At 38.9% G+C, this 72,089-nt stretch overlaps 1 long non-coding RNA gene and 1 other non-coding gene across 2 annotated transcripts; both read right to left on the reverse strand.

Annotated features, from left to right (window-relative positions):
• Window positions 1-14,478: 14,478 nt before the first annotated feature.
• On the reverse strand, window positions 14,479-45,944 carry LOC117098789. The gene is made up of 4 exons (XR_004443601.1): window positions 44,939-45,944; window positions 44,069-44,201; window positions 33,376-33,481; window positions 14,479-15,099 (listed from the first exon to the last, which is right to left on the reverse strand). It is a non-coding gene; the product is annotated as an uncharacterized LOC117098789 (long non-coding RNA).
• A 17,233-nt stretch (window positions 45,945-63,177) lies between these two features.
• LOC117062623 lies at window positions 63,178-63,378 on the reverse strand. Its single transcript, XR_004428466.1, has one exon. It is a non-coding gene; the product is annotated as a small nucleolar RNA SNORA73 family (small nucleolar RNA).
• Between the last annotated feature and the right edge of the window lie 8,711 nt (window positions 63,379-72,089).

A 72,089-nucleotide genomic window follows, 5' to 3' on the forward strand; every position in this document is an offset into this window, starting at 1 on the left:
GCACACGCACCACTTGAGGAAAGGCTATGTGAACATGCAGTGAGAAGGCGTCCATCTGCAAGCTAGGAAGAGAGCCCTCACCAGTAATCAAATCAGTTGGCTCCTTGATTTTGGACTTCCTAGCCTTCAGCACTGTGAGAAATAAATTTTTGTTTTTTAAGTCACTCAGTTTTTGGTATTTTGTTACAGCAGCTTGAATTACCAATATAAACCCATACCCATCAGCAACCACTCCCCATTCTCCCCATCCTTAGTTCATAAAAGCCACCACTGTACTTTCTATGGATTTGCCCATCTGGGCACTTCATATAAATGGAATCATCTAATATGTGGAATTTGTGACAGGCTTCTTTCACTTAGTATATTTCCAAGTTCCATTCATGATGTAGCAGTTATTGGTACTTCACTACTTTTTATTGCTAAATAATATTACATTGTAAGGATACAATACATTTTGTTTGTACATTCATCAATTCATGAACATTTGGGTTTTCACTCTGGGACTATTATGAATAATGCTGCTGTGAACATTGATGTGCAGGTTTTTGTATGAACATGTGTCATCGGTTCGATTGTTTATATACCTAGAACTGGAATTGCTAGGCCACATAACTCTGTGTTTTATTATTTCCAGGTACTGCAAGCTCACTTTCCAACATGGCTGCATCGTTTCACATTCCCACCAGGAGTATGAGGTTTCCAGTTTCTCTACATCCTCATCATTACTTGTTATTATCTGTCTTTTTGATTTTAGGCATTCTAGAAGCTATGGAGTGGTATCTCATTGTGGTATTGATTTGCATTTCCTTAATGACTAATGATTTTGAACATTTTTTTCATGTGTTTATTGGCCATTTGTATATCTTCCTTGGAGAAATGTTTATTCAAATCCTTTGCCCATTTTTAAAATTGGATTATCTTTTTATTGTTGCATGGTATAAGTTCCCTATATATTCTGGACACAAGTCTCTTATTAGTTATACAATTTGCAAATATTTTCTCCCATTCTGTGGGTTGTCTTTTAACCTTCTTAATGTGTCCATTGAAACACAAAAGTTTTTAATTTTCACAAAGTTCAATTTATCTACTTTTTTCTTTTGTCACTGATTTGTATCATATCTGAGAAACCATTATCTAATCCAAGGTCAGGAAGGATTACTCCTATGTTCTCTTTTAAAAGTTTTGTAGTTTTTACTCTTATATTTAAGTTGAATATCCATTTTGAGTTAATTTTTGTACATAGTATGGCATAGGATGGAGAGGATCTTGTTAATCACTTTTTCCTGATATACTTCAGCTTCAAATGTGAAGCTATTAATCTGTAGGTTTCCTGAAAGCACGCATTATATAAAGCAACTTCTGTGACAAATTTGACTCGATTAATTAATTAATTAGAGACACAGTCTTGCTCTGTTCCCCACACTGGAGTGTAGTGGCGCCATCTTGGATCACTGCAACCTTCGACTTTTGAGTTCAAGCAATTCTAGTATCTCAGCTTCCCAAGTAGCTGGGATTACAGGTGTGCGCCAGCATGCCTGGCTAATTTTTGTATTTTTAGTAGAGGCACGTTTTTGCCATGTTAACCAGACTAGTCTCTAACTCCTGGCCTCAAGTCATCTGCCTGCCTTGGCCAACCAAAGTGCTGGGATTAGAGGCTGGGATTAGAGGCATGACCATGCCTAGTCATGATGATTTATTGAGTGAAGTTCTGTTCAAGATGATGGAGGGCTAAAATTGGCCTAAGAGCAGCAAAGGCTAGCTCAGTGGCTCACGCCTGTAATCCTAGCACTTTGGGAGGCCTAGATGAGTGGATCACCTGAGGTCAGGAATTTGAGACCAGCTTAGCCAACACGGCAAAACCCTGTCTCTACTAAAAATACAAAAATTAGCCAGGCATGGTGGCATGCACGTGTAATCCCAGCTACTCAGGAGGCTGAGGCAGGAGAATTGCTTGAACCTTGGGGGCAGAGGTTGCAGTGAGCTGAGATTGTGCCACTTCTCTCCAGCCTGGGTGACAGAGCAAAATTCCATCGAAAGAAAAAAGAGAGAAAGAGAGAAAGGGAGAAAGGGAAGAAAGGAAGAAAGGAAGAAAGAAAAGAAAGAAAAGAAAGAAAGAAGAAAGAAAGAAGAAAGAAAGAAAGAAAAGAAAAGAAAAGAAAAGAAAAGAAAAGAAAAGAAAAGAAAAAAGGAAAGAAAGAAAAGAAAAGAAAAGAAAAGAAAAGAAAAGAAAAGAAAAGAAAAGAAAGAAAGAAAAGGAAAGAAAGAATTTTTGGCAAGATTGTGAGCCAATTTTAAGAGTTTTTATTAAATTTCAAATCTGATTTTAAATTCTCAAAGTTGGACAGATAGCCTGAAAAGAATGGTCACAGACCTTTTCCCTAATATTTTAAGTTGCTTCAAATCAGTTATTAAATCTTATATATGTGTTTTTTAAAGATTTATTCCACATGGGTTTGATTAATTTACACAGACTTCTTCCAAAACTGTATCTAAACCACATTGTTGATGTCTAAGAAACTCTATGAGCTTCTCCAAAAGCCCTCTTAAAAATACAACAAAATCATGTTAGCAACTCCAGATTCCAAGTTGAAATTCTCCCACTTTAGTATAAGTACCATCAGTTTTGAATGAGTCTGGATACAAAAACCTATTTTCCCATTTTGAGGAGAAAATCCCTTTTCAGAGACTCTTTCTTGAATGTATATTTGTTATAACATATTTGGGCTTAGGGCTAAAACCTTTGGTTTGTAAGCTGAGATTTTCATTTGCACTCACCATCAACGGCATATAAGTTGAAAAGAATCTCAGGTCTGGTTGCGATCCTGAGCTACTGCAAAGGAGAAACCACTGAGAGTAAGAGCATTTAAATTATTGTACATCACATTTGCTATTTGCTGCCATTATTTTTCTATTAATTTAATGGAGGACAATCAGTTGAGATGATATTGTAGATCTCAGTGCCTAGTGCATTGTAGGTCCTCAATATATGTTGATTCTTCTTTTCTTTACATATTTTTGAGGTACTGAAAGAAGTTCTTTAAATGGTTTTTATCTGTAATCATTTTGGAAAATTAGCCATGAAGATGGAAATTTGTGAACAAAGGAGAACTTGCAAATGCCATTTTACTGAACATGTTACTGAATGGTTATATAAGGAGTAAATATTATCTCAGCATTAATAAGTAAATATGAACCAATAAGAACACAGGTGAGGACTCTTTTCCTAACCAGAATAGATGGCTAAAGTTTATAGGGCAATAAATTAGACTATTTATATCCAAAGCAATATTGTTGTCACCACAAATTGTAATAAGCATTTTTATAATTTATGCCTTTAATGTATTTATTATGAAAAAGCTTCTAAGTATATTGCACAAGTGGTAGTCTGCTCCAGAACTGGAAATTTGGGAGACTTGGTTTTTGGACTCAGCCTTTTCACTATTATTTGGTTGATAGGTTTTCTTTATTATTATTATTTTTAAAAGGCTTGAGAGAGTAGAGACTTTCTCATAAAATATACACACTGCAGTGATGAAAATTATGCCATGTCTTTTGTCTTAGTATCTATGAGAACATTGAAAATTGGCCTGATAATGAGTTATGGGATAATTTGTAAAAATGCATAGTGGTTTCACTATAAATATAGTTTACCTCCAAACCGCAGAGATTGCTCACAATCATTGCTCTATGTAACTAGGCAAAGCAATTTAGCAGCAAATAGATGACAAGAGTCATGAAAAATATTTTTTGGATTTGTTAAGTGAGAGCAAAAAACAAACGGGGGGATCTAAGTGAGTTAAGAAATGGTTTTCTGGTCCTATCATTAATTTATTCCTGATGTGAAAGTGAAAAACCATCCAAAACCTTTGCATGTAAATCTTAATCTGGTGAAATTTCTTCTTTCAATTACAGTTCAAAGGAAGTTATTAACACTCATTGTGTGAGGGACACAGGAAAAAGAGTACACAATCTTTAATGGGAATAAGCCTCCATTTTACTTTAGAGGCAAAAATATGCAGAAACAGTTTAAGTACAAGTCTCTAAGGATAAAAATAAACACATTATTTGCTAACATGAAGTTGTCAGGAAACAACTGATTCCAAGTATTACCTACCCGTCCCAGGTGTCATGTGAGTTCACACTTCCTTTGATGCCCAAGTCATACTAGACTGAACTTCCACTATACCTCACCAAAGGATGCACAGGACCCCACCTCCACATGTTTCTAAGGATCCCCAGGGAGTGTTTTCGGGATTCTGTTTTTTGCTAGATTTTGCTGTTTTTAAATTAATTCATTTGTTTATTTTGGTCGGGTGCATTTCCCTTTAGCACAATCCACTGGAACAGAATAATATATGACATCAATACATAACCCTAAATCTAAGTTATTCTGGATTTCAAAGCACTGCAGAAGGACTTTAGCAGAACAGCAAGGGTTGCTTCCAGGCATCTCAGCAAGGACAGTGCCTCCACTGTAATATAAATTGGTAAATATATGCTTTCATCTCACAACTACAGCCTTCTAGTAACTATCAGATGGGGAGTGTTTAGAAAAGAATATACATCTCCCAAGAAAAAACTAATATTTAGAAAACACCTTTCCAGAAAGAATTATGATCCATAGAGATGCAATTCTACCCACCAAACAAAACAAAACAAAAACAAAAAACCTATCTTTTACACAATATGTGTGAAGAGTAAGACCTTTCAATTTTACTTTTGATGGACAAAAATGCCTATCAAATGATTTCCCCGCAAACCAAAGAGCAGTTACCCTAAAGGTTAATTCAGATCTCTCCCTCTGGAGAAACTGAAACGAGCCTTAAACTGTGAATCTTCCTTTTTGATCTTGCAGTAATCAAGGTTTAAAAAATATTAGGTTCAGACTCATCCAGAATATGCCATTCCCCAAGAAAACAAAGGGGTAGATGCTCTAGAGGAAGATGGAAAGGACTATATCAGACGAGCAGGGTTAATCCCTTCCCAAGCCATTAACAATCTCGATGGGTCTGTGAATATTACTCCACTGACCCCCAATTTCCCCAACTGTACTTTAATAATAATAAATCTTATTTTACAGGGTTTTATAAAAATTAAATGAGAAGAATGCATGTGAAAATGCCTAACATGGTGTTTGGCACTGTATCAGTTCATTTTCACGCTGCTTATAAAGACATACCCAAGACTAAGCAATTTACAAAAGAAAGAAGTTTAACAGGGACTCACAATTCCACGTGGCTGGGGAGGCCTCACAATCATGGCAGAAGGCGATGGAGGAGCAATTCACATCTTAAGTGGATGGCAGCAGGCAAAGAGAGAGCTCATGCAGAGAAACTCCTGTTTTCAAAAACCATCAGATCTTGTGAGATCCATTTACTATCAGAAGAACAGCACGGGAAAGACCAGCCCCCGTGATTCAATCATCTCCCACCGGGTCCCTCCCACAACACCTGGGAATTATGGGAGGTACAAGATGAGATTTGGGTGGGGACACAGAGCCAAACTATATCAGGCACCTAGCTGATATACTCCTTTTTTAAGAGGATAGAATATGGTATATGTTGCATCACTCAGTACTAAAAGGCTCAAAATGGCATTGTTTAACCCATGGTATTTGCCACCTCTAATCCAAGGAGCCAAATTCCACAGCTATAAGAGAAAAACATTTCAAATTGATGCCTGCATTTCTAGGTAGAATCACATGATGACTTCCTTCCCGTTATTATAGTCCTGGCTCCCTGTTTGTCAAGGAAGATGAACCTAGAGGAAGTAGAGGGAAGAAGAGTCACATGCAGGAAGCTTCCCTAGAAACATTCTCATTAGCCTTCCTGAGGTCTGTGCCTCAATACACCAGCCCATCATCATCATGATCATCAACACCATTATCACCATCATTGTAGTCTCTAGCAGCCACAGACCTGGCAATTCTCAATGGCCATTTACAAAGTGCCCACATGGGCTGGGCTCTGTGAGAGACTATACAGACACCGGACAATCAAGGGAAGAGTCATTCTGCTTGCAAATGGGCAGTGAAGAGAGTGCTTCCCATCCCTTCATATTTGCCCTTGATGGCTAAAAATGAGGCATGTTGTTGCCTGTGGAGTTAGTAAAACAACTGCATGACCCACTTTCCCATATCTCTTAGCTATTGCAGATCGTACAATCTCAGGGCTGGAAAAGATCCTAGAAATGATCAGACTCAATTTGCAAAAGGCCATGAAAGTCCAGAGAAGCTGTGACTCACCTGAAGTCAGGGAACTCATCAATGAGAACAGGAACTGGAGCCTGGGTTGCCTACTTTTAAGCCCAGCAGACTTTTCAGCATACCACCATGCCTCTCTTCTTGAATAATTTCCCAAAGTTCTAAGAAACATGAGTAGAATATACCTGGTACTAAAACAATATGAGTATTTCTGGTAGAAGTCGTAAATTGCCTGTTTCTATGTTAGAACAATGATTTTATAAAGGTTATTATTACTAAGATGACAAAGAGAATTATTTCTGAAATGTTGATAATTGGTATACTTTTCTGGAATTCCAATTTGCTTTCATGGTTAAATATTGGAGTCTCAAATTTTATTATTAAATTATCATATCTTTAATTATTAAATAATATCTAATTTCATGATTGAAGACAGTAAAAGTGCTAGGTATAAAAAGACAGCATGATCTTTCTAATAGTGTCATGGAAGGGACCCTCTGAAGCCAAAGTCTTCAAATGTAATTCAGCCAGAATATACTACGGTATTATGTGTGCCTTTTCTTGATTTTTTTTCCCATTAGAGAATGTTGAATTTGAAATATTTTGTTTTAGACATTCCTAATTTTGGTGTAGGGGCATAGGACTTGAATAGACTGGCTCTAATTCTTTATAAGAAAAAGTAATGTATAACCTAGTAGAGAGCATAGGCTTTGGAGTTCAAAGATTTGAGTTCAAATTCCAAATTATTCAGCCTCTCTAAACTTTAGTGTGCTGTAGGATAAATGGTGATGAGAATTCTTTCTGTGGATACTATCTGGAATTAGTATATGTAAAGTGTCTGGGACACATGGGCTGTCATTAAACGGTAGCTAATTTTAAAGCTGCTAAAGGAACACTTTATGTAGACCAAATGCTTCTGATATATTGTCTCACTTCACCTCACAGTTCCACTGCAAGGAAACTCGGACTGAGAGAATTTGGCCCCCACGGGGCCAGGTTATAAAATGGCAGGGACTAAACTAAGATGGGCCTGACTCTCAAATCTTGGGTATTTGTACTACTTTTGGAAACACTGAAATGGCTAAGACGATGGGAAGAGGAAGGATGGTAGTGAATGTCTGTAGGCCTTTAGCTTTGCAAAGACACAATCCCCTTCTTCCCCCATTCTTTTGTAATTCCAAGATAGAATACTTTGGAAATCTTTGTTCATCCAATGTGCATCCGCTTTTCCATATGACTCTGTATTTCTGAGCAGACTGTAAGTAACTCATTCCAAGCTCAAACCACACACCCTGAGAACAGCACTAAGAAGAATTCAATTGATTGTTGGGGACAGGGATAGTCTTCCCGCTAACAACCCCTCTCCCCTACCTTCCTGCCTGCTTGCTGGCTGTTAGCATGTTTGTCTTTTGCACAAGTCATCCAAGTTGACAGGTTGGTGAGGTAATCAATAGGAGAGAGAGCAGATGAGTATCACGGGCACAGAAGGCAAAGGTTATCACTACATGTTTTAACTTCTGTTAAAATCTTATGGGACCTGTAGGAGGAATGGTGAGTACAAAATAATTTGCTGGAAAATCCAGAACTAATTAATTTATTACCATATTCCATTATAATACATTTAAACAAGGCACCTACTTCCGTTTGTAAAAGTCATGCATCCAATTCTAACAAGCTGTTTTCCGCTTTGCAATGTGAAAAAATTTTCTTTCTACTATGCTGAAAATTAAATTGGCCATGTGTACAAAAAAACAGACAATAAAGGCCTGTGGCACTAAAATCTCATTAAGATTTTTTTTGGTGACAGTGCACAAAATATTATAAAATAATGTGAAATCCAAGTATTCTTAAATAATCTAAAACTGAATGAGATGGAATAGACTCTTTCAGTACCAGAATTGTATTTCCTTCAGAAATCCTCTGTTATGGTTAAATTTAGGACCAGGTTTGCTACATATGTTGATCTAGGTTATATAGTATAATTTGTGGAGCGTTTATTCAGTCATATGAAATACGAAGCTATGTTAGCTTTCAGATAACACTAGTAACATTCAGAATATTGTCTTAAACAGTTAAATATCACTACGGAGTCTTCCAAAAGGACTTTTTTTTCCCTTGATTTATCCGACCCAAATGTTAAGAGCCCTAATGAGCCTTAGCCACATTTATTTGGCTAGTTAAAATATTCAGCTCGGTGAATGATTTGGGAGTAGTAACAAGATAAGAAACCAGAATTTTGTTTCACATTAACATTCAAAGATTTGCCTTAAAGTCATCAATCTGATTTATTAAATTTCTCCATGAGAAAATCCAAGGTAATTCCACCTGCCATGCAGAATTGGCCTTACCCTTAGGCAGAATCAATTTTTACTATGAAATAATTTTTAAGTTAAGATGTTAGTTTTGCTAATATGGCAAGTGCTCCTCAGGCCTGTGAGCTTATGGGTTTATAGCTAAGATATCATCTTGATGAGCATCAGTTGTTTTGGGGGCACATTGAGACTTAAGTTTGGAATGCAGAAAAGAAGAAAGGTTTCTTTGAATACTAAAGTAGAGATCTATTCTGCTCATCCAGAATCAATACTTGGCCCTCTGGTAACAACCCCACTGTCTCCCTTTTGGGGACTTTCCCTCCCCATTGCAAATACTCCTGGTGAAACTGTAAACTGAGATGTTCTGCCCTCATCATGTCAGGAATGGGCAAATAACATTAGCCAGCATATAAGCCTCTTTCTGGAATTTGAACATTAAGCCACGTGACAATACTTTTTAAAAATTATTGCTCTTGATTCATCCCAGTGGTGGCATGTTGAAAAGACTGTCCCTTAGTTCCTGCCACTTAGATCTCAAAGCTACTCCTCATTCCAAGGTCTATTTTCTCCATATATATTTTTTTATTTTAGGAACTACCCCATACCTTATCCATCAATTAAATTTCTTTCATTTAGAAGTAGTCACAGTTATTTTCTGTTGCTAACAACAGAGAATTGTAACCTTAAAAGATATTCCTAAGAAGATGTACACAATATGGGTCATTGAGAGCCTGGGAAGAAGCTCTACCCAGACAAGGGCAAGAGGTGCACAGTGAGGTGGCTGAAGACAGCAATATACAGCCTTCAGCCTTGCACAGGCTGGTCTACCTTTGATGAAGGTAAAGCCACTCCAATAACATAGACTTCTGCTTTCACAATGTTCAGTGCCTTCTATAAACATTTTTTCTCATTTTTTTTTTTAGAAAAGCCATAGACCATTTTCAAAGTCTACAGTGGAAATAATTCCTTTCTCAGAGACCTTGAAAGCCCAAATAAAATGAGTTTGAGTGTTCTGAATCTTCCCAACTATGAGGGTCTTGAGGCAGGAGAAAGAGAAAAGACTTCATCTGCCCCATAACCTTCATCTTCCCAATTCCCAGGTGAACTTGTGTCTGCAGTAAATCTCAGGAGCTCTCTTAGATGTCCTGTCACCAGGAAAGTGATCCAGCTAAAACCTTGGAATAGTGTGTGTATTAGTCCTTTTCACGCTGCTATGAAAAAATACCCAAGACTGGATAATTTATAAAGGAAAGAGGTTTAATTGATTCACAGTTCCACAGGGCTGGGCAGGCCTCAGGAAACTTACAATCATGGCAGAAGGGGAAGCAAACACATCCTTCCTCATGGGGCAGCAGGAGAGAAAAGTGCTGAGCAAAAGGAGGAAAAGTCCCTCATAAAACCATCTGATCTCATCAGAACTCACTATCATGAGAACAGTCCCATGAGTTAACTGTCCCCATGATTCAATTACCTCCCACTAGGTCCCTCCCATGACACATGGGGATTATGGGAACTAAAATTCAAAGTGAGATTTGGTTGGGGACACAGCCCAATTATATTCCACCCTGGCCCCTCCCAAATCTCATGTCCTCATATTTGAAAACACAGTGATACCTTCCTAACAGTCCTCAAAGTCTTAACTCATTCCAGTATTAACCCAAAAGTCCAAGTCCAAAGTCTCATCTGAGACAAGGCAAATTCCTTCTGCCTCTAAGCCTGTAAAATTGAAAGCAGGTTAGTTACTTCCTAGATACAATGGGGATATAGGCATTAGGTAAATACACCCATTCCAAATGAGAGACATTGGCCAAAACAAAGGGGCTACAGGACCCATCCAAGTCTAAAATCCAGTGGAGCAGTCATTAAACTTTAAAGTTACAGAATGTAACTTTGACTCCACGTCTCACATCCAGGGCACCCTGATGCAAGAGGTGAGCTCCCATGGCCTTGGGAAGCTCTGGCCCTTTGCCTTTGCAGATTACAGCCCCTCTCCCAGCTTCTTTCATGGGCTGGTGTTGAGTGCCTGCAACTTTTCTAGGCTCATGGTACAAGCTGTCAGTGGATCTACTGTTCTGGAGCCTGGAGGATGTTGGCTCTATTCTCACAGCTCCACTCAGCAGTACCCCAGTGGGAACTCTGTGTAGGGCCTCCAACCCCACATTTCTCTTCTGCACTGCCCTTGCAGAGGTTCTTCATGAGGGCTCTGTGCCTGTGGCAAACTTCTGCCTGGACATCCAGGCATTTCCATACATCCTCTGAAATCTAGGCAGAAGTTCGCAAACCTCAATTCCTGCAGGACCAACACCACATGGAAGTTGCCAAGACTTGGGGTTTGCACTCTCTGAAGCAATGGCCTGAGCTGTATGTTGGCCCCTTTTAGCCATAGCTGAATCTGAAGCAGCAGGGACACGGGTCTCCACGTCCTGAGGCTCTCCACGTCCTGAGGCTGCACAGAGCAGAGGGGCCCTAGGTCCAGTACACAAAAGCATTTTTCCTCCTAGGTCTCCAGGCCTGTGATGGAAGGGGCTGCTATGAAGGTATTTGACATACCCTGGAGACATTTTCCCCATTATCTTGGTGATTAACATTTAGCTCCTCATTACTGACACAAACTTCTGCAGCTGGCTTGAATTTCTCTCCAGAAAATGGGCTTTTCTTTTCTATCACACATCAGGTTGCAAATTTTCTGAACTTTTATTCTCTGCTTCCTCTTTAACACTTTGCCACTTAGAAATTTCTTCTGCCAGATGCCCTAAATCATCTCCCTCAAGTTAAAAGTTCCACAGATCTCTAGGGCAGGGGCAAAATGCTGCCAGTCCCTTTGCACAGCAAGAGTGACCTTTACTCCAGTTCCCAACAAGTGTCTCATCTTTATCTGAGACCACCTCTGTCTTGATTTTGTTGTCCATATTATCATCAGCATTTTGGTCCAAGCCATTCAACAAGTCTCTAGGAAGTTCTAAACTTTCCTGCACCTTCCTGTCTTCTGAGCCCTCCAAGTCTCTAGGAATTCCAAACTTTCCCACATTTTTCCGTCTTCTTTTGAGCCCTCTAAACTGTTGCAGCCTCTGCCTGTTACCCAGTTCCAAAGTCTCTTCCACATTTTTGTAGAATGTATCTTATATATCTTAACAGCAGGGCCCCATTCTCTGTGGTACCAATTTACTGTATTAACCTGTTCTCACACTGCTAATAAAGACATATCTGAGACTGGGCAATTTACAAACGAAAGAGATTATTTTAATAGACTCACAGTTCCACAGGGCTGGGAAGGCATCAGGAAACTTACAATCACGGCAGAAGGGGAAGGAATCATGTCCTTTTTCACATGGTGGTGGGAGAGAAGAGTGCTGAGCAAAAGTGGGGAAGGCCCCTTATAAAACCATCAGATCTTTTGAGAATGAATTCACTATCAGGAGAAAAGCAGCATGGGATGCCTCCATGCTTCAATTACCTCCCTCCAGGTTCCTCCCACGACACATAAGGATTATGGGAACTACAATTCAAGATGAGATTTGGGTGGGGACACAACCAAACCATATCAGTGTGGCTCAGTGTTTCCCAGACATTAGACTTCACATGCCAGTAAAGCTTAAAAAAAATCAGACTAACTTGCAATTGCTATTTTTTTTGTTATACCATTTAAGAATATTAAACTAGAAGAAATCACCAAATACCATCACCACTGATACTTAAAGATAAATTTAAAAATAAAAAGCAAGCAGAACATACATTTACACACACACACACACACACACACGCATACACCACACAAAACCAATGAGCTCTAGGAAAATCCGAAGTTATATTGTCCTTATTTCTCTAAGTCCACTGTATAAAAACAAGCCCTGGCTCAAGAAATAGCCAATAGTTGCATGCCGCTAAGCAGCACACTGGAGGGAGAGGTCCCTCACCTTGAGATTAACCAGATGACACACAAAGGTTTAGCTTTCTTCTTTTTGGACTCACCTTTTCCAGAGACTGACCACAACTTCCATCATTGATCCAAGGACTGAGAAAGATTTGTTTATGTAAACATGTAAACATGCTGGACTGATTAGGGCCTGAACTGGCTCCGTGTTCTTAACAGAAACTTCCACACCCAAGGGCAAAACCATGATTACACAATGCCCTGGGGTCAAGGCTGGAGAGTCCCTGGGAAACTCTCTTGGCACCCTTTTCCAGCTCCTTCTGGCCTCTGGTCTCTAGTTACTCTTTCATACCTGAACTTCACCCCTCTGCTCAGTGTGTTTAAATAGGTGTTTTGTTTTATCCCTAGATAGAGTCCCAAGCCATGATTCTATCTGCTATAGATCTTTAGCCAACTCAGCAATACCCTTAACCCTATCCTAAGTTCCAGGAACCTCTGCCCATTTCTGTTATACCCAGGCCTACATTTTCAGAAGGGATTTTGGACAATCAACTTGATCCCTTCTGGCCATGACAGATTGTGAGCTCAATTTGATTGTCTTAGTCCATTTGGTTGCTGTAACAAAATATCATAGACCAAGTAATTTATAAACAACAAAAATTTATTGCTAACAGTTCTGGAGCCTGGGAAGTCCAAGGCACTGGCAGATTCAGTATATGGTAAGAGCTTTGTAGATGGTGGCTTGTTGTTGCCTCACATGGGGGAAGGGCAAGGCAGCTTCTGGAATCTCTTTTATAAGGGATTAGTACTTTCCCCTCATAACCTAGTCACTTCCCAAAGCCTTACCTCTTGATAACTTCACCTTGGCGATTAAGATTTCAACATATGAGTTTAGGGGGAACACACATATTCAGACATAGCAATGACCATACTATCACCATGCTTTATTCATGTATTATATGTAAGTCAGCAAATCCTTCATATTAGGTCTCTGAATCCTTTCCTTATGGGAGTCAGGAGGGAAAAAGACTGCTAAGCAAGTACTGGAAGCATGCACAGGTGGTCAAACAGGTAGGAGAAAAGCTATATACCAGTAGCTTTAAATGCAAGAGTAATGGCAGATGAACGCTTGTTGCAAACTTCTGTAGGCCAATTCAAGGAAGCATGTGCAAGTGGAAGAGTCATGAGTAGCAGAAACTAGCAGAACCTAAAGACCAATCCTCTTATCATTACTTGTTCAGAATACTGGATTGCCAGTGCCTATGTTAAAGTAGTCAGAATTTATTTTATTTATTTATTTATTTTTTTTGCCTCCAAACTTTTTTTTTTTTTTTTTTTTTTTTTTTATTATACTTTAAGTTCTAGGGTACATGTGCATAACGTTTATATCATGTATAACTCCCCAATGCAATCCCTCCCTCCTCCCCCCTCCCCATGATAGGCCCCAGTGTGTGATGTTCCCCTTCCCGAGTCCAAGTGATCTCATTGTTCAGTTCCCACCTATGAGTGAGAACATGCGGTGTTTGGTTTTCTCTTCTTGTGATAGTTTGCTAAGAATGATGGTTTCCAGCTGCATCCATGTCCCTACAAAGGACGCAAACTCATCCTTTTTGATGGCTGCATAGTATTCCATGGTGTATATGTGCCACATTTTCTTAATCCAGTCTGTCACAGATGGACATTTGGGTTGATTCCAAGTCTTAAGTAGTCAGAATTTAAAAGTCCATATTATCTTAAACATGAGCTATGATTTATATTAGCCATCTTAAATTATTCTCAGTAATAAATTATCCCCTAATCTTTGTGGCTAACAACGATAACAGTTTAATTCTTCTCCTGTTATATCATCATTATAGGTTGGCTATAGCTCTGCTTTACATGTCTTCATTCCAGGACCCAGATTGATACAGCAGCCCCTATCTGGTATATTATTGGTCTCATGGCAGAAAGAACATGGCAGAATCACATAGTGGCTTTTAAAGCTCATGCTGGGAATTGGCATGTGACACTTCCACTCACATTTCATTGACCAGCCACATCACATGGCCAAGCCTAATGTCAATGAGGTAGGGTCAAAGCATGTTTTGAATAATACAATAGACCCCATAAGTACTCTGTTTTATCTTTCTCATTAAATATCTCCTAAGAAGTACAAGTGCCAACAGTCTGTACAAATCTTATAACTCTGAAATTATAAGTAGCATGATATCCAGACCACAGTCTTTATAACTCTTTAAGTCTCCGGATCTCTTCCAAGTATACTGCCAATCCTTCAGTGCTCCTCTGTTCATCAGGGGAGCCTGCTTACAAAATGGCAGACATGCTCACATGTCTGTCAGTGTTTAGAGTTGATAATGCAAGCACAGCATTTCACCACAGCCCTGGTGGCTGAGTTGCAAAATTATTTATGGCTTTCCCATTTATGGCATGCTGCTCAGTTTCCCATGAGTTGCTAGGAAAAATTCCTGATAGCTACTATGAGCCATTGAAACCTATGAGACTTCATTTATTATGGCATAATACACACATTACCTCACTTGTGTTAGACCATATGGAGAGCTCTCTGTTGAATTTGGCATAGTTACTGGGGTGAAACGGGAACGGATTCTGTTCCTAGTCCTCTTCAATTATGCTGTATGTTGGATCAGGCAGCCAACTTCAACAGATCATCTGGGCATAGCAATCAGTCCTCAGGACAACATCACTGCCTTCACCTACGCCAATGAAGAATAAAAAACGTGACACTGAAGAGTGTCTGAGTGGCAGAGAATAGCAAGATCCCAAGAGTGGATCAATAGGGTGCCCTGCTGAAAGTAAGTTTGTGTGTCGGAGTTGAAGGACAAGCAGAGCACCCCTTTGTCACTCATTCTGGTACAGGATTTGGAAGGAGAGGCAAGAAGCTCAAGAGAACCTGAAAAGCATACCTAGTTCTAAGCCCAAATGAGCAACTAGCTACAACTCCTTTAATGGAGAAAGGTCCACCCATGGGTAAAACCGCAGTACACAATCTGCCATGCCAATTTTCCTCTTGCTTAAATAAAGGAACAAATGAACACTTGGTGTCTGTAGGCACTGAGGGAGGGAACATTAATCCCCATAATGTAGATTTAAGGAGGAAAGTGGCCAATATGTGGATATTTTCATGTATTTTTGGTAAATCTGGGGTTGATTTATATGATTCAAGGTAGACTTTGTTTTGTTGTACACATGATTGGAATTCCTTTGGGAGGCCTTTTCATTTTAGTAATTGATTAGATATTTTACTAATTATTACAATGATTTATCTAATGTTAAAGCAACCACAAAAAACTGGTCTGGAAATTAATATGATAACCTGAGAAAGCAATCCTAATAGTTTTCTCCTTTTACAATTAAAATTTTAAAAATTGTTCTGCAGTTTTCCTGTTTGTATTGCCACTCCATCTGTCTATGTCTGAATCTCTCTGTCTTTCGCTCTCTCTTTCTCTTTCTCCCTCAAACATACACCTTAACGTAAAAGGCAAAGAAAAACTCTTCAATAAGTAAGAAGAGTTAGCAAGTACTTTAAGAGACTTAGTGTGTAACCACAATCCTTCCCCATGTTTCCTTTTCCACATGGCATCTCCTATGTTTCTCATCTTCATTGAAATGGAACATTAATACTTGAAGAGTTCCCATTGCAAGATATTATGACTAATAATGAGCTGTGGGTGAAACAGACCCCTTGCTTCCAAAGGACAGTTCTAACTTTGCTGATGGTTGAGTATTTGAAATAAAACCAAAAGATTGGTGCCCATCCCCCCAAAAAAGTCTAATTAGTGTTCGTCTATTGGAGAGGAAGCTGAGCATGCTGCTCCACCACTGCCAAATGAAATTAAGGCCCAATTATTGATAAATGAAGAGTGGTTTGTGCTGGAGCCTGGCCTGGAGTCGCGGAAATACATCTGTCATTTGGCCTGCGCAGGAGTCATTCATGTGTGACATAGCATCCTGTGCATTTATCATGCATCTGTAGATTTTTGTTTTAATTCAGTTAGCTGTCTAACTAGATTCGGTGCTGGATGCCTCGAATGGAGTCAGGATTTGGACTGACAGATGCAATTCTAGTCTGAAATGGTGTGTGACAGGACTAGCTATCCTGCATATTAATTATTATTGAAACCATTATAGGCAGCGCTTTTACACAAATGGTCGATTCGGTTATCTGTTTTGTGGCTTCTATAGTTAACAATTGCCCAGTTGCTCCAGGGCAGGTAGGAGACATGCTGGATCAATGAACCATTGTTGTTAAGTGCACTTACTATTACCATGAAAATTAGAATGGAGGTGCTTGAAAGGCAGGAATGAAAATGCCCCTGTCTTACCATTATGCAAATTACAAATTCTATAAATGAGGTAAGTGGGAGAGAAACACTTTTCATAAATCTTAACTAGGTAAAAGAGTTTATTAAGTCCATTGTCAAAAACAAATTGAAAACAAACATTTGTTAAATTGATAAAAAAAGAAAAAAAGGAAAGCAAGAAAAGAAATGTCTGCCGGGCTGTTCCCTCCTAGCCCCTCACACAGTGCTCAGTTTTGTAGCATGCAAAGATGTAATTTAAAATACTTGTCATTTTATCATTCAGATGCATAAAATGTTGAAAATAACCATTACCTTCAAAAAGAAGCCAGTAATGCAATTCTTATCCAAAGTTCTGAGAAAATATTGTCTGAGGAGGACTTTAATGAGACCAGGTCCAAGGAAGGACAACAATCCTGTCTCAACCTCCCTGGTTTTCCTTTGTTTTTTACATATTTTGCATATATCCTAGTTATTCCCCCAACTCCTTATTATTTCAATCATCCAGTGAACTTTAGTAAGCCCTGCAAAAAACATTCCCATCACAGAGGATTGATTGAGGTAAATGTTGCCGAAACATACAGTGTTCCTTGCCATTTGCTTATTAACCTCATGTATATTAATTATGTGATCACAAACTGTGAGTTCTGTTTCTGGCACAGCACAAATCACACACTTTCACTCCTTAAAGAATTTATAAAGTTGCTGAGGACTTTAATAGAGCAAAATACAAAATGGTAACTCAATGCAATGTACTATTTTGCATTAAAGAGAAAATTCATGGCGGAGTTAAACTAAGAATGATGAATTTGCATCTTTTAAAAAAATTCATATTTGTTAAGGGACATTTCATTTTGGTATTTCAGGTCCAAAGAAGCTTCTACTTTCTTAAATAATTAAAAATTTGCATCTTAGAATAAATGCTTTTTCATCTCCTGATGTTTAAAAATGAGGTGCTTAGAAAGAACCTGGCTTCAATTTAAAAGTTCAATGGCTTGATTATGATATTGGGTTACAAGATTTTCGTTGTTAAAGATCATCTTGAATGAAAGAGCAAATTAGAAAGCAATGCTATATCTTGGTATAAATAGATCTTAAAATATTAATAGTCATAATATTCAGGAAATATAAGTAAATTTTGACTTTACAGTTTGGAAGCTATTATCATTTTTGTGTGATTAGCTACTGCAACTTATAATGTTTGCTTCACTGCTTTATTTCTTTCAATAGCTTTTTTGTTTAATGAGACTCCAAAAACTTAATTATGGCTTATGCAAATATCATTTGAGGGAAAAGAGGGTAATATTAAATCTTTAAAAGCATTGTTAGGTTAAATGCTAGGAAATTCGTTGTAGCTATTAAATGGTAGTCAGAGGAAAAATGGAATGGAGGTGAGGGGGGCTTCTGGAGAGCTTCCTCGTCCTTCCATAAAACCACCTGTGTGGATCAGTTCTTCCCAACTTTTTAATCAAAGATGAATATTTTCCAAACCTGGAGGAAAAAAAGAGTTAAGGGAGGGCTTTTGCCTGTGACTTATGTGCAACTCAGGAGTCAAATTAAGCCCATTCTTTGCTAAAACTGCTGAAAATGAATACATGAAGTATGTGGCTACTCTCTTAACAGGTATAATGCAAAACTTCTTTCTATTCTTTTGTTGAATCATCTACTTTTTTCTATATTGACTGGATCTCCAATAGTGTGTAAAACCCACAGAAATATACACAGGTGAATTAGAGTAACCATCAGGTTTAACTAAAATGTTTTTCTGGGAAGATATGAAGTTAAAAATCCACTGCATATTTTTAAAGTACCCATAGCCTACTGAGCACTGCACTTGAAGAATGCTTAATATCATGAAGTTGCCAAATGATACGAATAAAAATAATGTTTGAGAAGGATGGGAATAAAATGGCAGGAAGAAGGGGAGGACAGGGTCAGGAAGGAAGCAGACAGAAAAAGACAGATTGGATTCTAAGCCCCTAGAGCAGTGATTCCCCAGCTGTCTGACTGTGGACCACTACTAGTCTATGAGCATTCACTGGTCTGCTGCTAAAAGAAATAAAAGTTTAGAGAAGGAAAAACTTTTTCTCTACTTTCTTAAGTTCAGTACCTGGAGGCCTATGAATTAAACTTACAAAAGACAAATTAATAGGAGAAAAAGAACACAATTTGTATTAATATTTACATGCATGAGAGTTCACATACAAAAAAATAAAATGCAAAGAAGTGATTTGACTTGGGGACTTATATACTATTTTAACAAAGGAAAGGAGTGTGAGCCTCAAGTGACATTAAGTTGTGGAGAAGTGACTAGGAAACATGGGGAGGAACTAATGGAAAATAAGACTTTAGTAAGATCTGTTTATGTGAACTCACCTTAATGTTGACTCTGGTCTTTGATGTTAAGAGCTGCTATCCTCTCTGTTGGGTAAGAGAGAACCTTCTTCAAAGGGAAATTTATGTATAGGTTTTTAGGCAGAAAAGGAGAGGACAGTAAACTCTTCCTGCATTTCTTGATTCTTAATTGGCTTCAACTCACAATAATCCTTACACCAAAGTGGCATATTTGAGGGTGAGATATTCTGATTTCCTTCAAAAGATAATACTTTGTTTTAAAAAATGATGATAAATACTTTCAGTTAAGTGAGCTGTCTTTTAGTCCCAAGTTTGTTTTCTATATTTTCAGCTTTATAACCCCTTTCTTTCATGGAAACATGTTTGTAATCAGTGTTATTCTTTTTCTCTAATGTCTTTACTAGGCATGGTGAAACCCTGGTGACTTTAATACATTCCTTTGATTTATTTTATTTTATTTTATTTTTTATTTCAATAGTCCATAATTTCTCAAACAGTTGGTGCAATGGTTTAAATGTTTGTCCTCTCCCTAACACATGTTAAAATTTAATTGCCATTGCCACAGTATTAAGAGGAGGGACCTTTAAGAAGTGATTAGGCCATGGGAGTTCTTCCTTCATGAATAAATCAATGCTATTATTGTGGAAGTGGGTTTGTTATTGCAGGAGTAGGTTCCTTACAAAAGGATGAGTTCAGCCCCCTTTTGCCTCTTTCTCTCTCTCATTCTCTCTTTGCCCTTCTTTCATGGGATGATGCAGCAAGAAGGCCCTTGCCAGATGCCAGCACCTTGATATTGAACTTCTCATCCTTCAGAATGGCCAATAAATTCTTGTTCATTATGAATTACTCAGTCTGTGGTATTCTGTTATAACAGCACAAAATGGATGAAGACACTTGGCAACAGTGTTCTAAGGCAGTGTCTCTGGAGGAAATATTTGTAATAGCCATCTTTATTGAGTCCCTGCTATGCTTCAGACAATATGCAGAGAGTTCTACATATTCTCTTTAACATTAATACTAATTAATACTAATCCTAACAGACAGACAATGTTGTCCTGATTTAATAAACAAAGAAAGCAAGGCTGACAGAAGTTAAGTTGCTTGCCCAAGGTGACTTAACCATAGGATATCCTTATTATCTACCATTTAAACCGTACACCTTTTAAAGTTAAAGAGGGCAATACTAACAGTTACACCAGGATAACAGATATAGCAAGGTCTTTCCAGGACAACATAGCACATAGAGTCACCCTACAGAGCTACCGTATAGACCAGAATTTAAATCAGATTGCATCTAAAGCCCATGATGCTCTTCCCACTGTATTAATCTGCCTCTGGAAGTTTCTGTATTTAAATACAAAAATAAAGAGACCTATTTTGAAGAAACTGAATTCCTAGAACTTTATGATACCAAGATACACAAAATAATAATTCAGTCAACATCCAAGATGATTTGTACCACAGAACATCTACCACCAATGGTGGTTTTATGGGTGGTGTAAGAATGAAAAGGAGATAATGTGTGTGGGACATGGACTTGTATTAGAACTATGTGTTAATGTCTGCTCTTAAGAGAGGAATTCATTTTCCATATGCCGAAGTTAAATGAATGTAATGGTTTTGTGAGATTCTGACTTCATCTAATGGTGCAGCCAGGACAAAGATAGGGATAGATTCCCTGGTGGTGAGTTACAGCAGCCAGCAACGCAACCCCAGAAATGGGTCTGGGACTAAACGAGTCTAGCCCTATCAAAAAGAAATACAAAGTTTGCCAATTATTTGCCTTGAATAGGAGTCCTAATATATACTGTAGTTAATACTGTGCTCTTAACTTTCCCTCTGTTATCTGGGAAAAATGCAGGCAAAAACTGTGTGTCCCAAATAGATCAAGATGATTGTTGGGAACAGAGCTTAATTCCACTAAATCAAAATGATGCCTCATCATTTCCATCTCCCCAATGTTGTAATGAATGAGTGCCATTAAACTTTGAGGTCTACTCCCAGTTCTCCCATCTGCACTGTGACCTATAACTTTTTAATTTTGAGAGAAAGGCTCTTCCCTTGCCAGAAAGTTCTTTCTGTTTGTGAAAGAGTATGTAAAATAGCACCAGGTGAAGAACGACTTTTTCACCCAGTCTTGAAACCATCACAAAGAGACAAATTTTGTTGCTTTTGCTTCGTGTGTGAATTTTTTTTCCACACAGCTCTATTCATTGCCTAAAACAATGGGGCCAGTGTTGGCCAGAAAAGAATAGTGCTATTCATGTGCCCTGTACCCTGCACAGTGCCTACACTTGTTAGTCTTGGCTGCCCTGTGCGGCTGGCTGCTGGCAAGAAAGTCGGGTCTATGTTGTTGGATGGCGCAGCAGATCAGAGAACGAACACTGGCAGCCAGATTCCCAGATAATCTCAGCTCCTCTAGAAAACTCTTGTTGACATAAGCCTGTGCTTTGAGGGGTGTCTTGGAATTCCAAGAACTTGGGCCAGGTGTGAGGCCAGGTGGTTGTGGTCCCATTCCAGCCATTCCCATCCTCCTGCTACAACCAAAGCAATGTCGTTAGGGGTCAAATGCCTGGTTTAGGAATCAGACACCTGACTTGAATTCTGGCTCAGGGCTGACTGGCAATAGGACCATAACCAAGTCTCTTAACTTCTCTGAATCTCTATTCCATCATTTATAGAGAGGGCATATCAATGCCACCTACCTCATGGGGTACCGTGAAATTCAATGACATAGTATTATGCTATGATTAACAGGGAATAAATGTTAGCTATTATTGTCATTGATAAGAGACTGATGTAGTGATTACTGTCACTAATGAAAGATTAGTTTAGGGCATCCTCTCTCTTGGTAGAAAATTAACCACTGTGAAATCATGGGCAACATCACTGAAGTGATGAGTGAATGGAGGGAGGGGAGAAAGAATACAAGCTTCAGAACCAGGCTGTGATTGTAGTGCCAAAGTAAAATGTTTTACACAGGGAAGGAAGTGTACACTGGCAGAGGCCACTCCGTTTGTCTCAAGGACTGAACAGAGGACTAATTTGCTTTCATGTGGCTTATTACAGAAGGACAGTTCCATAAATGTATGCTGGAGATGGTCTCATCAGCCTCTTCTCTATCTCTCCAACCTAGAGTGAGTGCAGCAGAAAACCTGGACCCTATACTTAATGTGTGCGTGTGTGTGTGTGTGTGTTGTGTGTGTGTGTGTGTGTGTGTGTGTGTGTGTGTTTAAGTGAGAATGTCTCATAGCTCCTGTTTGATTTCTGGGGGAAGTAAACTGCCAAATTCAGGCAACCTGTGGGAAACTTGCAGAGGGTCTGGTAGATTCTGGGATCCTCAAGGGCAGGCTGCCTGCCCATCCTTCTCTAGAATCACCCCAATGCAGAGCCTGCCAGACTGCTGGAATTGAAATGTGTTATCAAGAGTAGTGCTGCAAAGGGACTGCAATTCCAAATCAAATTAAGTCTAAGAGGGATGTAGGGCTGGAAAGAGACCATCTTTCAAGTTCTTCCAACCTAAGATGTTGTGATTTTTGAAGCTTTCCTTGCAATAGATGTTGTTAAACCACTTTGTGTCTCCTGTGAAGTTGCCACCATGAAAGCTGGACCTGTTTGGCACCCATTTCCCTTGGCACAATTATATACTTGTACACTTGTTATAGTATCAGCGCTCTAGCTTCTGTTAATGCATGATAGGAAGCATAAAGAGTATTAATCACAAGGGCAATTTTCCAGGTTGCATGTACTATAGAGAAAAGATCATATATACTTGGTAATTATCTTTTCTTCATAGCACATATAACCTGGAAAATATATACTTTGTAATTTTAGAAATTTTAACCGTGACTTCCATGAACAGCAGACTTCACTTGGTATAATCACATAATTAGAAGACATTATTGCAGTTCATCAATGGAATTAATTATAATTTTAATTAAATGTTCAAAAGACAATCTAATAAAAGTGGGATTGATTAGAAAATTATCAATGAATTTACAGATTCATTTAAGACATTTATCTCTGTCACTTTTAAATTTCATTGAAATCTGTTAAAAGTGATGGTAGGTACGCCCACAGTAACATTTCAATAGCCACCATATTGTTTCAAGAGGTAAACAATACCTAAGATGTGTCTTGGTGTCTTTCACTGAGTAGTGGATTTTATCAGTCAACTCCTTTGAACATTGTCTTGAAATAAATTGACAGAAAAATATGACGTGTCCAGTGTTCATTTTGAAATCGAAGTCTTGTCTATTTGGCCAATTACATTTTTCTTGAAAATAGATTTGGATATCAGATCAAATGTATGGGTGAGGTAAATTTACTGATGGCCTGCTTGAGGGTCAGTCACGAAACTGATATAGAGCAGTTCTAAATCCTAGCAGAAGCTGAAAAATGTGTGCAACATTTGTGTCTAAAACAAAAGCTTTGGGGTAGGAAGAAGTAGTACACATGCTGGATCTGTTGCTTACAAAATGTGGTTAATATTATTTACATTAGAACCACTTTAGTGGTAGCAGCAAAACCTACATAGTTTTCATAGTGTTTGATAATTGTCGTTTCACAAATGGAAATGACATCATCAAGAAGGAGGGCCTGTAAATAATGCATTCATTCATTTACTCATTCATATATTCCACAAATACAAAGCGAGACCCTCTATGCATGATTTGGTTATAAAAGTCATGAAATAGAGTGATACCGTCAGCAGATTCATTCAGCTCTATCTTCAAAGTAAATCCAGGATCCAACCCCCTTCTTCTCACCACCTCTGCACTTGCTATTCCAGTCTACAATCTTTTATCTACCTAACAATTGCATTAGCTTGTTAGTTTGCCACTCTGCTTCCACTCCTGTTACAACAGAGCAACCAGAGATAGACTTTTTTTCCTTTTCTTTTGAGACAGAGTCTTGCTCTGTCACCCAGGCTGGAGTGCAGTCGCAGAGGTAGTCTTTTGAAATGTAAGCAAGATCATTCAAAACCTTTCAGTGGCATCAAATCTCACTCGTGATAATATCCCAGAGTCTTTCCAGAGGCTGGAAAGTCCTTGTCTTATATTGCCTGGCCCCATCTCTGAGCCCACTGCCCACTCTGATCTCATTCCCTCCTTCCCAAACCCAGTGCATGCTTCACTGAAGGTGTCTGTGTCCTTCTCCTAAGATACAACCAAGGCTTGCTCACTTATCCCACTCAGGTTTCCAATCAAGTCACCAAAACTGAGAGGCCTTCCTGGCCTGCCTTATCTCATTTAGGCCCTCTCCCTTACATAGTTCTCCATCCTCTCACCACTTTATTTTTTTCCATAGCATTTATCATCACTTATGTGTATTATTCACACTGTGTATTTTTTCATTTTCTGTCTTCCCTGCCTAGAATGTAAGCTTTGGAAGAGCAGTGACTTTGTCTATTTTATGTATTGCTGTATCCATTGGGCTCAATAAATATTTATTAATAAATGAAGGAATCATCCTGCTCTCATCCTTTTACATTTACCTGGAAAGAAAGATAGGCAACAAATAATTCCGATGAAGCATGGTAAGAGTTATCATAGGAGAAGCAAAGAGTCATGGGAATAGTAAGAAGAACTAATTGGTTTTCTGGAGGAGGTACAGTTTCAGTTGAGGCCTGAAGAGTGAAGTAAGCCCAGGAAAAGAGTTCCAGGAAGGAGCAACACCACCTTCGTCTCCCTCCCTTTCCCACCTCTTTCCCTCCCTTTCTCCCTCCATTCTTTCTCCATTCTTCTTTTTCTCCCTTCGTTCCTTTTTCTTTTTCCTCTTTCTTTCTCTGTATTTATTTTATTTAGTTGTAGTCATATCTTCTTGTTCTTGTCATTTTAATTCTTGAGGATGTGATGTGTGCTTCTGGGAATAATTTGGATTGGGTAATTTGAACAAGTTGACCTAGGCAAGGTAGGAAAAGTATTTATAAACATGTTAAATACACAGCTGTGTCCTTAAGGAAATAAGGAGAGTAAGAGAATTCTCAACCCAAATTAAAAGTACTAACCAAGTGAACTTGACATTGCTGTTATCCTAGAGTGGGGAGGAGCTGAAAATGAGTGCCCAACCCAGGATTATAGAACACAGGAAGACATAATCCATGATGAGTGACAGTTATCAGATACAAAAAATAAATAAAAGGATTAGAACCCAAAGAGCTTCAAGTAATAGATTATTAGAGGGATATTATAAATAATTTGTTAAAAATGATTAAAGAAAAAAATTAACAAATTGGAAAAGCATAAGAAATACGAGTAAGAAATAGGAAGCTTTCAAAATAACAATTAAATTTCTAAAATTAAAAAATATCAACTTGGAAGTGAAAAGCACAATGGATAGTTTAGCCAGATATTCAACATTCAAAGAATTGAATAAAGGTTTTCCTAAAGTATAGCAGAGAGCAATTAAATATTTAAAAATGGTTAATACACATTGAGGGGAGAAAGAGTGTTTTAATGAGAGTGCCTGAAGGAAAGAATAGACGAGGAGGAAATATGTGAAGAGATAAGACCTAGAATTCTCCAGATTTTTTTGTTTGGTGGGGTGGGGGTGGAGGGATGGGGGTGGGCACTGTCTCACTCTGTTGCTCAGGCTGGAGGGCAGCGGTGCAATCTTGGCTCGCTGTAACCTCTGCCTCTCAGGCTCAAGCGATTCTCCTGCCTCAGCCTCTGGAGTAGCTGGGATTAGCAGCACCCACCATCATGCCTGGCTAATTTTTGTATTTTTAGTAGAAACAGGGTTTCTCCATGTTGGCCAAGCTGGTCTCAAATTCCTGACCTCAAGAGATCCACACACCTTAGCCTCCTGAAGTGCTGGGATTATAGGTGTGAGCCACTGTGCCTGGCCAAATCCTTGAGATTTGATGAAAGACATGAAACCTCGGGTTTTGGAGTTCCAAATGAGATAAGGCAACACATAGATACATCTTATGGAAATACCAGCGACCAACACAAAATCTTAAGAGTAACAAGAGGGAAGGAAAAGACAACCTATAACAGAACAACCACACTAACTGTAACCTTCTCAGTAATGAGAGGAAAAATCAGAAGACAACAGAATAATATCTTCAAAGGGGTAGGAGAAATAACTGTCAATCCATATTTTTATACCCAACCACATGATCATTTATAAATAAGAGTGAAATAAAGAGATATAACAGATAAAGGCTGAGTGCTTACCACTATCAGAGCCATGTTGGGAGCACAAAATAAGGTATATCCATGTGCAATTATAGTATGTCTTATGCTTTTCTGACATGTTAATGTTTTTCTTTAGTCATTTTTAACATATTATTTTATAGTATCCCTCTAATAACCAATAACTTGAAGCTCTTTGGGTTCTAATCCTTTTGTTTATTTTTTGCATCTGATACCTGTCACTCATCATGGATGATATCTTCCTATGTTTTATAATCCTGGGTTGAGCACTCATTTTAAGCTTATCCCACTCCAGGATAACAGCAATGTCAAGAAGCAGGAATTTAAACTCCACATGAAAGAATGGGAAGCAAGACTTAGGAATTTAAACTTCAAAGGAAAGAATGGGATGCAAGCTCATGAGCAAAGAAACCAGTAAATATGTGGGCTTATATAAACAATCAGTAATTATATAAAACAACAATAATAATAATTCAAATGAATAATTTGGTAAGATATAAAACTAAGAGGACACTAAAATGTTGGACCAAATAGCATGTAAGTGGGAGGTGATGGTCAGAGTTAAAGTGCTGTAAGGTACTTGCCATATTACAGCAGAATAAAAAGATCAGTTAAACTTAGACCTTGTTAGGTCAGGAGACATGTTAAAAATGTAGAAATAAAAACTAAAATAATAGAAATAGAATGTATCTCTTCAAAACCAATAGAGGAAAATGTGGTAATAAAGAAAACTCAGTTGATTCAAAATAAGTTAGAAAAGTAAAAAGGAATAGTATAATATGATAAGAAAGCAAAAACTAAAGTCGAAAAAGATGAAATACACGTGCAATTATTGTAAATCTAAACTGAGCAGTGGCAGCAAAAATCTACTTCATCTGGAAAATTAGGGGATAGCTAGATTAGATAGTTAATTAACACTGTAGATTGGAAGGTCCCTGACAAGGGTAAAATTTATAATTATATTTTTTATGTGTCTGTATTATTTATATTAATATCTAATATTTGTCTATATATTTTATGCAAATGAAGCAGGCATTTCTCAGTGTGGGAAATCAATGTGTCCTAAGGATATGGGTCTGTCTGCAGAAAGATTAGCCAAGCCATAAGTTGAGTCAGCCACCGGAAGAGGGTGCTTCAATGTAGAAATCAATGTAAAAAGAGTTTGAGATGTTGACTAGGAGTACAACTTACTAGAACTGCACATTTTAAGAACCAGAAGCATAGGGAGATGAGTCGAGGTCAAAGCAGTAAAACAAATAAACAAACAGACAAATAAATTTTGAAGTGCCTATAGAAGAGCTCTGGGTAGAAAAAAGCATCGACAGTGCCCTATATCTCTTTTTCCAATCCGGAGACATTTTGGAAACACTTTGAAATCTGTTTCCCCAGGTTTGTTTTTCCTCTCTGTCATACCTCAAGAGGAACACAACGAGTGATGGCCTGTCACTCTGATGCCTCTCTCTACTCAAATGGCAGAAGCCAACCAGGTGAGTTGTCATAACTTAGATGAGGCTGGGATAAAAATACACCTTGGAGAGCTAGCTTCCTGATGACAGACTGAGAGTGGCTCTTTTTTATTTAAGTGAATTGGAGATTAAATTCAGTGCCAGCCCATATGAGTGTGTCAAGATGCTGGGTTAGAAAAGAGATTATATCAGGATTATGAGGTTTTTGCCTGTCTTCCCTCAGAATTGTCTTTGATTGATAGATGAGTGACCCTGTCCAACATCGTGATTCAAAACTGTAAGTGAAAAAAAAGAATAATAAAAACAAAAAAACCAATTGAATCTTTCATTCAGTATTCACTTTGGATTTACTTTTAAATGCAGCTCAACCATTGAAGAGTTAAATATCCTAATTAATTACATCGTCTGAGAATGCAGCTATTTCATGCATCAATTTAATCTTTTTGTTTTTCATTAAAAGCCAAAAACCCTTCCTTGGTTTCAAAACATGAAAATTTTAAAATCCTTAATCCTAAACCCCAAATCTTGGTCTTCAATTGGAGTACCTTATGCAAACTACGTTGCAGGGTAAGTCTCTCAGTCTAGCCTCTCCCAACCTGCTCAAAGAGGGCCTCCAGCAGGCAATTAGGGTATGCTATAGAGCCAACCAACAGAAATCAAAGCTGTCTCCACTGTGGCTATAAATGGTATCACACTGAAGCGTGCATCTGCTTTGCTGAGGATACCTGTGACTGTTAATAAAGTAAGTGGTAGGAGTGGGGCAGTTTTTCTCTACCTTTTATGGTATCTTTCAGTAATAATGACATTGAGCTCCTCACAGGTCATGTCTGTTTATGGCTGACATTTGTTGTTCTGTTCTGATTGGATGATACCCTTGTCTCGGTTTATAAAAGTTTTGAAAATCATCCTAGTCTGAGAAATATTGATGCAATACTATTGTTTTGTTTGTTTTTGATTTTTAGCAAAGCAGTTATTCCAGTTTTATTTACAGCTTTATTTATTTAGAGCTTCCCTCACACCAAGACTAAGGACTCAGTCCATGGGATTGATTATAAAGTAGATTTGAGTGATTTAAAATCATTTCCTCCTGAAGTCATGAAACCTTCTACTTTCTTTTAATGGTGTTCCATGCATTGTTCTGATCTCATTCTTACCCTAGAATGAACAATTTCCCTGGATCCTTTATATTTCCCATAAGGGTGACTTTACTCAACATTTTGCCACATATACATAGTCATGTCTGTGTCTCAGCTTTGGTTCAAGCAAAGACTTTGAAACACCAATGAAAAATATTAATAAGTGCCTATTGTATGCTGAGCACTTGCTATTTCATGTAATTCTTACATGACATCTTTTACAGGAGAATATCACACAGTGCTCAGATTCAAACACAAGCCGAAGGCATCCAAAAGCCCAAACACTGTCTTCAGACTTTGTAGACAGATTCTCTCCTTCTTGGATGAGGCTGTCAAAGGACTCGGGAGTCAGACCACATCTTTCATGTTCACTGGAATATCTTCACGTTTTGGAATGTTAAGTTGGATAGCATCACTTCCAGCTGTGGAACTCTTCCAGAAGCTTGAGAACCTGTGAGATTCTTGAGTGACTTGGGACACTCAGAAGGGCCAGGATGAGGTTCAGGGTTGAGCCATTGAGAGCTGACTGCTCTGGGCTTGATTTTAAGGGAAAGAAGGGGTTGAATCTAAGCTTGCCAAGACCTGGTTTCTTCTATATTCTATGAGCTTTCATCTTGTCCATCCTTATTTATATAGTGACTAGAGTTATCCTTTTTAGAAACAAACATAATCATGCCATTTTTACACTTAATGACTTCTTTTTGAACTCCTTACTCTGATCTTCAATGTTCAGCTGAACTGGCTCCTTTAGCTTTAGCCCAGGCATTCTTCTTCCCCTCCAACCTCCAACATGGCTTCAGAACTCTGAACATATCTAGAACTTTCATTCCTCAGGGTCACTGCACGTGACATGTCTTCTGCACACCATTTTCCCCCACTATTCTGTCTCACCATATTATCCTGGACATTTTTTACACCACGTTTCTACAATGTATAATTGCTTGCTTATTTATTTTCCATTTCCTCCATCAACTGCAGGCTACATAGGACAGAGACCATTACTCCTTAGTTGTTATACTTACCCAGAGGCTGCATTGTGCTTAGCACATTGTGAGCACTCAACAAAAACGTGTTGATTGTGTAAGTTAATGAGCTATGCTTAAGAACACTGGTGTTCACAGTTGGACCAAGGTGCAAGGGTCAGATAGAATCGAGCTTTCCAAGTTTTCACAAACATGCCAATATTAATAAGTAAACTGATTTCCATTCTGAATTTTATCTACTTTTTCATAAACCACTGCTGCCTGTTAATACCTATCTATTCTGGAATTTATTGCCAGATGATATGTTATTTAATATGAAGTTGATATTTGTTTATCCTAGGTATAATAAATGAATCAATATTAAACACAATATCTCATAGTGTTCCATGAAGACATGGTGACTTCTTTCTGTCCCTCCACTTGAAGAATTTTCAGAACTGCTGGCCTGTGTCACTCATCTATTACTTCATCACTTCACACTTTATGACAGCTTATGTGTTTAGTCTTATTTTGTTTAAATTTTGTCTAATGGCCTCCTTGAGCACAACTTGATTGTGAGCATCTTGAAGTGAAAAGTCACAGCTAGCTTTTCTTTTGTCCTCTGAATCCCCTACAGTACCATCCCAGTATCTTGTCATAAAAGATGCTTCATGAACGGGCATTGGTCGATTACTTATCCTTTTCACAACCAGAACATTGTGGCTTGGCTGGGAAGCACAGTGGAACACCGCCCTCTGTGTTTTTTTGTTTTTTTGTTTTGTTTTGTTTTGTTTTTTTAAGGCAAAATTTACATGACATAAAATTAACACTTTTAAAGAGAGCAATGCAGTGACTTTCAGCACATTCACCATGTTGTATGATCATCACCTCCTTTCCCTTCCAAAACATTTCCATTATCCCAAAAGGAAACGCCTTATTAATTACACAGTCAGTCCCCTCAGTTCTTGTCAACCACTAGTCTGCTTTCTATCTCTATGGATTTCCCTATTCTAGATGCTTCAGGTAAAAGGAGTCATACAGTATGTGACCTTTTGGGTCTGACTTCCTTTACTTAGCATAATGTCTTCAAGGTTTGCCCACATTGTAGCAGGTGCCAATACTTCATTCATTGCTATGGTTGAATGATATTTCATTGTATGAATATACCGCATATTATTTATCCACTCATCTTGATGAACATTGGAGTTGCATCCACCTTTTGTCTATTTTGCACTTTCTGCCTTCATCCACTCTACTCTTTTCCATTTGTACTGGAGTTACCTCAAGGGGCAAAACACTGCAGAAGTCTGGGAGCTATGAATGCTGTCTGCGAACAGACTTCAAATGCTTCCTGAAATTTTAGTGCTTTTTAATTATCAAAAATGTAGTGCTTACCAATTTTAGTGCTTATTCAGGCTGATACCTTTCTGGAAAAGCCAACCTAAGAAATGAGTTCATTAATGACTTCCACGTATACTTCACTTTCATCTGTTTCTATGGTACCGCAAAAATAGTCCTAAAAGGTGAAGTGGGTGTTACTATTGCATAGGTAACAACTCCCTAGACTGAGGCCAGGCCTGAGGACAGTTAGTTAAAACTGGCCTCATGTGGACAGGCTGCACTGTCACATATATATATACTTACATTCTGGAAATGTTCAAACATGCATAAAAATAGAAAGGCTAGTTCAATAGACTCTCACACATCTGTCACCTAGTTTCAATAATCCGTATCTGCTGTTCTTATTTTATCGATGCCCTACCATCACATTTAAATAATTTTTTGTTTGTTGTTTATCTGTGCTTATTTATTTATTTGTTGCTGGGGTATTTTAAAGCTAATGCTAGACATAGTATCATTTCACTCATATGTATTTCAGTCTAAATATCATATGTATTTCAGTCTAAATATCTAGTTTTATTTTTTGAACATAATCACAAAATCATTATCAAAGCCCTCAAACCTCAACAATTCCCCAATATCATCAATTTGTGTTCAATTTTTCATGATTGTCCCAAACATATCCTTTTTTAATTGTTGGTTTGTGCGGTTCAGAATCCAAACAAGATTCTAGGAATATTGCCTATGGTTAACACGCTTTTATATTTCTTTTAATGTGCAACTGTTTGCTCTCTTTGGTGCATTTATTAAAGAAATTGAGAAATGGGCCTATTGTATTGTAGAATGATTGAATTTGCCTGATTATATCTTTTCAGTGTCATTTAATACATTTCTCTATCCCTACAAAAATCAGTAGTTAGAACTAGAGGCCTGATTAAAGTTGATTTGGGGGTGTGGGGTAGAGGGATTTCATAGGTGGTATTGCCTCTTATTCTAGTCATCTCATATAAAGGCATATCAGGGATCACGCATTTGTCCCATTTTCCTTAATAGTAAGATTGCTCCATGATTTAGTGTTGTGGTAGGTTGAAAAATGGTCCCCAAACCAAAAGATATCCACATCTTAATCCCTAAAACATATAAATATTAACTTATAGGGAGAAAAGGAGGCTGAATCTTTGTAGTTGTGACTAAATTAAGGGTTTTGAGATGCAGAGATTATCCCGCATTATCTGGATACCAGATCTGGGACTCAGACACCATTACCTGTGTCCTTTGTGAAAGGAAAATATCTTGGGCCCCTTCAAACTGGGAACTGCTCAGGGCAAATCTACCTCCCATTCTACTCAAAGTCATCCCTCTGCTCACAGAGATAGATGCATATTCTGATTCCCTCTTTTGGAAAGACTTATAAGAAACTTAAAAGAATGCAACAGTCTGTCTCTCAACTACCTGTGACCTGAAAGTCCCCAGTGGGGGTGGGGCTTGCTTTGAGTTGTCTCCACCTTTCTGGACGGAACTACTGTACTTCTTACATATATTGATTGATGTCTCATGTCTCCCTAAAAGCTATAAAAGCAAGCTGTGCCCCGACCACCTTGGGCTCATGTCGTCAGGACTTCCTGAGGCTGCGTCATGAGTGTGTCCTCAACCTCGGCAAAATAAAGTTTCTAAATTAACTGAGACCTGTCTCAGATTTTCTGGTTTCATGACTTATAAGTGGGAGGCAGAGGGAGATTACAAAGATGCATACAGAAGAGAAGAGAGTGTGACCATTGAGGCAGAGATTATAGTGACGCAGCCACAAACGGAGCCAGCAGCAAATGAAAGAGTGGAGGGAACCCCCAGAGGGAGTGCAGCCCCGTCAGCACCTTGATGAAGCTGAGTGAAACTGATCCTGGATGTCTGGTCTCCAGAACTGTGAGAAAATAAACTCCTGTTGTTCAAAGCCACCATGTCTGTGGTAATTTGTTATAGACGCTATAGGAAACTACAGTTGACCCTTGAACAATGCAGGAATTAGGGGTGCTAACACCCCCTCACTTGAAAATCCCAGTCTATAACTTTTAACTCTCTAAATACTTAATTACTAAGAACCCACTGTTGAAATTATTAAGAACCCATATTAAGAACTCAAATATGTAAATAGCTCATTAACACACATTTTGTATGTTATATGTATTATATACTCTATTCTTACAGTAAAGAAAACATTATTATGAAAATGATAAGAAAGCAAAAACGTATTTACTGTTCATTAAGTGGAAGTGGATCATCATGAAGGTCTTCATCCTTGCTGTCTTCATGTGGAGTAGGTGAGAAGGAGCAGATGGTAGAGGAGGGATTGGTCTTGCAGTCTGCAGAGGCAGAAGCAAATCCTAGTATAAGTCAACCTGCACAGTTCACATCTGTGATATTCAAGAGTCACAAGTATGAGCTAACTGCCTGATTCATCCATTAAAATGTCCCCATCAAGTTTTTCAATACAATAGTACTCCCCAACCCCACCCTGCAACTTATTCTCTGGGGATATGTTCCAAGACCCACAGTGGGTGCCTGAAGCCACGGATAGTACCAAACCCTATATAAAGTTTAATTAATAAATTAGACATAGTAAGAAATTAACAACAATAGGACAATTATAATAATACACTTGTAATTAAAGTTATGTGAATGTGAGTGGGGAAAGTTGGCTCACGCCTGTAATTTCAGCACTTTGGGATGCCAAGACTGTCAGATTGCTTGAGCCCAGGAGTTTGAGACCAGCCTGGGCAACATGGTGAAATTCTGTCTCTACAAAAAAATACAAAAATTAGCCAGGTGTGGTGGCATGCACCTGCAGTCCCAGCTACTTGGGAGATTAAGGTAGGAGGATCAACTGAGGCTGGGAAGTCAAGGCTGCAGTGAACTATGATTAGGCCACTGCACTCCAGCCGGGGCAACAGAGTAAGACTCTGTTTCAAAAAAAAAAATTATGTGAATGTGGTCTCTCTCTCAAAATATCTTATTGTACTGTGTGTACGAGTAACTGAAATTCAGAAAACGAAACTACAGGTAAGCAGGGACTACTGAAATAATTTTAGCTGCCATCGATTACTGTTGTCTAGGTTCATTATTTCATTAGTGTGTGGAAAATAGTGATTTTATAATTCTATAATTTTTTTCTGCATGTATTACGCATGATTCTTCTATATAAAGAACAACTGTATTCCTCATCAACTAGCTGATTAGCCTGAGTTCTACTCCAAGTAGGGAAAGACAAGAGGAATGCTTGAGATTTTTCCCTTAATTGTTACACTTTCAGAATAATGAGTTGGTTCCCTAGCAACCTCCGAGGTGATCAATGAGTTTTTTTGTTTGTTTATTTTTGAAGTATCATTATGAACTCATCAGTTTTCATATATTTGATAAGTTTCAATTCATGATAGTCCTCATCATTTTTGATGCTTAAACTGTCCCATCTGTAATCTCAGGGGAGACCCTCCAGGCTTGATCTGCTTTAGAAAAGTCGAATAACCCTGGCAACTAAGTAAAGATGGGGCACTGTGGATTTGAAGGGTAACAATCAATGATGGAATGCTGATCTCCTTCCTGGTCTCCTTTGTGTGTGTCTCATACACACTCTAAAAAAATGAACTATGAAGATACTTAGTTAAGCCTAACATCTTCCCATTTTTTAATATAGTAACTCTCAACTGTAACTTCACAATAGAATCCTCTGGGGAACTTCTAAAAAATACTTCTGTCAGGACCCCACCCCGTGAGGCTGAGATTCACTCCTTTAGGACATTGAGATGCTTCAAAAACTGCCCAGGTGCTTCTAGTGTGTAGCCAGGACTGAGAACCGCTGTCTAATGCATCTATTATACCTCTGAGATGTTTGCTTTTTTAAAAAAACAAGCCCTGGTCTTTTGCCTTCGGCAGGTAGGAGCCTAACATTGATTGCGCATGAAGCAAGATTAAAAGGGTGCCTCATCATATATTTTCTTGCCTCCAGATTCAACAAGGATTCTGCCATTAACCACATTCCCAGAACTGAATTAAAAAGCAAAACTGGCCAAGTGCGGTGGCTCACGCCTGTAACCCCAGCACTTTGGGAGGCTGAGGTGGGTGGATCACTTGAGGTCAGAAGTCCGAGAGCAGCCTGACCAATGTGATGAAACTCTATCTATGCTAAAAGTACAAAAATGAGCTGGGCATGGGGGCATGGTAGTGCACGTCTGTAATCCCAGCTACTTGGGAAGCTGTGGCAGGAGAACAGGAGAATCGCTTGAACCCGGGAGGCAGAGGTTGCAGTGAGCCAAGATCACTAGAGACACTGTCTCAACAACAACAAAAAAGCAAAGCTACCATCCTACCTTAACCCTAATGCCTTTGTTTGCTATCTGTAGTCCACATCCAGACTTTCATTCCTGGTCTTGCTTCCGTCTCCAGATTTTTGTTTACCACTTTAAAACATTTGTCTACGGGAAAATCTCCCTCAATAGATGGTATGGGGGTAAGACCCCTGTAGTCTTACATTCTTATAATAAAATGGAATAGAGATTTAAATACAGTTAACATTTAGTAAAGTTTTCTTTGATGTAAGAAATTACTGGGATAATTCTGTTTTATTTTCTACCCTTCCCCCCATCCCTTCAGCCTGTGGAAGCCTACTGGATAAGTAAATAATTTATACATTTCCGTGCTTTTTATCTGCATATGATTCATATAAATATTCATTTTGCTTCAGTTTGTTCAGTAAAGGCCTCTGGGTAAAGAATTCCAAATTGTATAAAGACATATAAGATTTAATATGCATGTCAACTTTTTAAAGTTTCTCTTTTTGAATATATCTAGTGATGATAAAGGTAAACAGGTGTTTGAAAACATACTGTTGTGAAGTACCAACCTGGCAGAAAACCTGTAGCATTTATAACGAGAACATAATCCAATTGAATTTGTAATTAGCACTTTTGAAATGTGCTCATTATTATTGTTATTATTAGCTACAAAACGATGCAGCTTTGGCTCACACCCATTGGAATTTTAGAGTGTGATTCTAGCCAAAAGCAGTCAGTATAGAACTCAATAAAAACTATGTTGCAGATTTTATAGAAGTCTTTTCATGTTAAATATCCAATGGGGCTATCAATTAGATGTAAATTATTTACTGTGTCAAAGAAAATTTTCACTTTTGGAGATGCAGATTTTAATGATTTGAGAAAAGTTAATACACCCATGCGTGGAATCTACTTGGGAAGTAATCCCGGAAAAAAGGAATAGTCATGGTTGAAAAGACATATCACAATGGAGTGGAGACAATTTTAGAATTCAGAGACTTGTTTTTATTGAGCTTCTAAAGGAAGCTACTCTCAGCACTTCCCAGGCCCTAGAAGGGTCTGACTGACTTTATCCCTGGTAACTCCTATAGGAAAAGATTGGATTCCCAACCAGCTTGTAGTTCCCTTCATTAACAAATATTTATTGAATCACAGTGCGCTGCATTCAGGGCTGCTGAAGAAATAGGAATGATTTAGTAAACTGGATATATAAAAATAGGAGGGGATCTTGGGGACAATTACAAAGCAACATGGTAAGAGAAAAAGCAATAATCGTGAGCTCAGTGCTAATTATTAAGGGAAGGACCCAGAAAAGGTAATAAGGTATGGGCCAGCTAGTGAGGAAGAGATTTATGGAGAAGGTTCTTTTTGATTCAGATTCAAAATAACACCTTTACCTTATTGGTAGGATGGTTAGGAGATGCTCTTTCAATAAGAGAACTGACACAAGTAAGGCATGGACTTGTTATCATTTGAGCCTTGGGATGTCGAACTTGTTGATTTGATTAGAAAAAAAGAACTTGCTAGGCACTGTGCTTGGCAAATGGTCAATAAGTGTTTGTAGGTGCCCAATAATAGTAGATACTCAAAAAGTATTTGAAGATGCTCAATAAATATTAGAGAGTCAATGACTTTGACTTTCCTGTCACTTATATGCCAGGAGGGTGTATAAATAGCACACTAAGAAAATCTGACTTAATGCTTCACAATGATTTAGTCTAGCTCCAGACAAGATGTACCCATTTAGTTGCAGTCCTCCATGCACCTTACTCCAGTCCAACTCCACTTACTTATATTACCCCATTGACTCTGTATATCTTTGATTGTATGATTCTAGGTCTGGGTAGAGTGGACAGACTGTACGATCTAAGCTTACACATATGATCATAAGCCTAGATCTTGGGAACACAATGACATTTTTAAAAGAAAATAAAATAAGCACTTATGGAGGCTGCCTTGCCTTTCAGATAACCTCTTGAAACCAACCCAATAGTCCCATAGGCAGCTTTTTTCTTTTCCTATAGTAACATAGAAATGGACCCTTCTGGTCTTAAAGCTTGAAACTTACATTTGTTTTATCTGAGTTTCTTCATAAGGAAAGGCCCCTCAGGCCTTTCAAAAAGTGCCAAAGAACAGAAACTCATCATATAACCATATCCAGCCAATGGGATGCCAGACCCCTCATTCATCAAGATTGCCTCAAGACCTCTCCCTTGTTCCTGTTTACCCATGCATAGTTACATTTCTTCCCTGCTGTAGAAACCTTTACTTTTAGTTGTTCAGGGAGATGGGTTTGAAACTGATCTCCCATTTCCTTGGCTGCAGCACTCAATGAAAGCCTTCTTTGGCAATACTCATTGTGTCAGTCATTGGCTTTCTGTGCCAGGGAACAGCAGGACCTAGATCGAATCCCTGGCATTTCAGGTACACTCTTGCCTCAGTCTCAGAAGTGGTCCCCTGCATGCCATATCTCTGCAGAGTGATTTTTTTCTCTCATCTGACCCACCATAGTTCTTCTCTTTCTTCAACAAACAGTTATTGAATGATTATTTACCAAGTTCATTCCTAGAAAATAAACAATACAATGGAAACTTCAGGGGTTTCAGAGTTTTAAAAGGTGAGCCAGTGGAGGGATCATGTCTGTGAAGAGCTTCCTTGTACCGATCTCTCCCCAGAGATTCTGATTTAATTGACCTGATGTGGAGTAGGCTGCTTACACTTGTTCCCCATCGCAGGTAATTATAATCTGCAGCCATAGTAGAGAATCATTGTGGTTCTCAAGAGTGGTCTTCAGATCAGCAGCAACAGCGTCTCCTGATAACTTGTTAGAAATGGAGATTCTCAGGCCCCACCCGAGACCTGCTGAATCAGAAGCTCTGTGCAGCAGGGGGAAATAAAAAACAGTGCTATACGTTGCCAGAGACCTTGCAGGTGATTCTGATGAACACTCAAGTTTGAAGATTATTGAGCTACGGAAATTGGTTCTGTATTGAGATATTAAAGAAGACTCCCAGGTACCCTCTCTGATACCATTTTCTCCATCAAATCCTAATCTTATTCCTTACTATTTTAATGATCTCTTTAGAACATAATTTATTTCCTATTTTTCTCCCTCTTATTTATTTCCATACCATACATATATTAAGGGCTTGCAGGATGCCAGTTTAATTCAATCCCAACTCACCCAATCTTGTCATAGGCATGTTATGGGATTGTGATTACTGAAGGCTGAGAAGGGTAGGGGAGAGGGAAAGATAGAATGAGACTGGTTAAAAGACACACAATTACAGCTAGATAGGGCGAAAAAGTTTTAGTGTTCTATAGCACTGTAGGGTGACTATGGTTAACAATAATTTATTGTATATTTTCAGATAGCTAGAAGAGAGGATTTTAAATGTTCCCAGTGCAAAACAATGATAAATATTTCAGGTGATAGAAAGGCTAATTATCCTGATTTGATTGTTACCCATTGTGTGTATCAAAATGCTACTCTGTAGCCCATAAATATGTGCAATTATTATATGTCAATTAAAAATATGTTTAAAAGAAAGCTCAAAACAGTGAAAGTACAAGACAGAGTTCCTGGAGCTTTTGAGGAGTTAGGAAATAGAAAACAAGGCGCCATCACAGGCAATGTGCTGGTAGGCACTGCCCGAGCTCCAGGGAAGAGTGGAAACTATATGGGAAATATGGGAAAAGCAATCCTGGACAGCTTCAAGGAGCAAGGCAAACTTGAGCTGAGCCTTCAAGCATGGGTAGAATTTGGACTTAAGGAAGGACAGAGGGAATATTAAAAGCAAAGAAGCTCTTTATGACTACCAATGAAGACATTAGCCTGACCACAGAGGAGGAGACAGAGCTGAGAGATGGATCAGCCTCCCCCATGGAGAACTCTGAGATATCTCATAGCTCATTGACATCTCAGAATACAGGTCAAAAAGGTAGATTTTTATTTCACTTACTGTAAATGGGAGTTAGAGCAAATAGTCTCCTGATGGTTAGCTGGGCTGGCTACTTTAGCCTTGTAGGAGGCAGTGTACTACAATGGCAGTAGATGTTTGGGAGTCAGGTGTATAACTTTGGCTTCACTACCTACTGGATGTGAGGCTTAACCTCTCTGAGTTTTAGTTTCCTCTTCTGTACAGTAGGGTTAATACATTTTTCCCTAGGTCATTTCTAACTTTTATATAAACTCACAAATGTAAAAGAAAAAACTGTATGGTAGGATATCTCTAGGCAAATCAATGTATGTTATGGTCCCTCTTGCCCTCCTTTGACTAAATGGAATCAATTATTGCATTGGATATGAAGGGAAGCAGTTCTGGTTAAGAGTGAACACTGTGAATTTGGAGGACATGTGCTGGACCTCAGCCCTACCTCTAACACATTGAGTAACCTTGGCCACACAACGTGACCTCCCAGAACTCCAATTCCTTCTGTCATAATCTGGAATAATGATATCAATCAAGGGAAGAGGCTATCACAGGGTCTGGAACGTAGTAAGCCCTCAATAGGTTCTAGCAATTATTAAAAAAGGAAAGACTGTCTGCTCATAAGATACAGTGCAATCAGGTGATCTCAGAAGGGGGTTTGTGCCTCTCTATGAAGGAAGTCTCATTGTGGACATCTGGGAGCAGGTCAAGTTCTTCAACTCTGCTTCCTTCACTCTTTCAAAGCACCCCTCCCACATACTTCCCGTTAGAAACTCTGCAATCTGTTTTTCAGAAGAGTGGTCAATTACTGACTCAATATTAGAAATGCTGCTCAGACTACATAATGGCTGACCTGGGAATATCTCTTTCAGTTAAATTAACACCTACAAAAGGCCCCAGGCTTGCCACCAAACCACTTTAATTTTCTTCCTAACACCCAGGTCTGTGAGAAAGGAAAATGGTCAGAAGTCAAAAGAGAAATCTCATCTCCAAAGTGTCCCCTCTTTCCACCCACCCCCAAATCCCTCCTATAGCCCCAATCCTCATTTCGATTATATCCAAAACCTTAAATGGAAGAATCCAATTAGCTGTCACATTTTACAGCTAATTTACAAATCTCTTAAAAGTTCCAAGTTTAGCTTTCACATTGTTCCTTGTACACCATAAAAATAAAGGCACTGAGAAGCCTTTGGGTCCTTGCTCTGCTGAAGCACTTCCTTTCCATATTTTTTGCTTCTCATTTTACCTCTGATTATTTTACACGAAGCTGCAGCTCTCAGGACGACTGCACACCCACTGTAAACCTCTATTATTGATCATGTACTTACATGGTTGGTGGCGTTTTATGTAAGAGGAATAAATGACATAGTTGTTTCTATCCATTAAACTATATTGTTATCAAGGGATTGAGAAACTGCCCTGAACATGGCAATTATTTTTGGAAGTTCTGTAATGTTTAAATATAATTGCCTAGTAATCTTATATTTACTGTGTGGTGGCAAAGTACAGCTAGCTTCATGTTTGCACCTTATAAAACGTAAGGACATTTAGCGTGCTTAAGTCTCTGTTGTCTTCCTTCTCCTGGCCTTTCTCTTTCCCCAGTGCTACATCCCCAGGCATGGGACTATAAGACTTCTAGATACTTCCCAAGTACTGTAATTTTTTTTCCATACTAACTCATCCTTAGAGATCAGTAATTTCCTACTTAGTATGATGTGGGGCTTCCCAGGCTCTGGCCATGGGGAAAGGAGAGCTGGGGTCTCTGAGGCACAAAAGACTTTGCATGATTAGTAGAGCTCTGAGAATCAAGGAAATATGCCTGACGAGCAAACACCCCAGCCCAGAGGAAGCTTAATTATAGTTGAGGGAAACTAGTCCTTCCTTAGTGGCCGTCGCCTCTGCCCACGTGCTTGCACATGCGTGTGCACACGCAAGCACGAGCAAACTCTCATGCATCGTCCATATGTGAATTCTTTTTGGAAGCTCATTTGCTTCCTCTCACTTCCTCCCCTTACTGGGTCCTAACACTGGCACATTTAAACCCTATCTGGCACATTTAAGCCATTGGTAGAAAAAGCCTTGAAACTTTTCAAGACCAAATATAACCAAATGATCCAAATAAAATAACTGGGAGCTTGCTAAAATGAGGCCAGGAGCCTTTTAAACCTTTTACTAAAGTAGAATAGAGCCTGGGATTTTTAGACGTTTTCTGTTTCTCTTTGAAGGTGCCAGGAATTTGCATGTGAGGTTTTAAATGTGCTTCTACTACTGACTTGCAGGAAGAGATTTCTAGGCTTCTCATGCTACCTCTGATGATTGCAATATAGAATCCAAACGTTTCATTCTTTCTTTCTATAGGACTTGACTTTTCCAACCTGTGAAGGAGGAAAAAACGGAAATAATATCTTATTCTATTCCCATAAACAAGATATACAAGGGGAGCCCAGAAGATTTGGTTTGGCTTAGGAGAAAGTCGGCTTAGGCTTCAGTGCATTTTAGAGCATCCTAAGGGTGCAATCTTGTGCCTGCTTTTCCTCATTTGAGATTCAGGGTGTTCTGCCTGGCTGGATTTCCAGCCCCTGGGAGGCCGTGTGCTGTTGTTGGCCTACAGTTAGAGCACACGTACCTTCATTAGCCAAATCTTTGTTCCCTTTTGTGCTTCTCCTCCTCTGACTTAGTAGAAAGCAGCTTTGCAATTTGCTTCTGTTTTTCACGTGCTGACTTAGAGGAGCAGGACAGGGTCCTGGGTAAGCATATGGACTCTGGAGTCAACTGCTGGGGTTCCCGACCCTGCTCCTTTTTTCTTTTCTTTTTTTTTTTTTTTGAGACGGAGTCTAACTTCACTCTGTCCGCCAGTCTGGAGTGCAGTGGTGTGATCTTGGCTCACTGCAACCTCTGCCTCCCGGGTTCAAGCAATTCACTTGCCTCAGTCTCCCAAGTAGCTGGGATTACAGGTGCGCACCACCATGCCTGGCTAATTTTTGTATTTTCAGTAGAGATAGGATTTTGCCATGTTGACCAGGTTGGTCTCAAACTCCTGACCTCTGGCTGCTTTCTTTACTGAACATTTTATTGTAGAAAAGCCCCTTATCCTCTCTGTGTCTCAGCTTTCCCATTTGAATGTTGACGGTCCTGAAAACAGTGACTTCTAAGGGCCATTACTTGGGGGAGTTGATTGAATCAGCGTGGGAAAGGCTCAGAACACCACTTGCTCTGATTCCTAAAAGTCTTTTTTAGACTGTCCTTTGCTCACCATGTCTAGATGGATTCTGTCTCCACTTATCCATGTTTTTGATCTTGGTGACAGCCTCTCTTCATAAGCCTTGTCTTCTATGTGCTAAAACGATTGATTGAATCATAATAATGACAAGCATAAAAGCCGTGAAGCTTTCTTCCTTAGAATTGGGCGGTGGAGGGGCCAAGCGAAGTGGTCACTTGCTTGCATTTTTCATATTATTGTGATCTTACGTGGATGTGGATTGGTTTTTCAGAGTTGCCTTTCCTAGATACTACTTGGTTTCCTTTTTTTTTCCCTTTATGCAACCCCACCCCGCAAGGAGCTTCTTACCATGAAGATCCATGACAGTAGGGCAGACCTCAAAACACATGTTTTTGTTCAACACCCCCCCCCCACTTTTATTTTTGCTTTCATAAAGTCTATGAACATTTTCCAGGAGAATCCACCCACCCTGGTAGAGACCTTCAAGGGACCAGGAACACAGGATCCAAGGATAGGGCAGGAAAATTTCACCTCAATCCCTCTCCCAAAGTTCCCTATTTCTCTTGCCCTCTATTCTAACTGTAGGCCTGCTGAGGCTCCAGGGGTGGGATACTGCACTTAAAGCTTTTAACCCATCAAGATTAAGGTCATTTTTATTTTTGCTGGTCAGCTGAATTTTTCTCATTCTGTCTGTGGGGTGGGGGTGGGGGAAAGAGGCCGTTTCTAAAGGAGTGAAGGAATAAAAGAACAAGGGTGGGTATGGGAGAGTAAGGATAATTTCACTGTTGTCTCAGAGGGTTGAGTCTCAGGGCTGGTAAATTCTCAAATTCAGCACTGTATTATGCCATAGATCTGCTGTTATTTTTTCAGTCTTAGAGGAAACCTTGAGGAATCTCATTTCTGCAATTGTATTAAATTATCTGCCAATATTGTCTTTTCCACTCAAAGTACTTTCATTGAAACATTTGGCATGGGCTGCAGAAACAGCAAAATCTCTTTAAAAGCTATTGTTTCGTTGAATGTTTGGTTTACCTTTTGGTTCCACAATAAAATAACTTAATAAATTAAGGGTGAGTGGAATTGTTACTATAGCAATCCCCATAGTAACATCAAAATGCCACACACACTCGTGCTGCAAGCCCGGGGCTTTCTCCTAGTCCTCCCACATTTCAGGTTCAGCTTCCCAGGTTAAGCTCTGATGGCTTAAGATGTAAGGATATTATATTAAATCCATTTTATTTCCATCCCCAAGAGTTAATAGACTCACAAAATACCAAGAATTTTTATCCACTTCTATCCTTTGCAGAAAAGTCAGAAGTGAATTTTCTATGAGCTTGGCAGTATGTACAAACTGCTTGCATTTGAGTTGCTCTTCCAATTTTAGGTCTGTCCTTAAAAACAATAACAACAATAATCCCAGTCAAGGCATGAATTGCTCTTTGTTGATTTCCATAGTCTTACATAACTTACATGGAGCAGGAATAGGAGAGGAAACATCTTCAGAATGCAGCACTGTGGGAACACACATGTTTTTAATCTCCTATTTTCCAGAAGATAGCCAGAAGGGATCCCCAAGAGGTCACTTGGAAAAGCCTTTTGCCACCTGGTAGAGTTATAAATCGATATTCTGATTAAGATTGCTGTTATTAGGTAGAATGAATGAGAGGCTATGAAAAAATATAATGGGAGGCAAAAGCTGATATTGAACATCATGTCGTATCTTTATATAATAGGTGGTCATGCATACATGTTAATATGTATATCACTGTGCATATTTAGCACAAATTTATAAACCAGATGCTGAATATCAAATAGTAGATCTGTGTATCCTGTTTCTTAGCTCATTGTATCTTGAATATTAATACTCTCACCCTAAAGGCAGAAACTACAATTGGAAAGCGACTGTGTTAAATTCAGAACCAGTGGAGCTATAAAGTTATGCAGCCTGGAAAATTCAGTGAGTTTATTTCCCAAGAAGAAAACTTCGCTAGATAGAGAGGAAGAAAATAAAAAACAAAGCACTAGCCATAAACAACAGGCAATTCATAAAAGAAGAAATATGATCATTAGTAAACATGTGAAAAACATCCAATGTTACTACTAAGCAAAGAAATAGAAATAAAAACAAGCATAGTAGGATGTGGAGGGGAGCTTCTATGGCTGCTCTGGAGTCAGCACTAGGCCCACAGCCAAAAACAACAGGTGCTAAGTGCTCAACGTGTAAAAGAACAGCCAGACCCCAACCCCACATCATCATTATATAAGCAGAGGACTGGGAAGGAGGCATGAGGGACACGATCAACCCTGGGAGTGGTCAGGCAATGTGGAACTGTTACTCACCAGAGGTCACTCCCTTTTCTCCCAATGGGCAAGGGAGAGGCTGCCTACTGTTCCCCAGCAGAGGAGCTTCACAGATAGTCACTCATTGGGGTTGAAGTTGCAGACTGGTATTCACTTTCCTGGCTAGAACTCCGCTTCTGGAGGAACAGGCTTTCTGATCTGCTGCTGTGCCTATCCAATTAAGGATGAGAAATGCAAGAAAGTTACAAGATGGGGTGGCCAAGGAGCAGCCTGCACTTCCACCAATGGATATCCCCAAGGATGCACACATTTCTGGTGAGTCAGGAGGACACCAGAAACTGTAGCTAGTATTCACATGCTCAAAAAGCCTGCCCAACGGGTGAGATGATTCCAGTGATGAAGACTGAGAGGAGATATAGAGATTGAGATTAAGCCTGATTTCCCAGAGCATGGAAGTGTGTCAATGGGAGCTCTAAAAGGCCAAAAAGACTACATCACTCCTTGGAAGAACCAGAACCTGAATGCCTGCCATGCAGAGATATCAATGTCTGGTTAGTCAAAATGAGAAAAGTACTAACACCCCACAGGAAAAATATTGCTATTGTGTCCCTATAAGTAGAACGTACTGGCCGTATTCCCTCACATTCCCTTTCTCTGATACAATTGCTTCATGGATATAGCCACATTGAGTTGAGATTGCTTAACTAACCTGTCGTAAAATGATGAGGTATTGTTTGCCTACTGAGCGGTCATTAACTCTTTAAATACCTAGATTTGTGAGGATATAGTGAAGGAAGACACACCTGCTGGTTCAAGTGTACCTTGATTCATCTGTTCTGGAGGGAATTTTGTCAATTATGTGTTTAAAACCTCTTAAAATTTGGCATGCTATTTGAGGTAGTGACTCCTCTTATATGAATATTCACTAAAGATCTAATCAGAAAGAAGCACAAATATATTTAAACAAAAAATATTCATTGTATCCTTACTTATAAGAGTAAAAAGAGGAAACCTGAATTTCAAGTTGGAAATGACTACATAAGTTGTGGTGTATTGAAATAGTAAAATACATGCAACCATTAAAATTGTGCTTCAAAGACCATTTAATATTTTTGTGCAATGCTCATAGAGTGTTTAGTAAAAATCAAATAGGATACAATCTGTCATACATAAAAAATAGAAAGGAAAAGTGAAAACATATCTAGTAGCAGAAGACATGTATATATGTGGAAATCCCAAAAAACTCAATGGAAAAAGTACCACAAGTGATAGAAGAATTTAGTAAAGTAGTAGATAGAAAAAAAATCATCATAAACAACCTTCATATACAAACTAAAAGTAGTTAGAGAATATATGGAAGATTTATTTAAGATAGTAGTAATGATAAACCTAAGCATAAAAAGAAACAAAAATTGTACAAAATCTATGTGAAGAAAACTAAAAACACTCTTGAAGAATGTAAATGTTGACTTGAAGAAATGGAAAGTCATGCCACTTTTGTGGATAGACAACAGTCAGTTCTCCTTTAGTTAATTTATAAATGTAATGTCATTCAAAAATACCATTTAGAAGAAAAAATAAGCTAGAGTAGTCAGGAATTCTTGCAAAAGAGGAGCAATGAGTTTGGGAGGGGTTGGCTATATCAGATATTAAATGCATTATAAAGCATTTATAATTAATACAGAAGGATATACACACACCAATAGATAGATCAATGAACAGAAACTCCAGAAATAGACCCAATTGCATACGGAAATTTAATACACAATAAAGGTGACATTTCAAATTGGTGGTGAAAAGATGGACTTTTAAATAAGTGGTGTTGGGATAAGTGAATAGCCATATGGAAAAAGATAAAATTGGATCCATTTCTCACATTGTAAGCCAGGATAAATTCCAAAAGACTCGGAGATCTAAATGTGAAATAAATGAAACTATACATATTTGAAGAGAAGACATGGATATTTTCCTCCAGTAGCTAGGATGAGGAAAACCTCATCCTACTTATCAAAATCCAGAAGCATTAAGGAAAAAGTTAAACTTGATGGCATTTAAAAAATACGTTTGCAAGGAGAAAATACTCTAAGCAATGTAAAGAAAATGACGAATGGGAAAAACTGCAACTTTTATCACAAAGGTTGAACATGTCTAATATATAAAGAGCTTCTAAAAAGAGAGAAGAAAAAGACTGCAACTTGGTAGATAAATGGGCTAGGGAAATGAACAGACTGTTTCTTAAAAAAGAAAAGCAAATGGCTCCTAATTATAATATGCTCAGCCTTGTTCCTAATAAGAGAAAAGCAAAATATAATATCCTGACCATTTCTCACATACCAGATTGGCAAAAATCCAGAAGTTTGGAAAATATACTCAGTTGGCAAAGTTGTGGGAGAGCAGACACTCTCTTACACTGCTAGTGGGAAGCAAAATGATACCACATCTGTGGAAGGGAATTCGGCAACATCTAGCCAACTTACATTTACTCACTTTCTAAGACTCTATCATAAGGACACACTGGCAGACATGAAAAGAGAAATGCCGCCCAGATACATTCTATATTCACGGCAGCCCAATTGTAATAGTAAAAGATCAGAAATAAACCAAATATTCACCCAGAGGGACCTGTTTAAATAAACAATTGCTATATCCACATGACAAAATACTATACAGCTGTAAAGAGGATTTAAAAATCTCTACAAAACTGCATTGGAACAATCCCAAGGAAAAAAGCAAGGAGCAAAAAGTGTGTATGTTATAAAACCATTTATCAAAGAAAGGGGAAATGCTAATATATACACATATTTGAATAATTGTATTTAAGAAAATTAATGAGAGAATAAACTTTAAAAGGTATTTATCTATAAGGATGGTAAGCAAACAAGGTAGAGGTGGCTGGGTATGAGCTTGGCTTATCTGATTATATCTTGTTTTGTTAACGGAACTTTTGGAAACTTAAAATATGTTTACACAATTATAGAAAAGTGTTTTTAAAAAGTGATCATTAAAAATCTGAAGCAAAAAAAACACAACAACTAGTTTTTAAGTTGGTAGCCTAAATATACAAAAAGGAATTATTTCAAATGATGTTAAAACTTGAGAATGTATTTGTTCATCCCTAGGGTGATACTGTTCGAGAACAAGAAGAACAGCAAAAGAATGTTAAACTGTTTTATGTAATTACGTTAGTGATGATAACATTGATACTGTTTTTCTGTGATTGCATTTTGTGTGCTTACAGGATAAAGTATCCTATTGACTAAATTATTGTTGCTGTATTTTATCTTAAAAATATTTTCCAGGTCTGTATGATAAAAAGTACTAGAAGTGGGAGAATGTCAACACAATAGCAATTGGTACTCTTAACACACAGATTGTGGTTTCTAAATATCATACTGAAATAAACAGAACACGATTTCATGTCTAGGGTAGAAAATAAACAATATGGATCTGGAACATTTTGCCATTCTGGAGAGCAATGATGCCATCAAGGATAATTGTCATGTTAAAAGGACTCAGGAGACAACTTTGAGAGATTCCTCTGGCCAAACATGGGGCAGTTGAGTATCACTAAGAATAATAGGTGCAACCACTGAAAACACACAAAAATGTACTTATATCTGTAAGTTCACAATGATATTGAAAACAAAAGAGAAGAAAACAAAAATTCATTGGAATCCCCCTTTGGAGGATTCTATGGAGTCAGTCCAATATTTTGAAAACTGAAAAATGAAAGGAGAGAATCAGCATTTATCTTGTTTTCCTATATGAAATTCATCTCAAAGTCATTAGATAGTTGATTAGAATGTTTTCTTTTAAAGGAGCATTTAAACTATATATAAAAAAGAAATTATAAAATTAGAATATCACCATTTGGTAACCATTAATGGATTGGGCAATGATCATCAATGGCTATTAATATTACAAAAAAAAGAGAAACAAGACATTATATGCCTGTCCATAAGAGTGCTGCACAATACTTCCTATAAAGTGTTTCAGACAAAAATCAGAACTCACATAGGATCAAGACTCAGGGATTCTTCACTCTTTTGTGCTCCAAATGGCTTGGGCAGGCTAGTGAGTTCAGTTAAACCCCTTTTGATAATAATATTTCAAAGACATAAAATAAAACACAAAAGTTGTTAAGGGTATTAGTCCATTTCACACTGCTAAAAGGAATACTCAAAACCGGGTAATTTATAAAAGGAAGAGGTTTAACTGACTCACAGTTCCGTCTGACTGGGGAAACTTACGATCATGACAGAAGGTGAGGAAGAAGCAAGTACCTTCTTCACAAGGTAGCAGGAAAGAGAGAGATAAGAGAAGGAGGGACTACCATACACTATAAAACCATCAGATCTCGTGAGAACTCAGTATCACGAGAACAGGATGGGGGAAACTGCCCCCATGATCCAATTGCCTCCCACCAGGTCCCTCCCTCAACACCTGGGGATTATGGGGATTAAAATTCCAGATGAGATTTGGGTGAGAACACAGAGCCAAACCCTGTCAGTAACTAAACTCGATTATGTTAAATACAGTTATTCAAATAATAGGAAAAAAAAATGTGCGTATCTGTATGCACCCATATATATGATACACACGTTCACACAAACACACACAATATGTTGGGGCTTCTTCATCAACATATTCAATAATAAGACCTAAAGGCAGGTCCAATAGCTGTAATAATTTTGAAGTCATGGTAAGATGAAACAATATTTAGGTATATCATGCAACAGCTGGAATATGATAGGAAAATAGGATTTCTATTGATGGCAAAGTCACATATACTATTAAAATTACTGTTGTTTGTTGTCTAATATTTTAATTGAAGAGCATACTAAATTTTAGTTGCAAGTTAGTAAAAATACATATGTCATTTTTTCCCCAAGTGTGGCCCTGAATTATATTCACGAATTGTTTGGGGGCTGCAGACCACAGATTATTAGGTCTAACTGCAAATTTACAGGAAACACAGAGGACAGCAGAACATGTTAAATGATACCCTGATGATTTTTTTTTTTTCCAAATGTTGACCTCATTTATTATATAATATTATCAGACATCATGCGGACTCCAAAATTTCTTTATAAATTAGTAAGAGAATGAAACTGAAAAAGGCAAATAATGTCTTAATATTACTATGAAAATTGTTATGACTTCATATGTCTACACAAATGAACATGAAGCCCTCAACAATCCATGGACTGTTGCCCTCAACAATCCATGAAGCCCTCAACAAGTGTTGCATTAGATGTTCCAGAGGTCAAAGTGGAGGTAACAGAGATTAATCACTAATGAGCAGTGAGCCAGGAAAGAGATATACAACTTAGAGATTATAGTGGAGATAGTATATTCAAGACTTTTTCACACACCTGGTAGCTGTGAGCTTTAATTATGTATTAAGGTATGAGTATTCTTAATAGGCTATTTTACTCAATAGAGAAAATGTCATAAAACTAGTAAATAACTGATCAAAAATAAATCAATATTCAAAAATGGTATGTGTTTTGAGTCATATTCTGCATGTATTATTTTTGAGGCCTAACATATATATTATATATATTCTTTTTTTGTTTTGTTTTGTTTTTTTGATGATTGTTTGAATTTATTGATTTTTTCGTGTCCTTAAATATTTTTATTGGAATGGGGGTACTCTTGGCTGATAGCTGATCCCAGTATTTTCTAAAGTCTTTTTTTTCTAGTTTTATTATTATTATTATTATTATTGTTATACTTTAAGTTCTAGGGTACATGTGCATAACGTGCAGGTTTGTTACATATGTATACTTGTGCCATGTTGGTGTGTTAAACCCATCAAAACATCAGCACCCATCAACTCATCATTTACATCAGGTATAACTCCCAATGCAATCCCTCCCTCCTGCCCCCTCCCCATGATAGACCCCGGTGTGTGATGTTCCCCTTCCTGAGTCCAAGTGATCTCATTGTTCAGTTCCCACCTATGAGTGAGATGATGCGGTGTTTGGTTTTCTGTTCTTGTGATAGTTTGCTAAGAATGATGGTTTCCAGCTGCATCCATGTCCCTACAAAGGACACAAACTCATCCTTTTTTATGGCTGCATAATATTCCATGGTGTATATGTGCCACATTTTCTTAATCCAGTCTGTTACAGATGGACATTTGGGTTGATTCCAAGTCTTTGCTATTGTGAATAGTGCCGCAATAAACATACGTGTGCATGTATCTTTATAGCAGCATGATTTATGATCCTTTGGGTATATACCCAGTAATGGGATGGCTGGGTCATATGGTACATGTAGTTCTAGATCCTTGAGGAATCACCATACTGTTTTCCATAATGGTTGAACTAGTTTACAATCCCACCAACAGTGTAAAAGTGTTCCTATTTCTCCACATCCTCTCCAGCACCTGTTGTTTCCTGACTTTTGAATGATTGCCATTCTAACTGGTGTGAGATGGTATCTCATTGTGGTTTTGATTTGCATTTCTCTGATGGCCAGTGAGGATGAGCATTTTTTCATGTGTCTGTTGGCTGCATGAATGTCTTCTTTTGAGAAATGTCTGTTCATATCCTTTGCCCACTTTTTGATGGGGTTGTTTGTTTTTTTCTTGTAAATTTCTTTGAGTTCTTTGTAGGTTCTAGATATTAGCCCTTCGTCAGATGAGTAGATTGCAAAAACTTTCTCCCATTTTGTATGTTGTCTGTTCACTCTGATGGTAGTTTCTTTTGCTGTGCAGAAGCTCTTTAGTTTAATTAAATCACATTTGTCAATTTTTGCTTTTGTTGCCATTGCTTTTGGTGTTTTAGACATGAAGTCCTTGCCCATCCCTATGTCCTGAATGGTACTACCTAGGTTTTCTTCTAGGATTTTTATGGCATTAGGTCTAACATTTAAGCCTCTAATCCATCTTGAATTAATTTTCGTATAAGGAGTAAGGAAAGGATCCAGTTTCAGCTTTCTACTTATGGCTAGCCAATTTTCCCAGCACCATTTATTAAATAGGGAATCCTTTCCCCATTTCTTGTTTCTCTCAGGTTTGTCCAAGATCAGATGGCTGTAGATGTGTGGTATTATTTCTGAGGACTCTGTTCTGTTCCATTGGTCTATATCTCTGTTTTGGTACCAGTACCATGCTGTTTTGGTTACTGTAGCCTTGTAGTATAGTTTGAAGTCAGGTAGCATGATGCCTCCAGCTTTGTTCTTTTGACTTAGGATTGTCTTGGCAATGCGGGCTCTTTTTTGGTTCCATATGAACTTTAAAGCAGTTTTTTCCAATTCTGTGAAGAAACTCATTGGTAGCTTGATGGGGATGACACTGAATCTATAAATAACCTTGGGCAGTATGGCCATTTTCACGATATTGATTCTTCCTATCCATGAGCATGGTATGTTCTTCCATTTGTTTGTGTCCTCTTTTATTTCACTGAGCAGTGGTTTGTAGTTCTCCTTGAAGAGGTCCTTTACATCCCTTGTAAGTTGGATTCCTAGGTATTTTATTCTCTTTGACGCAATTGTGAATGGAAGTTCATTCATAATTTGACTCTCTGTTTGTCTGTTACTGGTGTATAAGAATGCTTGTGATTTTTGCACATTAATTTTGTATCCTGAGACTTTGCTGAAGTTGCTTATCAGCTTAAGGAGATTTTGGGCTGAGACAATGGGGTTTTCTAAATATACAATCATGTCATCTGCAAACAGGGACAATTTGACTTCTTCTTTTCCTAACTGAATACCCTTGATTTCTTTCTCTTGCCTGATTGCCCTAGCCAGAACATCCAACACTATGTTGAATAGGAGTGGTGAGAGAGGTCATCCCTGTCTTGTGCCAGATTTCAAAGGGAATTTTTCCAGTTTTTGCCCATTCAGTATGATATTGGCTGTTGGTTTGTCATAAATAGCTCTTATTATTTTGAGGTACGTTCCATCAATATCGAATTTATTGAGCGTCTTTAGCATGAAGGGCTGTTGAATTTTGTCAAAGGCCTTTTCTGCATCTATTGAGATAATCATGCGGTTCTTGTCTTTGGTTCTGTTTATATGCTGGATTACGTTTATTGATTTGCGAATGTTGAACCAGCCTTGCATCCCAGGGATGAAGCCCACTTGATCATGGTGGATAAGCTTTTTGATGGGCTGCTGAATCCGGTTTGCCAGTATTTTATTGAGATTTTTGCACTGCTGTTCATCAGGGATATTGGTCTAAAATTTTCTTTTTTTGTTGTGTCTCTGCCTGGCTTTGGTATCAGGATGATGTTGGCCTCATAAAATGAGTTAGGGAGGATTCCCTCTTTTTCAATTGATAGGAATAGCTTGAAAAGGAATGGTCCCAGCTCCTCTTTGTACCTCTGGTAGAATTCAGCTGTGAATCCATCTGGTCCTGGACTTTTTTTGGTTGGTAGGCTATTAATTATTGCCTCAATTTCAGAGCCTGCTATTGGTCTATTCAGGGATTCAACTTCTTCCTGGTTTAGTCTTGGAAGAGTGTAAGTGTCCAGGAAATTATCCATTTCTTCTAGATTTTCTAGTTGATTTGCGTAGAGGTGTTTATAGTATTCTCTGATGGTCGTTTGTATTTCTGTGGGGTCGGTGGTGATATCCCCTTTATCATTTTTTATTGCGTCTATTTGATTCTTCTCTCTTTTCTTCTTTATTAGTGTTGCTAGTGGTCTGTCAATTTTGTTGATCTTTTCAAAAAACCAACTCCTGGATTCATTGATTTTTTGGAGGGTTTTTGTGTCTCTATCTCCTTCAGTTCTGCTCTGATCTTAGTTATTTCTTGCCTTCTGCTAGCTTTTGAATGTGTTTGCTCTTGCCTCTCTAGTTCTTTTAATTGTGATGTTAGAGTGTCAATTTTAGATCTTTCCTGCTTTCTCTTGTGGGCATTTAGTGCTATAAATTTCCCTCTACACACTGCTTTAAATGTGTCCCAGAGATTCTGGTATGTTGTATCTTTGTTCTCATTGGTTTCAAAGAACATCTTTATTTCTGCCTTCATTTCATTATGTACCCAGTAGTCATTCAGGAGCAGGTTGTTCAGTTTCCATGTAGTTGAGCGGTTTTGATTGAGTTTCTTAGTCCTGAGTTCTAGTTTGATTGCACTGTGGTCTGAGAGACAGTTTGTTATAATTTCTGTTCTTGTACATTTGCTGAGGAGTGCTTTACTTCCAATTATGTGGTCAATTTTGGAATAAGTGTGATGTGGTGCTGAGAAGAATGTATATTCTGTTGATTTGGGGTGGAGAGTTCTATAGATGTCTATTAGGTCTGCTTGGTGCAGAGATGAGTTCAATTCCTGGATATCCTTGTTAACTTTCTGTCTCGTTGATCTGTCTAATGTTGACAGTGGGGTGTTGAAGTCTCCCATTATTATTGTATGGGAGTCTAAGTCTCTTTGTAAGTCTCTAAGGACTTGCTTTATGAATCTGGGTGCTCCTGTATTGGGTGCATATATATTTAGAATAGTTAGCTCTTCCTGTTGAATTGATCCCTTTACCATTATGTAATGGCCTTCTTTGTCTCTTTTGATCTTTGATAGTTTAAAGTGGTTTTTCAGAGACTAGGATTGCAACCCCTGCTTTTTTTTCCCTCCATTTGCTTGGTAGATCTTCCTCCATCCCTTATTTTGAGCCTATGTATGTCTCTGCATGTGAGATGGGTCTCCTGAATACAACAGACTGATGGGTCTTGACTCTTTATCCAGTTTGCCAGTCTGTGTCTTTTAATTGGAGCATTTAGTCCATTGACATTTAAGGTTAATATTGTTATGTGTGAACTTGATCCTGCCATTATGATATTATCTGGTTATTTTGCTCGTTAGTTGATGCAGTTTCTTCCTCGCCTCAATGGTCTTTACATTTTGGCATGTTTTTAGAATGGCTGGTACCGGTTGTTTCTTTCCATGTTTAGGGCTTCCTTCAGGGTCTCTTGTAAGGCAGGCCTGGTGGTGACAAAATCTCTAAGCATTTGCTTATCTGTAAAGGATTTTATTTCTCCTTCACTTATGAAACTTAGTTTGGCTGGATATGAAATTCTGGGTTGAAAATTCTTTTCTTTAAGAATGTTGGATATTGGTCCCCACTCTCTTCTGGCTTGTAGAGTTTCTGCCCAGAGATCTGCTGTTAGTCTGATGGGCTTCCCTTTGTGGGTAACCCGACCTTTCTCTCTGGCTGCCCTTAAGATTTTTTCCTTCATTTCAACTTTGGTGAATCTGGCAATTATGTGTCTTGGAGTTGCTCTTCTCGAGGAGTATCTTTGTGGTGTTCTCTGTATTTCCTGTATTTGAATGTTGGCCTGCCCTACTAGGTTGGGGAAGTTCTCCTGGATGATATCCTGAAGAGTGTTTTCCAACTTGGTTCCATTTTCACCCTCATTTTCAGGCACCCCAATCAGACGTGGATTTGGTCTTTTTACATAATCCCATACTTCTTGCAGGCTTTGTTCATTTCTTTTTCTTCTTTTTTCTTTTGGTTTCTCTTCTGGCTTCATTTCATTCCTTTGATCCTCAGTCGCTGATACTCTTTCTTCCAGTTGATTGAGTCGGTTACTGAAGCTTGTGGATTTGTCACGTATTTCTCGTGTCATGGTTTTCATCTCTGTTATTTCGTTTATGACCTTCTCTGCATTAATTACTCTAGCTATCAATTCTTCCACTCTTTTTTCAAGATTTTTAGTTTCTTTGCGCTGGGTACGTAATTCCTCCTTTAGCTCTGAGAAGTTTGATGGACTGAAGCCTTCTTCTCTCATCTCGTCAAAGTCATTCTCCGTCCAGCTTTGATCCATTGCTGGCGATGAGCTGCACTCCTTTGCAGGGGGAGATGCACTCTTATTTTTTGAATTTCCAGCTTTTCTGCTCTGCTTTTTCCCCATCTTTGTGGTTTTATCTGTTTCTGATCTTTGATGATGGTGACGTACTGACGGGGTTTTGGTGTAGGTGTCCTTCCTGTTTGTTAGTTTTCCTTCTAACAGTCAGGACCCTCAGCTGTAGGTCTGTTGGAGATTGCTTGAGGTCCACTCCAGACCCTGTTTGCCTGGGTATCAGCAGCAGAGGTTGCAGAAGATAGAATATTGCTGAACAGCAAATGTACCTGTCTGATTCTTACTTTGGAAGCTTCCTCTCAGGGGTGTACTGCACCGTTTGAGGTGTGGGATGTCAGTCTGCCCCTAGTGGGGGATGTCTCCCAGTTAGGCTACTCAGGGGTCAGGGACCCACTTGAGCAGGCAGTCTGTCCCTTCTCAGATCTCAACCTCCGTGCTGGGAGATCCACTGCTCTCTTCAAAGCTGTCAGATAGAGTCGTTTGTGTCTGCAGAGGTTTCTGCTGCTTTTGTTGTTATTGTTGTTGTTTAGCTGTGCCCTGTCCCCAGAGGTGGAGTCTACAGAGACAGGCAGGCTTCCTTGAGCTGCTATGAGCTCCACCCAGTTTGATCTTCCCAGGGCTTTGTTTACCTACCTAAGCCTCAGCAATGGCGGGCACCCCTCCCCCAGCCTCGCTGCTGCCTTGCAGTTAAATCACAGACTGCTGTGCTAGCAATGAGGGAGGCTCCGTGGGCGTGGGACCCTCCCGGCCAGGTGTGGGATATAATCTCCTGGTGTGCCCGTCTGCTTAAAGTGCAGTATTGAGGTGGGAGTTACCAGATTTTCCAGGTATTATGGATCTCAGTTCCCCTGGCTAGGAAGAGGGATTCCCTTCCCCCTTGCGCTTCCCAGGTGAGGCGATGCCTCATCCTGCTTCAGCTCTCACTGGTCAGGCTGCAGCAGCTGACCAGCACCGATTGTCCGGCACTCCCTAGTGAGATGAACCCAGTACCTCAGGTGAAAATGCAGAAATCACCAGTCTTCTGTGTCGCTCGCGCTGGTAGTTGGAGATTGGAGCTGTTCCTATTCGGCCATCTTTACCCTGATGATTTAATTTATCAAAATCCAAGCTGTGGGAAACTATGACAGACAAATAATCTGGTTTCTTCAATAAATACATCATAAGGGAAAACTACTAATGGATACAAAATCTTAGAGATTTAAAGAGACTTAGGGAAATACAACCAATTGTAATCTAAGAACAGGATCTTGATACAAGCAAACACACTGTAAAAGATTACAAAACAATTGATAATATTTAAACACTAACTAGATATGAATAATACAACTACAATTTTGTTATTATTGTTATTATTATTATTATTACTATTATTTTGAGACAGAGTCTTGCTCTCTTGCCCAGGCTGGAGTGCAGTGGCTCACTGCAACTTCTGCCTCCTAGGTTCAAGCAATGCTCCTGCCTCAGCCTCCTGAGTAGCTGGGACTACAGGTGTACCACCACATCTGGCTAATTTTTGTATTTTTAGTAGAGATGGACTTTTACCATGTTGACCAGGCTGGTCTGGAACTCCTGACCTCATGTGATCTGCCCGCTTTGGCCTTCCAAAGTGCTGGGATTACAGTTGTGAGCCACCATGCCCAGCCTTAATTTTGTTAGTTTTTAAAAATTGTGATAGTGGTATTTTAAAAGTGTTATTACATTTTAGAGACACATACTGAAATATGTAGTGATGAAATTATATAATGCTGGAGAACAGGGATAGGGTTCTAATTTTTGTATGCTGTTCTTTACATTTTTTGTGTTTTACAAATTTCCCACACTGATTGAGTAGTCTTTTAAAATCATAAAAATGGTTATACATATTAAAACATATGTGTGTGTGTATATATATGTGCATATGTGTGTGTATATGTATGTGTGTGTATATATATACACACACACACATACATATATCTCAAAGGCATGAACTAAGGTCATAACAATATATAATTTGAACTTTTGGTAACCTCCAGACATGCAACTAAATGTAGCAGGGAGAAGCGAGGGAACTCTTGAGAGAGAACTTAACCTAGTGGAAGATGGAATCAGAAAAAAAGCCTGGCTCTTGGAGAGAGAAGGTTTCCATATGGCGACAGCATGAATGTTGTGATTCAGATTTGTATTTGTCTCTGGCCCAACTCAGTATGGATCCATGTCTGAGTCCTGTAGGATGGAAGGTGATTAAGGAGAGTGGAAGTAAGATGAGGTGTAGGTGGGTGGCCTGAGAATTCCAGAGAACATGGTGCCTACCATTTTGGACCCTCAAAGTTGCCAGTGCTTCCACAGCATTGGAATCTGTAAGGAAACTTGAGGGAGACAGCTGCAGGCTGTGAACTCTGGAGGATGCACTGTGAAAATTGCCAGAGAGGGGCAAGAAGAAATCAAGAGGAAGGCTCCATGTAGTAGCCAAGAAAACTTGTCTATGAGCATATGCAAGATCTTGTCTGGGTGAGAACTTTGCAACAATTGGAGGTTTTGTAATTGAAGATGAGTGTGATGAGAGGTCTACAGATAAGATCTCATGGCAGATGACAGGACTTGTGTGTGCTTTAATGCTCTTATGACATATAGGTTGTAACTCTTAATGCTGTAATTAATCTGTAAACTTATTGAATTACATAGAAAGTAGAAAATCCCTTCGTTTTAAATCAGCTGGGTCTGCCATAACAAAATTCCACAGACTGAGTAACTTAACAGAAATTTATTTCTCACAGCTCTGGGGGTGGAGAAGTCCAAGTGTCAGCCAACTTGGTTTCTGGTGTGGGCTGTCGTCCTAGCTTGTAGACGGCTGCCTTCTTGCTATGTCTTCACGTTGCAGACAGAGAGAGCTCTGATGTTCATTCTTCTTCTTACAAGGAACCAGCCCTGTGAGATTGGAGTTCTACCATTATGACCTCATTTAACTTCAATTACCTCCTAAAGGATTATCTCCAAATACAGTCACATTAGGGGTTAGGGTTTTAACATGGGAATTTGGGAGAGACACAATTCAGTCCAAGTACCCTTCAAGAGCTCAGCATACAGCAAGTGAATAATAAGTGCAAATGGTAAATTTTTACTTATTCATAGCAAAGTCATATCACCTGCATGACAAGGGGGTTGGCCCCAGAGAAATATGACAAGGTCGCAGTGCAGTGGCTCATGCCTATGATCCCATCACTTTGGGAGGCCATAGTAGGAGGATTGTTTGAATCCAGGAGTTCAAGACCAGCCTGGAAAATATAGTGAGACCCTATCTCTAAAAAAAAAAAAAAAAAAGGTTGGGTGTGATGGCACATGCCTGTGGTCCCAGTTACTTGGGAAGCTGAGGTGTGAGGACCACTTGAGCCCAAGAGGTCAAGGCTGCAGTGAGCCATTATTGTGTTGCCGTACACAAGCCTGGGTGACTGGGTGACAGAGCAAGACTGTGTCTGCAAAAAAAAAAGTATGACAAGAAACAGAGGCTTAGAGAAACTCAGTTATAAGGAGGAATCCTTGAAATAGGGGATGGAGAAAAACTGCGTAGAACAACATGCGTTCTTATCCCAAATAGCCTACCTAATGCCTCCTAAAACTTCTGGAGAGACATTTGGGTTCTGAGTGGGTAATGAAACATAAAAGGGAAAAATTTCTAAATTTAAAAATATTATTAGCAGCCACAAAATCAACAACTCCATCACCTCAAAGACATCCTTGGTAAAACAAGCTAAGATCCTTATGCAAAATACTACCAATTACCTGTAAGTAAATAATCAGTCCTCTACATGGCAGAGGTGTGATTGCTCTGAAATAATAGACTCTTTTCTGGAAATGGTCAGGAGCAGGACCACTGGGAATAGAGGCCCAGGTCATGGGACTGGATGGGCACTTGGTGACTTTCTGCTCAGCAATGGAGCTTCTGCTTCTTCTCTTGGTTTCTTCTGGGATTAAAATCACTGGCTGCTTAGAGGGCAAAGTGGAGACTGGGACAGATTGGTCTGGGGAGAGAAATAACATAGGTATGAGAAGCAGGACAGGGATACATGATGCTCTATATCCAGAAACACTAGCACTTGTATCACAACATATTCAAGTGTTAAATGGACCTAGTTTAACAAGTATTTATGGAGTGCTTCCCTTATGCCAAGCTCTGTTCTAGGCTCCAGGGATGTAGTGATGAGCAATACAGCCAAAAATTCTCATCCTTCTGGTGCTTACTTTCTAGACTACTTCTTTACTGTTCAGTTATAATTTTGCTGCCAATTCTTGGAAATATGCCAGAACTCAACCCAATTACCCATGAGGCTCACCTGAAGACTGCAATTGCTTCTTTCTGCAATTGCTTTTTTAAATTCTCCAGAACTTCAAGTTGACCCCATAGCAAATGGCTGACATTTTTGGCTCCACCCTTGTAAGTCAAGTATCAGTCATCACTAGCCACATTCACTTTGTAAACTCATCAGTTTTCAATTTATACAGGTGCAAAAGCAACATTCTCATAGGCATAGGTGTGTTCATTTTCTTTGTTTGTTAATCTTGCTACATTTGGAAGGGTTCAAGATGATTATTTTACAACCTGTTTACATACACTCCTTTGCTGGGATGCAACATGCCAAGTCTCGTCCAGGATCAGATGCTCACAAAGCCCCCTGGAAAGCCTGAGTCCTGTGTTTATAACAGGAGGCATTGACCACAAATACACTGAAGCCACACTACAAACATCTTCAGAGCTGTCCTCAGGGTTCTTGTCAGAGCTTCTGTATAAATGAGATTGCCTTATAACTATCTCCTTTACTTCCAGAAATAATCATGAGGCCCAAAACACTTCCTGAGTGAGAAGACCTGCATTGAATTCTGTTCTGTGGTCCATGGTATGGTTGCACTATATTAGGATCTGGCGGAAATTGCAGAATTTATTGCCTATTTTTGTTTTGCTGCTTAATGGGATGTTTTGCACATAATAGATTGAGTCAAAGATATGTAAATATAGTAGATTCTTATTATTCATGATAGTTATAAAGTCCACAAACACTGAATCAGCAAATGCCAAGTCATTGCTCTTAGGAGAAATACAGGGTTAAGTTCCTGAAAGCTTCTGTTTACAACATTTTTGTCCACCAGTCAATACGTAACCTTGCTTCATGTGTGTTTCTGTTTAAAGAGACCATATTTAATATATGTTGTTGACTCGTTAATATTGAAGTCATAACTCAATAGCATTATAGCATTATAACTCATTCCTAAAGGATGCTTATCTAACACATATTTTCTCCATTAGATACATCCCAGCCTTCCTTCACATGGAAATACTACATAGCACTTCAGCAGTATGTTTAGGGACCATTTTAAACAGCAAAATCAACAGGAAGCAGAAAATTGTAAAAAATGTGCCACTAAATAGACCATGTAAAGGACACATGTTTACAGTAAGAAAGCTGAAACAAGAAGGGGGAGTGTCATCTTATTTGATCCAGCTAGAAACATGAATGTGAGAACTCAGATTTTTCACTGCTCTGACCATGTTCATGAGTAATTGCAAAAGTATCCCCCATATTGAATTTGGGATTAGAAATAAATTTTAGCAGGTAGGCAAATCCCCAAATAGGAAATCCTTGATTTGTGAGGATCAACTGCCTGTAAATGTAGGTGACTCTACCACACAACACTTGAGGGCAAGGAATGGCACACGTGGAGTTTCTAGTCCTTATGAAATTGAATTTGCCCTGAGCACCCACATATCTGACTAGTGAAACTAGTTTCATGAACCTTTAAAAAGATACTGATTTTGTGTGTGTGCTGGGAGAAAAATTGAGGGACATTTCCTTCCTTAGAGTCACCATTATTTCTATTGTCCCTTTAGTCAAGGGCTGGTATTCCAGCAACACTCAGGCAGCTGCTCCAGGAGGCTGCAGAGGGGTCCTTCTCAGCAGCCAACAAAACTGGCTATGGTCACGCCCATTGGGAAGCTCATTGCTGCCTTCAAGGTCAGTGCTGTGCATGTGTCCAGTGTCTACCTCTCAGCGCCCCATAGCAGCTCCTCACTGGAGTGTGGCCCACAATGTGGCCCATTGCTGGAGAGTCTATGGCTTCTCTGTAATGGAGGAATTCTAAGGAATCTGTCTTTCCGGTGGATCCAGTTGTTCCTATACAGTTTCATCCCCAAATCGCCAATGTTCTGCCTCTCTTTACCCAACTTAATGACACTCAAGGTCCAAAGGAGAGTGGGATGAGGAGGATAAAGTCATGAAAGGAAATTTCCATTGCCCCTACAGACATGGGAATAAGGATAACTTGGACATTTGGAGATACAATGCTAACTTCTGCTCAAAATGGGAGTAGGGAAAGAAAATGTTTACACCAACTGCTTTTATTCTTGATAACTTATCCTGGTGTAATTAACATAATGTTAGAAATTGCTTATTTTTAACTTGGTAAAATGTTTCCATGTTTGAGCTCTTAGGTGGAAGTTAAAGTCACCATAGTTCTTTCATGAAAGGGGAAAACGGCCGGGCGCGGTGGCTCAAGCCTGTAATCCCAGCACTTTAGGAGGCCGAGACGGGCGGATCACGAGGTCAGGAGATCGAGACCATCCTGGCTAACATGGTGAAACCCCGTCTCTACTGAAAAATACAAAAAAAACTAGCCGGGCGAGGTGGTGGGCGCCTGTAGTCCCAGCTACTCGGGAGGCTGAGGCAGGAGAATGGCGTAAACCCGGGAGGCGGAGCTTGCAGTGAGCTGAGATCCGGCCACTGCACTCCAGCATGGGTGACAGAGCAAGACTCCGTCTCAAAAAAAAAAAGAAAGAAAGAAAGAAAAGAAAGGGGAAAACGTCTACGTAGAAGATGAGAAGTTTCTTTGGGGCAGAGACTGTAGTTTGTATTTCTTTAGTACTGTTCATAATGTTAGGATAGGAATAAGCAGAGGTGGTATGCAATAGATGCATTTAGCAACACCCAAATACTCTGTTAAGTACCTTCTCACTTATGTGATGCATCCCAGAAAAATGACATGACCATAACATTTTTGAGAATTCTATCATATAAAATGGGGAATTGGCTATTTAGATGAAGAATGAATGATTTAATCAGTAATCTTTCCTTATTTCTACCTTTCATTAGTTTAAATTTCATTATATGTCCTGCACTTTTTATATAAACTATTAAAATGATGAACAAGTCAGGGAAGGAATATTTTTGGATCTGAGAGAAAACTAATAACAATTACTCTGACAATTGAGTCACTCACATGGTCTAATTTTATGTTTTTGGAACCTGTCACTCAAACTATAATCTTCAGTTTTGTCTTCTGAGAGATGGGAATAATAATACCTGCTTTAAAGAGCAGTTGTGATGATAGATCAGATATTATACATGCAATTTCATGATAAATTACAAATTAGTATCTATATATCAAGAGTTGCTATGAATGTTATTCTTCCCTCCTTTAATTCTTTCTTTTAAAGTTTTGTTTTATACTAGACACATTTCTTGCGTGGTTTGTCTCCTCTGTCATTGTCCACAGGACTCAGAAGCTGTAGGAATATTCAGGTGCATACACCAGGCCCAGCTTCATCTCTAACTTGTGGCAAAGGACTGCACATCCTGGGATGAGACCATATGCTCCCCTATGCCATTTAGACAGAGCCTGGAGAGAGTGACTTCCCAGGGTATCCACGCTGGAATCTCTCCTTTGATTCTTATTCAAATGTAAATCATTCTCCGAGACCCATAGAAAGTCAACATCATCCTGGAAGCTTTGGGTTTTATTTCTTTAATATACTTTGTGTATATATTAATTATTAAAATTAAAATCTGCACAAAAGAAACTATGTCTCTTAGAATGTAGTGATTCACACATAATAGGTTCTTGGTACTTACTGAATGACGAATGATTGGATCAATTGACGGATGGATGGATGGACGGATGGATAGATATGTTGTCCTTGTTCTGTTCATCCAGCTGTCTCAGCATGGCTAAAAGTTACCTACATGTCAGGAGCCTGATATTTCCCTTTTCTTTACTACCCAAATGAAATGGCTCAAGCCTCTATCCATGTCCTCCACACTCTTCCTGAAACCTTTGAGGATTCCCAAAGGAAGGCTGATGTTCTCCAGGGTCAGTCATTGGGCAGCCTGCCCTGAATTAGCTGTCTCAGCTCCCATAACCAACATTCTCTTTCTACGCTGCTTTGACCCAGGCTCAGTACTGCTCCACTCTCTGCCAACTCCCAACACATCTCTAGGCAGATCTTAATTAAAGCTTTAAAGATAGAAATGAATGATTTCAGCACAACTCAGAATAGGAAACATTGACAACTGAATATTAATCACCACTACTCTTAAAAGCCCCTCAGCTATCCACTCGGCCTGGACGTCTGCATGGCTGTCTTTTCTTTCTAGACTTCTTGCCAGCCTCTTGCCAAGTTGCTCAGCCCTCTCCAACCACCAATGAGGCATCAGTGACCAGTTCCCAAATTTAAGTTAATTTTTTGTATAGTGCAGCTTAGCTCTCTCTCTTTTTTTTATCCTATCTTTTAAGACAAGAAGGGCATCGTTTACAAAAAAAAAAAAAAAAAAAAGTGCATCAGAATATTTTCCTGAACAAAAAGCTATCTCCTCTGAGGTTAATAATTCCACTTCTTTGCCATGCAAAAGTAATGGAAAGTCGGTGTTTTGTTTGAAATAGTAAATATTTGCTGAATTTGTCATTTTTAAAGTTTTTTTCACTTGAGATTTCCAGAATCATGGGAGTTAAACTTATCTTCTCAGTAGCTTCTCTCTGGTAATTGAATACCCTTAGGACTATTCATTCCATCTACCTCCAGAAGCCATCACCAAAAATTAACTTCTCACCTTCTCGGAATGCCACATTTTAATGGACGTTAACAATGACATAAAGTTTGTTCCGTCTTAAATATATTCAGTAACTTATTAATGCATACCAAACACTTGAGTGCAGACTTTTTTTCACATCATAAACATTGATTATAAGAAAAGCTTGAGTTATCACCAAACTTTGAGCTCACCAATTAGTCTCCATCTGTTATTGTTACTTAGGTTTTAGGACAAAAAGTTCACCAATGAATATGTTGGGTCTACCAAGTCTTCAATCTTGAACTGCTTATTTCTTCCTCATTTTCTGCTTTCTATATGGTCCAGCTCTTCCACTGTCTTTCATATGAAGTTTTGTCTTGTAACTAATCCCACAGCCCTTTTCTCTGAAATTGAATGCCCTATCTGCCTATATGCAGTTACTACCATTCTACTCCAGATTTTACAATGCTTCTGCTATGTGATATCCTGGCTCCACAAACAAATTATATAATTTTTATTGGTGGGAGGCAGGTCTTATGTTTATTTATGAATCCATCCTGGTGCCTACCACTGTGCTAAGTGCCATAGAAAATATTCAGCAAGCACTGTTTAGCATCTAAATAAAATAAAGAATTGCTAAAAGTCTTTTTGCCATTTAACAGTGTAATATAGAAGCTTAAAGCAGGAAGAAACTTAGACCTCCCTCTTATGCCAAGTAGAGAATTTTATTAACTTGGTCATTAGTCAATTAATATTGAGCTCTTTGGGCAAACAGCTGTCTGTTAAGCACTATGGGAGACACATATAGTAGATAAAGCAAGTTCTTGCTCTCATGAAAGTTAAGATTTCTATTAAATATTTTCATTTTGCTTCATGAAAAGACATTTAATTTGTCATACATTTATGAGATATGGTTCAGGAAACATCAACACATTTAAACTCAGGTAACTATATGGTAAGCAAAGGCAGAAAAAGGAGGTAGCTGCTGTTGAAATATCTAATAATTTCTAGTTATTTCAGGGCTAAAAACAGTTTGTCTCTATGAAGTCATTTTAATCTAGTCCAATTGTTAGACAAAAACATTTTACAATGCAGACATTTTTTGGAAGGCAATTGACCATGTATAAAAAAAGATCTGTATTTTTCAAGCAAGATAGTGGAGTGTTAAATTTTCTGTTAAGGGCAGCTCTCCAGCAGTGCATTTGATGACTTCATTGACATCCTGCTGCAGTTTCTTTTAAGGAATGGTAATTCAAATTTTTGGTTTCTTTTTTTAAATTTTCATCACCTCTGTTAGAGACAAAAATATGGGTTCCCCTTACAAGTGATTATTTAAAAATGTGTAAGTCAAACAAACAGTTAGCGTCCGACCAGACTGTCAATACTAATAGTTATGAGAATTGGGATGGTGACCCCAGCACAAGCAGTCTTTTCAGAAACATTCGCAGGGATGCCCTGGAAAATGTGAGGTTAGGAGAATATGAGAGGTAATCTTATATGGCAGGAGAGCCTGCTTGAAATCTTTCTAGAAAAATAAGCAAAATCAAAGGCCAGTCCTATAAAATTTTCAAAACCCTTCACTGAGTGGAGTATTGCAATCATAAAAAAAGTCCCAATAGAGAAAAAACAAAACAAAACATAAAGCATCAAATCTTATCCAACTTTTTGACAGCTATCACAGCCATGTTAAATGCTACTGGGACTGTAAGCTTGAATGGTGCCATTCATCCTTTCACCTGTGAAATGTTGGCAGATAATTTATGTATTTCACATTTAATGAAGCAAACCACCATACCACCCTACCTAAGAATGTTCTTCTACGCCCTCCCCTAAGAATGAGAGGCAGACGCCGCCAAGGCTTTCTGGATACTGGCAGAATCAAGTTGTTTTCTATGCAGTGTCTGTCCTCCCAGTCTTGCCCCACAGTAAATACTTTAGCTTCACTTAGGTATAAGCCAATCAGGGTTAATCCAACTACCCCAAGGAGGGCACAGTAAAAAAAATGCCTCATTTGCCAACTTCTGCCCTCATTTGGTTTATTTTGAGCACTTCATTAAAAATAAAATGTATTATCACCTCTTCATTTATCTTCCCTATCCAGAAGGTTTGGCTGAAAGATTGATCTGATTCCAGATACTAAGGAAGTATCACTTTGCAGCCAATCACTCTGGGTTTTCTGGTATCCTAACCCAATGCTTTTAATAGAGATGTGTTTTCCAATGCAGACTCTCCAAATGCTATTTCCTACTAGTGTGCAGGGAGAGGCAATGCTGACAATATTTCTACTCATCTTTTAAGTTACTGGAAGGTGATTCTCTAGCATATGGCTGTTAAGTTTAACAAAAGTGGGGGGAGGAGGAGAGAGGCCTGGCCATGAACATTCAGGAAGCTGGACCAGCGCCACCTGAAGGAGCCAGGAGGCCAGGAGGCCGGATGTGCACAGATCCCTGGGAGGAAAAAGAAGCCAGAACAGCTTAAATGGTCAAAGAATCAAATGTAAAGTGAGCTGCAAGGGTCAGATCTGGATGGAAGCCCAAATTCTGAGTCTCCGCATCCGTCCGGGGATAAACTTGGCTCCCAATCAGGCTGACAATTAGGCCATACAGTTAATATTTTTACAGCTGTTTTATTAATAACACATACAGTGCATCCAGCCAGGATTTGTTGGAGACACCTCAGGAAAACGAATGATGTAAATAACAGATGGATGTAGAATATCCCTACAAACAGGCATAAAGATATTCCCTTCTTGTTTAAAAAGAATTTAAATAGACAGATTGTAGATAAACAGGCAGACAGAAAGGGGGAGAGAGAGGATTTATGATATTTGAGGTGGTGGTTTCATGTGTTCACATGGTGGAAGACATGGACATAAACATATACACTCTCTGTACGGGAGGAGATGCTCAAAGATTTGGCTTCTGGAAAAAAAAAGTTTCATGGTGCAAGGGCTGAACACCACAGCCTGGTGGCCCATAGAAGCAGGGGTGCTGATGTGGCTCCTCAAATAGCTTCTCTGATACGTCATCCAAGTCCAGAGACAACTCGCATGGCTTGTCCAGGCATGACTGAGCCCAGCCTTGACCCCCAGGCTGTCCTGGGCATACTTCCCTCTTTCTCCATGTCAATCTGCCATTCGAAGACCCAGTGCACTCTTTTCAATTTTGCATCAGAACTAGGAGCAGTGATATTTCAATCTGAAAAGAGAAATTAAAAATTCAGGATCTTCATGTCTTTTGTTTTCACTCCTACTAATTTTTTTTTGTACTGCTTTTTCATGTGCCTGCTGCACTGTGCTCCTACCATACTTTGCAACCAGATGGCTCAGGAACGAAGAACAAAGGCCACTAAAAAGTGGGCGGGGAGAAAAGGAGAAAGAAGCTGAGGACTGAAAGTCAAGGCGAAATCAGAGATGGGAGCAAAGCTCAATTGCTTTAATCACTGATAAATTTTGGTTGAATTATGAACCTAGAACAGACACTCTTCCCAGTGATCCTGTATGTGTGCTGTGTGTGTGTTGTGTTGTGTGTGTACCACACGCATCCACATCTCCAGTCTTTTATTTCACTAGTAGGCATTAAAGCCAGAATCCTGTATTCTTTGATATATCTCTGTGTTCCCTGACATGTGTCGAAAGTGGCATGAGATGTCTTTTTCCAGAAAGAGAATGGTTGAGCTCAGATCTGGGCACTGAGAATGAGCCCCTCTGCTTGGGAAGAAAGTGTGGTTGATTCAGACGGGCTCAGGAGTTATATGACCTGCCATTTCACAGTGGGTGACCTCGGGCACGTCACATCCCTTCTATCCTTAGTTTCCTCCTCCAGAAATATCTACCCCAAGGGATGCTGGGAGTGTTAAATAGAGTAACATGTTACAAACTGGGAAGCACTGTATGAAAAAATTGTGATTATTCTGGAGTATTGCAACCTCTTGCAACATTTTACAAGTGGCCAAGAATTGTCTTCGATGCTTTGCTATGACCCTCCCCACTGAGTTTCATGCTTCGCTTAGATCCCCAGCTAAGCCTGCCTCTCCAGATCATGCCATACACTGTGAATCTTACCCATGGCTCCCAGTTGAATTTACTGTTTGTGTACCATTGGAATTTTATTCGATTATAGAAAGACCTAATGGTCATTTAGGTAATTAATTACTTTGCTTTTGAACCATACAAAGGTTTGATTTTTAAGCAGACCCAGAGCCTTCAAGCAAAAGGAATGACTATCTAATGGTGAAATTTCATATAGATCAATGGGACTCAATAACTTTAGAAAGAATATATTTGTTTTACTTTTAGACAAGAATACACACAGAAGCCTATTCTGACACCTGGTAAAGTCAAGCCAGAGTCCATGCATTAATGGGGGTATGACCTAGGAAAGAAGAAAGACTTCATGTGAGGTGTATGAGTGCTTCTGCTAAAACCTTACTTGTACCTTTACATCCTCCAATTGAGCTGAAGTTTTCTTCTCACAGCAGTATGCGTAGCTACACTCTTCTCAGCCTCAGACAGGGTGGGGATACTTGTGAAAATGACACTGCTTGATATTTTCATTTTAAATGAAGCCACGTGTACAGATTATGCCTTCTCTGATACTCATGAGGACTCTGGAAGACACTGAGTGAAATTTAATGAAATGCAAACAGATAAAGTGACCCCCTTATCTCCCAGGGCTAGGCAGGCTTTTGAAATGCACAATGCATCTTCTTCTAGTCAAGAGGAAGGGAAATGATTGGTCATCCTCCTTCACATGGAAATTCAGGCAAAAGACCTGCATGCATCTGTACCAGGGGCCCAGTTACTAACTGATGCTCAGAATCTCACATGTTTGGCAGCAAATCATAAGAAAAATTAAAGACTTGGGAGTCAGCCTGTAAGTTTCAAATCTTGGCTCTCTTGCTAACTATATGTTCTGAACCTCTCCAAGATTGCTTAATTTCCTCAGTCCTTGTAAAACAACATCATGATTACCTAACACATAGGGTTGTTGGGAGTGTTCAATGAGATGATGCATGGAAAGCAATTGACACGGTGCCTGGAAACATAGTAAGTGCTAAAAAATGTTACATGAGAGTTTTATCATTACGGCTCAGTGAGCAGGTCCCTTCTATTTCTGGGAATCATAGAAGATTAGAGCTGGACAGAAACTTAGAGGGGTGTTTTTCAAAACTCTTGACTCAAATGTTTATTAAGAAAAACATCTTATTGTATAACCCAGTACAGAAAAAATATATTACTTGCCAGTAATATGGAAAGTTAATGTTTTTCAGAAATTGTTAAAAACTGGGGCTTGTTTGTGATTGCTTCTGACATTTACCTCTTTATATTTTTCATTTTTAAAAGTTAATAAGCATGTTATAGAAGAACAAAACAATTTCAATACACACACATATTAAAACAGAAATTTCCTACAACAAAGCTTACTTTCACTACCTGTAATACACTCTGACATTTTCTCTTTGGTTTGATTCTGTTTTGTTTTCTTCTAAAATACTGGTGAGACCCACCAAATCATCCCTAAAACCTCTTAAAGAGTCACTGCTAATGGTTTGGCAAAGCATTTCTTTTTACAGATAAAGGAGTAGGGCTCAATGTGGTTTGTCCAATATCCCTTATATGACTAGGGGCAGAAGTTGGTCTTGCACCTAGGTCTCTGGGCTTCCAATCTTGAGAGACCTAGAGTCACTAAAGGGCACCAAGATGCAAGGCCTTGCTTTTGCTGCTTTTGTATCCTGAAAGTCTGGAGCAAGAGCTTCTCTGTGAATTCATTGCCACTCAGAACATCCCAACAGACGTGTGCAGGTCACTCTGACACACTTGAAAATTTCCCGAACCTTAAGAAAGATCTGTTTTCCTCACTGCATTGGCAACACAGTTGGAAAGTTACTTGAATCTTTTTCAAAAATTGTTTATAGATTTGAAAACTGTTTTGGGTTTGTGATTGCTTCTGTTGTTTGCCTCTTTGTATCATCTCGTTTTTGAAAATTTAATAAACACTTTGCAGAGGAGCAAAATAATTGGTCACACACTTGTGGGTTCCCAGATTTGTTTTACATGTGTATGCAATACAGAGTAACTCAAAACATGTTCAAACCCAATGCGTCAAATCATCTCTGATGCTGTGGTCAAGACCAAAGCAGAATCTGAGTGAACACCCACGGCCCTAGACCACATCACTCACTAGGTCTCTGACAGCAGTGCTCAGGGGACAGATCCTAGTCCCAGTGACGCATGTGGCACCATTACAGCCCACAGCTGGAAGCTGCTGTGAAAGGCTCCGTCTGAAAGCTGGAGCACAGTCTGGGGTCCCTTAGCATTGGAGGATTTGCCGAATTTGTGATGTCGAAGGAAGCAGCAGCCGCTGTAGGAAGCCCCACGAGGCGGGAACATCTCCACTCAACTCCATTCACTCAGCTTAGCCCCATCCACAAGGGGCTGCTAAGCAGGGCTTGTCTTTGGCCAGTTTGTAAAGCAGGTGGAGGTTGATGGATCACCTTTCTTTGTCTGGCATCTCCAGGAACTTCTTCCTCTGTCTTGAGAACCCTATGAGCCCCATTATTCATAGGAAGAGGGTTGAAAGCCCTGTGGGTTTACTTTTCCTTCCAAATCCTTTGTAGAGTGCTCTCTATAGAGATCATTGATCTGCTCTTGCTATCTTGGATCATTCAGGTCTTGAATGCTGACATTTGTGAGATGATTTCAAAACAGCCTTCTACTTCCATCCCACCTCACTTTCTTTGCAACAATTTGTACCTAATAAGACCTGGTTAACTTGAAGGTATTTTTATTGCTTTTACTTTCCCATGAAGAAGAAATTGGTTGAGAAGGTTTTGTGAAAATTCCGGCAAACCTTTAAGTGGTGACCATCTGGTTCTTAGAGAAGTCAAGAGAGATGTAAGCAGCCTGAATGTAGGATCAATGTAGGCAAAGCATTTGGGTCATTCAAGCTCCAAATTTCGATTCACCTGAAATCTGTAACAAAAGTGGATCAGATATTCACTTTCTAAATTATTCATTCATCTATACATTTATGTCAGATATTTTATTTAACAATACAGTTTAAATTGTCACTCTACTTCACACTAGACTCAGGTTCAGGTTTACACTGATAAAGTAGATTAGCCTAAGATATATCCAGGTCACGTGAGGATATCTGTATGGCTTTGCCACAGAGCAAAGGTTCAGAAATCCAAGTCCTGTTACTCACGGTGTCTATCAGTTGCCCATGGGGAATCATGGCAGCAGATATTTTTTCTTCATCTTAGACTAGGCTGGAAGATTTTGTACGCTTGATGTGCATATCTCCAAAACAATTTCAAATGAAGAAAAGTAGTTTATCAGTTTGGTACAAATAAATTTTTAAATCAATTTGGCTACGTTGGTTTGATTAATGGTTTATCTTAGTCCATGACTATAGTTATGTAAATACAGACACTATGTGAATGATTTGGCCACAGACGCTCCTTACATGTAGCTGCCAACTCCTTCACCCTGCACTCATGGTGCAGTGATTTAGTTGCTGTCTTTCATTCCAAACCTGTCCTTCTATGATCTGTCCTATGATATTGCAACCAGG

Source organism: Trachypithecus francoisi, unplaced genomic scaffold (assembly GCF_009764315.1).
Source record: "Trachypithecus francoisi isolate TF-2019V2 unplaced genomic scaffold, Tfra_2.0 Contig01474, whole genome shotgun sequence".
In the NCBI taxonomy this organism is placed as follows: Eukaryota; Metazoa; Chordata; class Mammalia; order Primates; family Cercopithecidae; genus Trachypithecus; species Trachypithecus francoisi.